Raw genomic sequence first — 72,089 nt, 5'->3', positions numbered from 1 at the left:
CTTCAGCGTGACCAGTTCTGTCATATGCCTTTGCTCCGTGAGATCCGTGAGAATAATCCTGATGATTTCAGGAACTTTCTCAGGATGACGGACCCCGTGTTTCACCGTCTGTTGGCTTCGCTGACCCCCTATATCAGCAGGCAGGATACCTGCATGAGGCAAGCCATCACTGCGGAGCAGAGGTTGGTCGCTACCCTGCGGTATTTGGCCACAGGGAGAAGTCTGCAGGACTTAAAGTTCTCGACAGGCATCTCCCCCCAGGCTCTGAGTATCATCATCCCAGAGACCTGTTCTGCCATCATACAGGTCCTGCAGAAGGAGTATATGAAGGTAAGATTTTTATCCTTTTATATCATATTTTATTGTATTGAATGTTTGCTAATATCTTGTATTTCTTTCCTCATTCCCTAATTACCGTGATTGGAATATGCTGTGAATGTCCCCTTTGTCCTCATGCATGCTGGATTTTTATGTAATTATTATTTTATGTCCTTCATACATATTTGCCCTTCAATAACCTCTCCAGCATGGTGTCTCCTGCCCTATATTCACCTCATGTAGTCACTTAACAATATATTTTATCAGCTCCATAGTAGTGCTTTACCCCAAACACCCCCTAAAATGTTTGTTAATGTTATTTTAGCTTTAAATTCAGGCAGAGTGCCAGAGGCTTTTTTTGTAGTGTCCACAAATTTTTGGTAACCCTCCCTCCCCCAACTGCTAAGTCAGCTGATCCCAATTCTCTACCCTCAATCATCTATCTGCTGACTTTGCCAAACCCATACACACTATACCCATCTCTTTACTGGTCAGATTTATGGATGAATTCCCCAAAGCATGTAGTGCAAGGGCCTGCCTGTATACTTTCCAATGGAACTGTTTAAAGGTTTTGTATCCTATTATTATCTTGATAGGTAATAGCAGAATGTCCAAATGTGCTCAAATGTGTACAGTGTGTATTTATATCTTTGTATTATGACACTTCTTACCTGTCCAGTGGTCTGCTAATAGTGTAACTAAGGAGGGGCTGTTCCAAGTAATACCCTGTATTTAGGCATTCATCTCAAAATGAAGTGAAGAGGGTTACCTGTCCAAGAGTTCCCCCCCCATAATGTTAGAAATGGCCCATGAGAGGGGGGGAGGGGGAATATGATAGGTGTACCTTATACTTTGGCCTTGTTAAATTCCCCTTATTAAATGCTATCTGGAGGTTGCCCCATAATGTTTGTGTATAATCTGCTTGCCATGTTTCTGTGAAAAAATAGTAATGTTTATTGTTTTTTCCTCAACAGTTTCCTTCCACGCCACAGGAATGGCAGACTGTGGCCTCCCACTTTGCCCAGCGGTGGGACTTTCCTAACTGCGGAGGGGCAATTGATGGGAAACACGTCCACATCGTCCCACCACCCAACTCGGGGTCGTACTATTATAATTACAAGGGGTTTAATAGTATAGTGATGTTGGCGGTGGTGTCGGCTAATTACAACTTCTTGTATGTGGACGTGGGGAAGAATGGCCAGATGTCCGATGGTGGAGTGATCGCCCAGACGGAGTTCTACAGGCGTCTCCAGAATGGCAGCTTGGACTTGCCACCTCCAGAGGACAATGTTGAAGGTCTCCCATTTGTGTTCGTTGCTGATGAAGCATTTGCGCTGGGGGACCACCTGATGCGGCCATTCCCGATGAGGACCCTCACCCCGGAACAGAGCCCGAAGAGTGGTGGAGAACACATTTGGAATCCTGGCCAGCCGGTTCCGATTATTTCTGACACCCATCCATATGGCGGAGTATAAACTGAACCATATAATACTTGCCTGCTGTGTTCTCCATAATTTTTTAAGAAAACATTCAGCCAACTATGCTGGCTCAGTTGGGCCTGAGGCCGGAATCCCAAATCCATCAACACTGACGGCGCTTGAAAGTGGCCGTCCTGGCTTGCCCTCCCTGAATGCCCGTGATGTCCGGTTACGCTACCTGGAGTTCTTTGCGGGTAGGGGGACTATCAATATGCCAGAGAATCTGTGACACCTTTGTAAAATAAAAAACAAACAAAAGAAATTCTTGGTGGACATTTACTGCTTGTGTTTGTTTTAGCTGACCCTGACAGAAATGTTTTGAGTGCAGAAAATGTCGTGATTGGGTAACCTTATAAAAAATAGTGTTGGCTGGTACTTCCTAAATGCCAAAACACATTTCACTACAAGTGCACTTGCAACTGCACTGAACCTGCACTTGTAGTGCAAAGTGTAATTGCCCTTAGGAAATAACCCCCATTTGTGCATAAAACAGCAATTACATCACCCCAAAAGTGTTGTAGTGTTGAGACAATAATCCACACATTCTTGAGTAAGGCACTTTTTTATAGCTGCACAATCACATGTGCATTTCCGCAAGGTTTTTAAAACAAACCAACATGTTTGTTGTATAACAATGTTTGCAGTAGCATTATCAAAAATCGAAATATCCATTTCAGATAACAGGCCTGTGTAAAACCAACAAGAAAGCCAAAAAACTTGAACTTACAAAGTTCACATATGGTAAAACCTGAAGGCTATATCAGACATGAGTATTTAGGAACTGTGTTTGATATAGCGTTCAGATGGGGGGAAATCACCCCTGGAAAAGCCAAATTTGGAAGATGCACACCAAGTTCAGAATGTCAACATGTGCTATCTGCCATCAGGGGGGGATCAAGGGACGTGTTTTTGGGGAGCAAGCCCTTCCTCAATGCGACTTTATAATTGAGGAAGGGGTTGCACCCCCAAAACGCGTCCATTGATCTCCCGTGATGGCAGATAGCACATGTTGGCACACTGTGTGCATCCTCCAAATTTGGCTTTTCTAAACATTGTAAAAATTTTAGTAACATAAAACAGGTGATTTTTGTGGGGTTTAAATTCGCCCCAAAACATCAATGATGTTATTATGTTTTTTAATAACATCAGTGATTTGTTGCTGGATGTTTTGCAATTGGAGATTACACCCCATGATCTCCCCGATGAGTATCTGGGCACTTTCAGATGTAAAGCGTTCTGGATCACGATCACCTAAAAAGAGATAAAGAACAAAAAAAAGGTCTCAAAAATCTGCCACCATCCATCTCTTTTATCTGAGTCTGTGGTCGCAGACACTCACCTGTTGTGGTGCCAATCTCCACCACATCTTCTTCTTCCTCCTGCTCAGCTTCTTGGGTTGGTATTTCCCCTTCTTCCAGAGGGGGGGTCTCTGGTCTCCTGGGATGAGGGGTGTCCAAGTCTTTTCTCCCCTATGTAAAACAAAAATGGTATAATTGGCACACAGATATTTGATGGCAGAACTAGAAATAGGAAACATTGCTTGGAAGTGGGGTACAATTATCTATTTTAGCCGAGTTCCAAGATGTATATTTTTTATTGCCCTTTGTCAAGCTGCAATACTTTACCTGTTTGGTACAAGCTTCACAGATGTAGCCCCCCCTATAGTATACACTGGAGCACCTGTGTGGCCCCCCTAATAAAAAGGGTGTTCTGGGGTCCCACACTAGTGCTCCAGTGTCCAGATGTGAAAACAGCTGCTCAGTGTCCTCTCCTTACACACAATCTAGTTTGCATTTCATTCTAGTAACAAACCCATCTACACAAACAAATATTTGGCATCCAAGTAGGCCCCCAAAAATGTGTGAAAATGTAATGGTGTTCTAGAGGCCGAAAGAAAAATGTTTTATACGAACGAATAATGGGCCCATGAACATTAAAGTTGACCTTTTGAAACGTTACAATTACTAAAAGCATATGGAGCAGAACGAACGGAATAAAGACAGAAAGAATAGGAACACAGCACAACTACTTACTTTTTTGCAGCACTCTCCGGATCTTTCGGTACTGCTCTGGCTCTCTCAACTTCAGGTCCGACCACCGCTTCCTGAGCTGATCTTTAGACCTTCGTACCCCGAAATTCCGCTCAAGACTCCTGACCACTTTCGCCATGATCTTGGCCTTTCTGATGTTGGGGTTGGGGTAAGGCCCATATTTTCCGTCATAGTCGGACTTCTTCATGATGTCGACCATCTCCAACATCTCCCCAAACGACATATTTGTGGCCTTAAAACGTCTCCTTCTGGATCGGGACGTGCCTGGATCCGGGCTTTCCTCCTCCTCGTTGTTTGAATTAGCACGCACCTGCTGTAACTCCGCCATGTGCTCTTCACCCACTGCACCGAACAAAAAGGGGCGGGGAATAGACTAGAAAGAACGTCAGGGGCGGGCGGAGTTACACGCATGCGCAGTGTGTATAAAGCGTAACACGCGTGCGTATTACGTACGATCTGTGAGCGGAGGAGAGAGTATTGGACGCGCCGATTGTAAGAACGAAGGTAAGAGCCAAACTTGTGCCTATACTGCTTCTAGATTGAGGCCTATATTGTAACAAGATTAGGAGAGTTTTGTCTGTCATTGGGCTTTGTCTTGTGTTGTGTCTTGCAGTGAACATGGATATCTTAATGAAAGATAATGACTTCATGTCAGTACTCATAGATATGCTAAGTGAGCTGCCCTGTCTGTGGGAGATTACCCACCCCCATTTCAAGAACCAAGCAAAGAGGAAGGCAGCACTGGAGCAACTGTGTGAAATTGTGAAGCAGGTGATCCCCACGGCAGACATCACTTATTTAAAGATTTTCATTGGTGGCCTGAGGAGCACATATCTAAGGGAGCGCAAGAAAGTCCTGGATTCACAGAGATCCGGAGCAGCAGATGACATCTATGTCCCCAGCATGTTGTACTACGACAGGCTGCACTTTCTGGCAGGCCAGACTGAACCCAGGCCATCCCTCTCCAGTCTTCCTTCCACGCTTCCTTCCCCTCCGGCTGAGGCTTAGCCAGGTATAGCATTCCTCTAAATATTTCTGCCTGTCCAATCAATGATGATAACTAGATGTTAGTTGGGAGTACTAATTTAGGATTGTGATTGATGATGCAAAACATTACAACCATGTCCCTTTTTCATACACAGGGAAGTCTCAGCCAGGAGGTGGCCGGGCCGAGCCGGCTGGCTGATATCAAGGTCCCTCCCCTACACCTGAAAACAGAAAGTGGCAGTAGGATGAGTGCCCTAGAGGAGGCGGCTATAGCATTCTTTTGGAGGGCTACAGAGGTCCTGGGAGCACCCCACACCAGGCAGGAGAACATTGCTGCATTCATGGCATATAAAATGCAGAGGATGGAGGAGGGCCAAAAAGCCATGTGTGAGGCCCTCATATCGGAGGCTCTGGAGAAAGGTATGAGGGACCAAATTATACCTCACACACAGCTTTGGGATGGTCCTCCTCCTCCTCCTGCAGGTCCTCCTCCTCCTCCTCCCTCTCCTCCAGGTCCTCCCAGTCCTCCTCCTCCTCCTCCTCCAGGTCCTACTCCTCCTCCTGCCACATCTCCAACTGCACAGCCACAGCCCGGAAGGAAGCATGGAAGGAAGACCAGACAGTGATTGCCCTGGGTTCAGTCTGGTTGGCCAAAAGATGCAGCCTCTTGTGGTACCACAGCCTGGGGACACAGATGTCATCTGCTGCTATCCGGATCTCTGGGACTTCTGGACCAGACTGCACTCCCTTACATATGGACTCCTCAGGCCACCAATTTTGATGTTGAAGAATTGATGTCTGCCGTGGGGGTCCCAGGCTTTGCTAATTTCTGCTGTTGATCCAGTGTTGCCTTCCTCTTTGTTTGGTTCTGATCCCTTAATAAAGGATTTTTGTTTTGAATTATACTCTCCTATGTGTTTTACTTCAAAAATGACAGTTTGTTTGTGAGGATTCAGGTACATTTCAAATATACAATGTGAAATGAACAAGGGACACCAACACCAAACAATCTCCTGGAGATTAAATAATAAAAGATATCAATGGTGTTGGGGTAACTTGACACACAAAACACACACAAAAATATTCTGGAGTAAAAATAAAAATAACATTGAGCAAAGATCAGCCTTGGAAAAAATCCAAATATTAAAGAAAAAAAAATGCTGAAAATCCAAAAAAAAAAAAAAATAAATAAAACTGTCAGATGTGACAACTAATAACAATATATTGAGGGAATCCCACTAAAAAAACACAAATAAAAGTTTGTGAGAAGTGTGTGTGAATATGAGCAGCAAAACGACTTAATTCTTGTCACATTATAAAGAAGAAGAGAGTGCGCTGTATTAAACCATTTTTAACATTGCAGCGTGATGAAAGTGCTGTATCCATTGCAAACGCTGAGTTTACCAGAACGAGCTGTCCCGTGTCGGAATTTCTTCTGAGCATGCGTGGCACTTTGTGCGTCGGAACAGGCCACACACGGTCGGAATTGACGCGATCGGATTTTGTTGTCGGAAAATTTTATCTCCTGCTGTCCAACTTTGTGTGTCGGAAAATCCGATGGAAAATGTCCGATGGCGCCCACACACGGTCGGAATTTCTGACAACACGCTCCGATCGGACATTGTCCATCGGAAAATCCGACCGTGTGTACGGAGCATAAGTGTACTGCGTCCTCTGCATAGTGTGCACCTAAAGCTAGCTTAAGACAATTGCTGTTGTTGTCATGGATGTACTGCACATGGCTCTGCAACTGGCTACGGGCGCACGGGTCCATCGGGATGTGTTCCAGTCCATAGACATTCAGCAGTAAATAGATGTGCGCCAATGCGCATGACCGCGGACGCACGCACAGTAACGCAGCTTTGGCACACCGTGATCCTTAAAAGGGGCCTCTTCAGAATGCATCCTTGCTGTCTGATCTGCAGCTCATCCTGTACCTGATCCTGAACCTGCATCTGCTCCAGTGTTACACGGCTTCTCCTGACTTCGCTGCTGTCTCCATTCCTAACCCATTGGCTTGCCTTTGACCTGCTCTGTGTTCCTGTTTGTTTGATCACCTGTTGCTGATTCTGCCTGGACTTTGACCATTCTCTGCCTGCTTCTTCTGTTTGATTGATCCGCTGATGTAACCTGGCTTGTTTGACCCTGCTCCTGCCTGCTGTCCTGCATCCGTGTGCATCTGCCTACCAGTCCTGCATCCATGTGCATCTGCCTACAAGTCCTGCATCCGTGTGCATCTGCCTGCAAGTCCTGCATCTGTGTGCATCTGCCTACTAGTCCTGCACCCGTTTGCACCTGCTTACAGTCCTGCCTCTGTGCGCACCTGCCTGCTACTTCTCAGCATTCCTGCATCCACAGCAATCAATCCTGTTCCTGTCTCTGTCAAGTGGACATCATCTCTAGTCAAGTGGACCCTGCTGGCTCTCCTACCCGGCTGTGCTCCGAGGGTCACTGTTCCCACTCCAGTGATTCCGGAACCAGAGCCGTACGAGAGGTCTCCCTCTGCACGTCAGGCTCACCTCCAAGGTACGTGTCAGTTGTTCTGCTCCTATTAATACCACAGGCAGGCAGCTACTGTACAGTATTTACAGTTAATGTACTGTGTCCTCTGCACAGTGTGCACTTAAAGCTACCTGAAGACAATTGCTGGTGTTCTCATACTAATAATACTACAGGCAGGCAGTTGATTCTGCTAGCTGCAGTATCAGTATATAAATATACATCCCAGCTTTGTGCATCTACATCTCACTGCAGGTCATTAGTATATCTGGAAGGCAAACAAGGAGAGGCAGACAGTCACAAGCCAATAAAAGAGGGCAAGCAGGCTCTGTGTCTAGAAGCAACAGTGCTGGTCATGGAGACAGTGCATCCTCATCAGAACGTGGCCGTGGGACATGCTTGTCCTTTTTTTCGGCAGTTGGCCGTGTTGAGCCGCAACATGCGGAAGACTTGGTAGAGTGGATGAGCAAGCCGCCCTCATCCTCCTCATTCTCTCTCACCCAGGCTCAGGGTACTTTGTCTGGCAAAGCAGCTGCCAAAGCGGCCTCTTCCCTCGGCTCAATGGCATCAGTCACTCCTTCCCTAGCCCCACCATGTCCTCCTGAGGAGTCCCCCGAACTGTTTGACCACAGTGTTGGGTATATGCTCCAGGAGGATGCCCAGCGTTTTGAAGGCTCCAATGATGGTACCCAGCTAGAGGAAGGCAGTAACGTGAGCCCAGAGAGAGGGGGGTGCCCAAGAAGGACAGCAATCTGGCAGTCATGTTCCCCCAGCTGCAGCATACTGTCAGCTTTGCTCCAGTGATGAGGAGAGAGGGGATGATGAGGTCACTGACTCCATGTGGGTGCCTGATAGGAGAGAGGAGGAGGAGGAGTAGGAGGCACATCTCCAATGAGGCAGGATGCCCTCCAGGGGCCAGCTTAAGGGCAGCACACTGACTGCATCACATCACAGAGCTCTGCATGTGCAGGGTCGCTGCTGTCTCTGTGCGTTATTCCAAAAGTTCTTTGGTGTGGGCCTTTTTTAAGATGAGTGCATCAGATCCCACCACTGCTATTTGCAACATATGTCTCAAGCGTATCATGCTTGACCAGACATATGTCGACCTGCCATGCAGTTCGTTGACAAGCGTACCTAAAAAACCCACACCAAAGAACAAATCGGACCTCTCCTTGCTCCTTATCAGCTGCGATCTCCAAGCCCATTATACCTTCAGTCCTCTCTGAAACCTGCACTGAGAGGAATGAAGGTGTAGAATTAGGTGTGTCACAGCCAAGTACTTGCGGGCAATCTGCTATTGGTACACCGACGTCAGATTGTACATGGCAAATTTCCCTGCCCCAGCTGCTGCACCACCGAAAGAAGTTCGCTCCAAGCCATCCACATCATGCCCAGCGATTGAATGCTAGCTTGGCTAAATTGCTAGCACTTCAACTGCTGCCTTTTCAGTTGGTAGACTCTGCCCCCTTCCGTGACTTTGTGGAATGTGCGGTTCCTCAGTGGCAGGTTCCCAAATGCCACTTTTTCTCACAGAAGGCAATTCCGGCTCTCTAGCAGCATGTGGAAGGCAATGCCTTGGCCTCGCTGGACAGGGCAGTCAGCGGTAAGGTGCATATTACCGCTGACTCGTGGTCCAGCAGGCATGGACAGTGACGTTACCTATCTTTCACTGTGCACTGGGTGACTCTTCTGGCAGCTGGGAAGGATGCAGGACAAGGTGCAGTAGTGTTGGAGGTTGTTCCACCACCACGCCTCCAAAATCCTACTAGAGGGGATGCTGCCACACCTTTCTCCTCCACCCCCTCCTCTTCTTCTTCCTCCATGGCCTCTTCCTGTCCTGATTTGTCCTCTGAACCAGCAGTGCTCCGTAGGTGTTCAAGGGGCTACTCAAGCACGCAGGCAAAAAGATGCTATGCGGTGCTTGAGCTGGTGTGCTTGGGGGACAGGAGCCACACTGGGATAGAGATTCTGTCAGGTCTGCAGGGGCGGGTTCAGAGGTGGTTGATGCCATGCCAGCTTAAGGCAAGCATAGTGGTTTGCGACAATGGCACCAACCTCCTCTCTGCCCTCCGACAGGGACAACTGACCCATGTGCCCTGTTTGGCTCATGTCCTTAACTTGGTGGTGCAGCAGTTCTGGGCAGGTACCCGGGCTTACAGGATGTCCTGAGGCAGGCCAGGAAAGTCTGTGTGTATTTCCGCAGGTCATATAATGCCAGTGCTCTGCTGGCTGACCTCCAAAAGGAATTTAACCTGCCCAAGAACCGCCTAATCTGTGACATGCCCACCAGGTGGAACTCAATGTTGACCTTGCTGCAGCAGCTGCACAAGCAGCAGACGGCCATCAATGAGTACCTATGTGAATATGGCACCAGGACAGGGTCAGGAGACCTTGTTTTTTTTTCCCCACACCAGTGGGCTATGATCAGGGATGCATGCACTGTCCTGCCACCATTTGAAGAGGCCCCGAGGATTGTGATCAGTAACAGTGCATGCATCAGTGACGCTGTCCCTCTTGTCCACCTGTTGGAGCACACACTGGAATAATTGACAGGGCACTTGAGGCAGAACAGAGGAAGGAAGAGGAGGACTTCCTTAGCTCTCAAGGCCCACTTTATCCAGACAGTGTTCCTGCATGCCCGCCGATCACACAGGAAGAGGACGAGGAGGAGGAGGATTGTGTCAGCATGGAGGTGGAACCTGACACTCAGCATCAGCAGCAGTCTTCAAGGGATCATTTACAGTCCGAAGAAACCCATGGACTTGTACGTGGCTGGGAGGAGGTGGCTGTGGATCATGTCGTCCTTAGTGACCCAGAGGACTCTGGACCGAATGCCTCAGCAAACCTATGCTGCATGGCTTCCCTGATCCTGCAAAGCCTGTGGAAGGATCCTCGTATTCATGGTATCAAGGGGAGGGATGATTACTGGCTGGCAACCCTCCTTGATCCACATTACAAGGGTAAGGTTGCGGACCTTATCAGCCGTCGCAGAGGGAGCAGACAATGAAACATCTTCGGGAGGCCTTGTAGAAAGGTTTGTGCAATGCGTTTCCAGAGCCTGGGAGGTTACAGTTTTCTGGTCCTCCTGGACAACGTGTTGCTGAGGTATAGGCCAGTCACAGAAGGAGCGATGGAGAAGGTGGCGTCTGACGGATGTGTTCAGACAATTTTTTTTTCCACAGCCCCAAGGTCTGACCAGTTCCAGCAACCATCGCCAGCATCTGATTCTCATGGTGCAGGATTACCTAGGGGCAAGATCAGACTTGGACACCTTTCCCACCGAAAATCCTCTGGGTTACTGGGTCTTGAGTATGGATCACTGGCCAGAGCTTGCACAGTATGCAGTTGAGCTACTGGCCTGTCCTGCATCCAGCGTTCTTTTGGAATGCACATTCAGTGCTGCTGGAGGCTTTATAACCGATCACAGGGTGCGCCTGTCCACCGAATCGGTCGATCGGCTGACCTTCATAAAAATGAATCAGTCTTGGATCACCAGCTACCAAGCACCTGATGCTGATGTAACCGATTGATTTTTTTAAAAATGTGAGATCCCTTCAAGACTGCCTATGCTGATGCTGAGTGACTATCCTGTTATGCTGAGTCACAATCCTCTTCCTCCTCAATTTTCATGCTGATAGCTTGTAAGAACATTTTTGGTTCTGGGCACCGCCACCAGTGACCAAGGCCCAATTTTTCTGCCCCTGTTTAACAGGGGCATGTAATTACAATTTTTGATGCAATATTTTGCAGCAGGGCTCATTCCTGCACTCCAACTAAAGCATCTGTGAGGGGTTGCAGTGTTGTGGCACTTTTTCTGCCCCTGTTTAACAGGGGCGTGTAATTACAATTTTTGATGTAATACTTTGCAGCAGGGCTCATTCCTGCGCTCCAACTAAAGTATCTGTCAGGGGTTGCAGTGTTGTGGCACCAGCACCAGTGCCCAAGGCCAAAATTTTCAGCCCCTGTTTAACAAGGGCATATAATTACAATTTTTGATGCAATTCTTTGCAGCAGGGCTCATTCCTGCACTCCAACTATAGCATCTGTGAGGGATTGCAGTGTTGTGGCACCAGTGCCTAAGGCCCAGTTTTTCTGCCCCTGTTCAACAGGGACATGTAAATTACAATTCTTGATCTAATATTTCACAGCAGGGCCCATACCTGCACCCACCAAGAGTAACTGTGAGGGCTTACAGTGTTGTGGCAACACCACCACCATCACCACCACCAAAGGCCCAATTTTTCTGCCCCTGTTCAACAGGTGCATGTAATTACAATTCTTGATATAATATTTCCAGTGCTCACCTAGAGTAACTGTGAGGACTTACAGTGTTGTGGCACCAGCACCACCACCACCACCACCACCACCAAAGACCCAATTTTTCTACCACTGTTCAACAATGGCATGTAATTACAATTCTTGATCTAATATTTCACAGCACGGCCCATTCCTATGCCCACCAAGAGTGAATGTGAGGGCTTACAGTGTTGTGGCAACACCAACACCTAAGGCCCTAATTTCTGCAGAGTATATAGAGCAGGCCCCCTACTTTCAAACATCCAACTTACAAATGACTCCTACTTGCAAATGGAAGCAGGGCCGATCCTAGGGTTACAGACGCCTGGGTGCAGAAATATTTCTGGCGCCCCCACATGGGCGTGGTCATCTTACCAACTCCTCCCCTTTACAAATGATTCTATGGCAACGACTCAAACACAGAGCTGCTCCCCTAAGAAGTCTTTGTTACCCTAGGATCCTCCCACGATCTCTTAACAATAAAGAAAATACAGGAAGCCTGTACACTAATGAGACCTGGAGGGGAGTCTCTCTGATGCACACAGAGAGGGCTGTCTGTTAGAAAGAGTCCCCAGACATAATACAGGATGCAGTCAAAGACTGCAGACATGATACAAGAGACAGTCAGAGACTGCAATCATAGTACAGGAGATGGTCAGAGACTGCAGACATAGTACAGGAGATGGTCAGAGACTACAGACATGATACAGGAGATGGTCAGAGACTACAGACATGATACAGGAGATGGTCAGAGACTGCAGACATAGTGCAGGAGATGGTCAGAGACTGCAGACATAATACAGGAGATGGTCAGAGACTGCAGACATAATACAGGAGATGGTCAGAGACTGCAGACATGATACAAGAGATGGTCAGAGACTCCAGACATGGTACAGGAGATAATCAGAGACTGCAGACATGGTACAAGAGGTGATCAGAGACTTCAGACATGGTAAAGGAGATGGTCAGAGACTGCAGATATGTTACAGGAGATGGTCAGAGTCTGTAGACATAGTACAGGAGATGGTCAGAGACTGCAGACATAGTACAGGAGATGGTCAGAGACTGCAGACATGATACAAGAGATGGTCAGAGACTGCAGACATGATACAGGAGATGGTCAGAGACTGCAGACATGATACAAGAGATGGTCATAGACTGAAGACATGATACAAGAGATGGTCAGAGACTGCAGACATGATACAAGAGATGGTCAGAGACTGCAGACATTATACAAGAGATGGTCAGAGACTGCAGACATTATACAAGAGATGGTCAGAGACTGCAGATATAATACAGGAGATGGTCAGAGACTGCAGACATGATACAGGAGATGGTCAGAGACTGCAGACATAGTGCAGGAGATGGTCAGAGACTGCGGACATAATACAGGAGATTGTCAGAGACTGCAGACATTATACAAGAGATGGTCAGAACAAGAAGATGGTCAGAGACTGCAGTTCCTATGGACGTTAGTAGATAATGGCCGATCGGCCCTCTCACCTGACCCAGCGATACAGCAAAGGTTCCTCTGATCAGGAGTCAGCTCACTCTGAATTGCCCGTGGCGACTCCGCTGGGTAGCACCCAGATCTGTATTCCGGCAATGACTCCATTCCTTTCTCCACCAGGGATGGCACTAGGCTGTGTGTCTTTCCCTCTGGTGGTGCAGGGCAGTGGGGTTCCCTCTCTGATGGTGTTCCCTCAGCACTGCCCTCTCCCTCTGGAGTCCAGGGTGTACTTCCCTGAAAGCTTTCCAGGCTCCTGTCTCTCTCTCTCCCATTCAGCTGAGCATGCTGTTTGGGCTGCAGTTTCCGTGTTACAGTGGGGCTGTCAGTCCTCGGGACTACATGTGCCACAATCCTCTTCTATGCTCCTTTTTCTATTCTATTTTTTCCCTGGCTGATATGAAGGCAGGGGAAGAAACATAGTGGGAGGCTGTGCTGGCCAGCACCGCTCACTAGTATAGCAGTGCACGTGTGGAGGAGAGGGAGGGGAAGGGGCAAAAGAAGAGCCCGCAGCTGCAGTGACGTCACTAAACCCCCTCCATTAGTACAGACCCCCCCAGGAAACCCCCCCTCCACTAGTACAGACTCCCACAGGACAAACCCCCCCTCCATTAGTACAGACCCCCCACCAGGACAAACCCCCGTCCATTAGTACAGACCCCCCAGGACAAACCCCCCTCCATTAGTACAGACCCCCCGGAAAAACACCCCCCCTCCATTAGTACAGACCCCCCAGGACAAACCCCCTCCATTAGTACAGACCCCCCAGGACAAACCCCCTCCATTAGTACAGACCCCCCAGGACAAATCCCCCCTCCATTAGTACAGACCACTCCCCAGGAGAAACCCCCCTGCATTAGTACAGCCCCCCCAGAACAAATCCCCCATTCATTAGTACAGACCCCCCAGGACAAATCCCCCATTCATTAGTACAGACCCCCCAGGACAACCCCCCTTCATTAGTACAGACCCCCCCAGGACAACCCCCCTCTATTAGTACAGACCCCCCCAGGACAAACCCACTCCATTAGTACAGACCCCAACAGGACAAACCCCCCCTCCATTAGTACAGACCCCCCAGGACAAACCCCCCTCCATTAGTACAGACCCCCTAGGAAAAATCCCCGCCATTAGTACAGACCCCCCCAGGACAAATCCCCCTTCATTAGTACAGACCCCCCAGGACAACCCCCCCTCCATTAGTACAGACCCCCACCAGGACAAAGCCCTCTCCATTAGTACAGCCCCCCTAGGAGAACCCCCCCTCCATTAGTACAGACCCCCCACCAGGACAAACCCCCCTCCATTAGTACAGACCCCCCCAGGACAACCCCCCCATTAGTGCAGACCCCCCAGGACAAGATCCCTCCATTAGTACAGCCACCCCCAGGACAAATCCCCCCTTCATTAGTACAGACCCCCCAAGACAACCCCCCCTCCATTAGTACAGACCCCCAAGGACAAGCCCCCCATTAGTACAGACCCCCCCAGGACAACCCCCCCATTAGTACAGACTCCCCCAGGACAAACCCCCTCCATTAGTACAGACCCCCCACCAGGACAAACCCCCCTCCTTTAGTACAGACCCCCCCAGGACAACCCCCCCATTAGTACAGACCCCCCAGGACAAATCCCCCCTTTATTAGTACAGACCCCCCCAGGACAACCCCCCTCCATTAGTACAGACCTCCCACCAGGACAAACCCCCCTCCTTTAGTACAGACCCCCCAGGACAACCCCCCCATTAGTACAGACCCCCCAGGACAAATCCCCCCTCTATTAGTACAGACCCCCCCAGGACAACCCCCCTCCATTAGTACAGACCCCCACCAGGACAAAGCCCTCTCCATTAGTAAAGCCCCCCCAGGAGAACCCCCCCTCCATTAGTACAGACCCCCCACCAGGACAAACCCTCGTCCATTAGTACAGACCCCCCCAGGACAACCCCCCCATTAGTGCAGACCCCCCAGGACAAGATCCCTCCATTAGTACAGCCACCCCCAGGACAAATCCCCCCTTCATTAGTACAGACCCCCCAAGACAACCCCCCCTCCATTAGTACAGACCCCCAAGGACAAGCCCCCCATTAGTACAGACCCCCCCAGGACAACCCCCCCATTAGTACAGACTCCCCCAGGACAAACCCCCTCCATTAGTACAGACCCCCCACCAGGACAAACCCCCCTCCTTTAGTACAGACCCCCCCAGGACAACCCCCCCATTAGTACAGACCCCCCAGGACAAATCCCCCCTTTATTAGTACAGACCCCCCCAGGACAACCCCCCTCCATTAGTACAGACCTCCCACCAGGACAAACCCCCCTCCTTTAGTACAGACCCCCCAGGACAACCCCCCATTAGTACAGACCCCCCAGGACAAATCCCCCCTCTATTAGTACAGACCCCCCCAGGACAACCCCCCTCCATTAGTACAGACCCCCACCAGGACAAAGCCCTCTCCATTAGTAAAGCCCCCCCAGGAGAACCCCCCCCTCCATTAGTACAGACCCCCCACCAGGACAAACCCTCGTCCATTAGTACAGACCCCCCAGGACAACCCCCCATTAGTGCAGACCCCCCCAGGACAAGATCCCTCCATTAGTACAGCCACCCCCAGGACAAATCCCCCCTTCATTAGTACAGACCCCCCCAAGACAACCCCCCCTCCATTAGTACAGACCCCCCAGGACAAGCCCCCCCATTAGTACAGACCCCCCCAGGACAACCCCCCCATTAGTACAGACTCCCCCAGGACAAACCCCCTCCATTAGTACAGACCCCCCACCAGGACAAACCCCCCTCCTTTAGTACAGACCCCCCCAGGTCAACCCCCCCATTAGTACAGACCCCCCAGGACAAATCCCCCCTTCATTAGTACAGACCCCCCCAGGACAACCCCCCTCCATTAGTACAGACCCCCCACCAGGACAAACCCCCCTCCTTTAGTACAGACCCCCCACCAGGACAAACCCCCCTCCTTTAGTACAGACCCCCCCAGGACAATGCCCCCCCCTCTATTGGTACAGACCCCCCACCAGGACAACCCCCCATTAGTACAGACCCCCAGGACAAACCCCCCTCGATTAGTACCGACCGCCCCAGAGACAAAACCTCTCTCTATTAGTACTCTAGAGACCCATTAAAACCTGGGCGGCAGCTAGAGAGGACAGTGTGCAGCTGCGCCGCCCAGGTGAAGAGCAGTTGTCTAGACAGGCTTGGGCGGGCCGCGGGAGTGAGAGATAGAGGAGGAGAACCTGTGTGTCAGCCTGTCAGGCTGCAGGCACGGACTGCTCTCCCCCTCAGCGAAGTCACTGAGTGGCTGGTCTCTCTCCACACAGAGACCAGCCGCTCCGATCTCCGGCGGCTGCTCTCCTTCTCTGACAGGAGAAGGAGGGAGGGGGGACGGGCTCTAGCAGCAGCGAACAACACAGCGGCCGCTCCGCGGCCGTGACCTGCGGTGAGACCCTGCTATGGTCACGGAGAGGAGGAGGAGGAGGGAGGGGAGCACTCTGGCGCTTCAGCGCCCCCACCTCTCTGGCGCCTGGGTGCACTGCACCCCATGCACCCGCCTGGGATCGGCCCTGAACGGAAGGAGACAACAGGAAGTGAGATTAAATCTACCCCTAGGAAGGGAAATTCTCTCCTGTAAGAGTTAATATGGGAAAAACGTGTCTCCTCTCCACTGATGCTTTATCACCAAACCAATCCTCTACTTAACAACAAACCTACAGTCCCTTTCTTGTTTGCACCGCCTGTATACTGCTGTTCAGAGTATATAGGGCCTGGGGCCCCACGCCTTTCCTTTTTTTAATTTGGTTGCGGGGTTCCCCTTACTATCCATACAAGACCCAAAGGGCCTGGTAATGGACTGGGGGGTGGGGGTTACCATTCCGTTTGTCTCACTGATTTTCATCCATATTGCCGGGACCCGACATTACATTAAAGCCGCAAGCAGTTTTAAATGACTTTTATTCCTTTAAAAATGTCATTTTGTTCAGGGACTGTTCTAAGCACAGGAAACACGCGCCACTTTACAGGCATACTATAGACACCCCCCAGGTACGATATTTAAAGGAATTTCACTTTTTTTTTCACTTTAAGCTTCATTAAAATCACTGCTGCCGAAAAAACTGACGTTTTTAAAACTTTTTTTTGCATTGATACATGTCCCCTGGGGCAGGACCCGGGTCCCCAAACCCTTTTTAGGACAATACCATGCATGTTAGCCTTTAAAATGAGCACTTTTGGTTTTGAATGTTTGAGTCCCATAGACTTTAATGGGGTTCTAAAGTTCACACAAACTTTCGGTCCGTTCGCAGGTTCTGGTTCGAACCAAACCGGGGGGGTGTTCGGCTCATCCCTAATCACTAACCAGCTACTTCTCTTCAGACAAATAACAGCACACATTTACTTATCTTTTATAATGTTTACTTGAAAATAATTGTTGGCTCAACTTTCACATATTTTCAAATGTTATATGTTCCAGATACTAACTGTTATGTTATATACACAGACCTTTAAAGTGTCACTAAACCCACATTATAAAAAAAACTATGAATAAATGGTGTATTACATGCTGTTCATACTATGAGATTTGTTTTCTGTAGTCTGCAAAAAGCCTGGTTGATCCTGCTGCTCTCTATCTCCGCCCACTGTTCATGTCCCCAATTCAACTAGAGATTTTGCAGAGCAGTGTTGGCAGCTCTGCACATGCTCAGTTTTCATTGAGTTTCTATGCTGAGCATTTCCTCCCTATCACATCTTAGCAGCCCATGTGACTATAGAGTCATACATGTGGGTGTATACACAGTGGTAAATGACAGCCCACTCCCTCCCTCCTCCTCCCTGCTAATCAGCTAAACACAAATGAGGGCGGGATATTACATGTAGATTGATAAAGTCTTCATCTCCCTCCTATTCTAAGACATGGGCTGGAGGGGCATGACACAGCATGTGACTCGTAGAACTCCACCCACACCATGTTATTGCCAAAAAATAATAAAGATTTGATTCTAAATATATATATTTGGATGACAATTTAGAACAGTTTATTCATATTAATTGTTCAAAAAATAATGACAATGGTATAAAGAGTGCAGCTCAAATTTCTAAAATCACTACAGCAGCGCTACTGTCATAATAAAATATGTCCAGCTTTCATGTGTAAGAACCACGCAAGTAGATACAGTTGATAGATGGTGATTAGAGTCCCAGAAGCCACACAAATGGTGATCCTACTACGATAAGAGGTAGTGCACCTCACACCAGAAACCATGCGTCACACTCTCCTTCACACTCTCTCTGATGAGTGTGAACCCCTAAGGATCGTGTGACGCACGGTTTCTGGTGTGAGGTACTATTGTCATTATTGTCATTATTTTCTGAACAATAATGTTATGCATGGCATTTAAGCTGCAGCTGATATTATTTACATATAACATTAATACGTATTTTGTGCATATCTGGTACTCTATCTATTTAAGAAACCTGACACTCACATAGCGCCGAGATAGTGGAAGGAGGTCTGGGATGTTTCACTGTATTTTTACATTATATTCATATTAATTATTTATTTTTACTTTGTATCCTAAAGGCCTGTTTTTTTTGTTTTGTTTTTTTTGTTTTCTGTTTTTAATATATATATATATTGAACATGTGTACAGTAGCAGAGGACTAGAAGATCCTCCTGCTGCTGTTTTCCTGCAGACAGGCTGGGAGAGAGGTGGGCCATGTTACAGCTGTATATCAATTAGGAAAAAGGTATTTAGATTCTTTAAATTAAAATAATTACAGCGTCATCATTCATATACAGGAAGAGAAGGGATCATGTAAATTAAACAGTGTGGGTTTAGTATCACCTTAGGGGTGTGTTTAACCACTTCAGCCCCGGAAGGATTTACCCCCTTCCTGACCAGAGCACTTTTTACAATTTGGCACTGCGTCGCTTTAACTGCTAATTGCGCGGTCATGCAATGCTGTAACCAAACGAAATTTGCGTCCTTTTCTTCCCACAAATAGAGCTTTCTTGTGATGGTATTTGATCACCTCTGCTGTTTTTATTTTTTGCGCTATAAACGGAAAAAGACCGAAAATTTTGAAAAAAAATTATATTTTCTACTTTTTGTTATAAAAAACATCCAATAAACTCAATTTTAGTCATACATTTAGGCCAAAATGTATTCGGCCACATGTCTTTGGTAAAAAAAATGTCAATAAGCGTATATTTATTGGTTTGCACAAAAGTTATAGCGTCTACAAACTAGGGTACATTTTCTGGAATTTACACAGCTTTTAGTGTATGACTGCCTATGTCATTTCATGAGGTGCTAAAATGGCAGGGCAGTACAAAACCCCCCCAAATGACCCCATTTTGGAAAGTAGACACCCCAAGGAAATTGCTGAGAGGCATGTTGAACTCATTGAATATTTATTTTTTTTGTCCCAAGTGATTGAATAATGACAAAAAAAATAAAAAATAAATAAAAAAATAAAAATTACAAAAAGTTGTCACTAAATGATATATTGCTCAAACATGCCATGGGCATATGTGGAATTACACCCCACAATACATTCTGCTGCTTCTCCTGAGTATGGGGATACCACATGTGTGGGACTTTTTGGGAGCCTAGCTGCGTACGGGGCCCCGAAAACCAAGCACCGCCTTCAGGATTTCTAAGGGCATAAATTTTTGATTTCACTCCTCACTACCTATCACAGTTTTGAAGGCCATAAAATGCCAAGATGGCACAAAACCCCCCCAAATGACCCCATTTTGGAAAGTAGACACCCCAAGCTATTTGCTGAGAGGCATGTTGAGTCCATGGAATATTTTATTTTTTGACACAAGTTGCGGGAAAGTGACAATTTTTTTTTTTCTTTGCACAAAGTTGTCACTAAATGATATATTGCTCAAACATGCCATGGGCATATGTGGAATTACACCCCAAAATACATTCTGCTGCTTCTCCTGAGTACGGGGATACCACATGTGTGGGACTTTTTGGGAGCCTAGCCGCGTACGGGGCCCCGAAAACCAAGCACCGCCTTCAGGATTTCTAAGGGCATAAATTTTTGATTTCACTCCTCACTACCTATCACAGTTTTGAAGGCCATAAAATGCCAAGAAGGCACAAAACCCCCCCAAATGACCCCATTTTGGAAAGTAGACACCCCAAGCTATTTGCTGAGAGGCATGTTGAGTCCATGGAATATTTTATATTTTGACACAAGTTGCGGGAATGTGACAATTTTTTTTTTTTGCACAAAGTTGTCACTAAATGATATATTGCTCAAACATGCCATGGGCATATGTGGAATTACACCCCAAAATACATTCTGCTGCTTCTCCTGGGTACAGGGATACCACATGTGTGGGACTTTTTTGGAGCCTAGCCGCGTACGGGGCCCCGAAAACCAAGCACCGCCTTCAGGATTTCTAAGGGCATACATTTTTTATTTCACTCCTCACTACCTATCACAGTTTTGAAGGCCATAAGATGCCAAGATGGCACAAACCCCCCCCAAATGACCCCATTTTGGAAAGTAGACACCCCAAGCTATTTGCTGAGAGGCATGTTGAGTCCATGGAATATTTTATATTTTGACACAAGTTGCGGGAAAGTGACAATTTTTTTTTTTTTGCACAAAGTTGTCACTAAATGATATATTGCTCACACAGGCCATGGGCATATGTGGAATTACACCCCAAAATACATTCTGCTGCTTCTCCTGAGTATGGGGATACCACATGAGTGGCACTTTTTGGGAGCCTAGCTTCATACGGGGCCCCGAAATCCAATCACCGCCTTCAGGATTTCTAAGGGCGTTAATTTTTGATTTCACTCCTCACTACCCATCACAGTTTCGAAGGCCATAAAATGCCAAGATAGCACAAAACCCCCCAAAATTACCCCATTTTGGAAAGTAGATACCCCAAGCTATTTTCTGAGAGGCATGGCGAGTATTTTGCAGCTCTCATTTGTTTTTGAAAATGAAGAAAGACAAGAAAAACGTATTTTTTTTTTTCTTTTTTCAATTTTCAAAAGTTTGTGACAAAAAGTGAGGTCTGCAAAATACTCACTATACCTCTCAGCAAATAGCTTTGGGTGTCTATTTTTCAAAATGGGGTCATTTGGGGGGGTTTGTGCCATCTGGGCATTCCATGGCCTCCGAAACTGTGATAGGCAGTGAAGAGTGAAATCAAAAATTTACGCCCTTAGAAAGCCTGAAGGCGGTGATTGGTTTTCGGGGTCCCGTACGCGGCTAGGCTCCCAAAAAGTCTCACACATGGGGTATCCCCGTATTCAGGAGAAGCAACAGAATGTATTTTGGGGTGTAATTTCACATATTCCCATGGCATGTTTGAGCAATATATCATTTAGTGACAACTTTGTGCAAAAAAAAAAAAAAAAATGTGTCTTTTTCCCGCAACTTGTGTCACAATATAAAATATTCCATGGACTCGACATGCCTCTCAGCAAATAGCTTGGGGTGTCTACTTTCCAAAATGGGGTCATTTGGGGGGGGTTTGAACTGTCCTGGCATTTTATGCACAACATTTAGAAGCTTATGTCACACATCACCCACTCTTCTAACCACTTGAAGACAAAGCTCTTTCTGACACTTTTTGTTTACATGAAAAAATTATTTTTTTTTGCAAGAAAATGACTTTGAACCCCCAAACATTATATATTTTTTTAAAGCAAATGCCCTACAGATTAAAATGGTGGGTGTTTCATTTTTTTTTTCACACAGTATTTGCGCAGCGATTTTTCAAACGCATTTTTTGGGGAAAAAACACACTTTTTAACATTTTAATGCACTAAAACACACTATATTGCCCAAATGTTTGATGAGATAAAAAAGATGATCTTAGGCCGAGTACATGGATACCAAACATGACATGCTTTAAAATTGCGCACAAACGTGCAGTGGCGACAAACTAAATACATTTTTAAAAGTCTTTAAAAGCCTTTACAGGTTACCACTTTAGATTTACAGAGGAGGTCTACTGCTCTGCGCAGCGATTTTTCAAACGCATTTTTTGGGGAAAAAACACACTTTTTAACATTTTAATGCACTAAAACACACTATATTGCCCAAATGTTTGATGAGATAAAAAAGATGATCTTAGGCCGAGTACATGGATACCAAACATGACATGCTTTAAAATTGCGCACAAACGTGCAGTGGCGACAAACTAAATACATTTTTAAAAGTCTTTAAAAGCCTTTACAGGTTACCACTTTAGATTTACAGAGGAGGTCTACTGCTAAAATTACTGCCCTCGATCTGACCTTCGTGGTGATACCTCACATGCATGGTGCAATTGCTGTTTACATTTGACGCCAGACCGACGCTTGCGTTCGCCTTTGTGCGAGAGCAGGGGGGGACAGGGGTGCTTTTTTTTTTTTTTTTTTTTTTCCTTATTATATTTTTGCTTTTTTATCTTATTTTTAAACTGTTCCTTTCATTTTTTTTTTTTAATCATTTTTATTGTTATCTCAGGGAATGTAAATATCCCCTATGATAGCAATAGGTAGTGACAGGTACTCTTTTTTGAAAAAATTGGGGTCTATTAGACCCTAGATCTCTCCTCTGCCCTCAAAGCATCTGACCACACCAAGATCGGTGTGATAAAATGCTTTCCCAATTTTCCAATGGCGCTGTTTACATCCGGCGAAATCTAAGTCATGAAATCCTCGTAGCTTCCGGTTTCTTAGGCCATAGAGATGTTTGGAGCCATTCTGGTCTCTGATCAGCTCTATGGTCAGCTGGCTGAATCACCGGCTGCATTCTCAGGTTCCCTGTTGGGACAGGAGAGCCAGAAAAAAACATGGAAGACGGTGGGGGAGGGGGGGGGGCATTCCCTCCCACTGCTTGTAAAAGCAGTCTAGAGGCTAATTAGCTGCTAGGATTGCTTTTACATGAAAGTCGACTGCTGGCTGAAAAGAATTATACCAAGATGATACCTAAACCTGCAGGCATCATTCTGGTATAACCACTCAAAGTCCAGCAACATACCAGTACATTGCTGGTCCTTGTTGGGCATACATTGTAAACTTTTTTTTCATGCAGCCTGTGGGCTGAACGAAAAAAAGATCTTGATTGGTGGGTATGCCCACCATTAGAATACCTCCCTTCATCCACCCACTTCTAATGATGGGCATACATGCACCGTTTTATATATGCCGAAGCATGAAGGCATCCTCCCACAAAAGGCAGGAGCAAATCGCTCCTCCACCCACTGCTGCCCCCACGCTTCAGCATATATGCTGAAGTATGTAACTGTGGTGGTGAAATCACCTCCGACAGCGCTGGAGTCACGGCTTTATGTATCGTGGGAGCAAACGCTGTTGCTGTCAAGATAAATAAATCCGCGCTGCAACTGAATGGCGTACCTGCTAAGCAAATGATGGTTAACAAAAAACAAAGTAACATTACAGTATAACAGTAATACTTACCATACCTGCAAAGCAAATACAAAAAAAAACATAGTAAAAAATAAAACATTTAACGCAACCTGTGCCTACCTAAAATATATATATGCCGAAGCATGGGGGCATCCTCCCACAAAAGGCAGGAGCAAATCGCTCCTCCACCCACTGCTGCCCCCACGCTTCGGCATATATGCTGAATAGGGATGAGCTTCGTGTTCGAGTCGAACCCATGTTCGACTCGAACATCGGCTGTTCGATCGTTCGCCGAATTGCGAACGTTATGGGCCGTTCGCGCTAAATTCGTGTGGCGCGTCACGGCCCATAATTCACTGCGGCATCGCAGTGCATTGCTGGCTGATGATTGGCCAAGCATGCACTATGACCCGCATGCTTGGCCAATCACAGCGCTGTCAGTAGAGAGAGCTGTAATTGGCCAAAGCCAGGGTGGCTTTGGCCAATTACGGCTCAGGGCATTTAGTACACACCCCACACTATATAAGGCCGCCTGCACGGCGGCCCTGTGTAGTGTGTGTTCCGGTGTGCTGAGAGATAGAGAGAGAGAGAGACAGTGTCATTTGATTTGAGTTAGATAGATTAGGCAGAACAGTCAGTCAGTTAGCTGCACTTACAGTGTATTGTGTATATATATGCATCCCAGGTGTTGCATATATATATATACACTGTATTCAGTTTAGCTAGATCCGTTCCTGTTATCTTCTATCTAGACTATTTACATTTAATGCAGTGCGTCCTGCTCACAGTGTTCAGCTAGATCCGTTCCTGTTATCTTCTAGACTATTTACATTTAGTGCAGTGCGTCCTGCTCACAGTGTTCAGCTAGATCCGTTCCTGCTATTTACATTTAGTGCAGTGCGTCCTGCTCACAGTGTTCAGCTAGATCCGTTCCTGTTAAATTCCTACTGACCGGCAGGCTTGTCTGGTTACAGTATATAAAGCTACCTGAAGAAAATTACAGGTGTTCTATTTGATCCTATTAGTACCACGGTCAGGCAGCTAGACTATTTACATTTAGTACAGTGTGTCCTGCTCACAGTGTTCAGCTAGATCCGTTCCTGTTATCTTCCTACTGACAGGCAGGCTTGTCTGGTTACAGTATATAAAGCTACCTGAAGAAAATTACAGGTGTTCTATTTGATCCTATTAGTACCACGGTCAGGCAGCTAGACTATTTACATTTAGTACAGTGCGTCCTGCTCACAGTGTACAGCTAGATCCGTTCCTGTTATCTTCCTACTGACAGGCAGGCTTGTCTGGTTACAGTATATAAAGCTACCTGAAGAAAATTACAGGTGTTCTATTTGATCCTATTAGTACCACGGTCAGGCAGCTAGACTATTTACATTTAGTACAGTGCGTCCTGCTCACAGTGTTCAGCTAGATCCGTTCCTGTTATCTTCCTACTGACAGGCAGGCTTGTCTGGTTACAGTATATAAAGCTACTTGAAGAAAATTACAGGTGTTCTATCCCAGCTTAGTGCAGCTACAGGCCATTAGTATGTCTGGAAGGCCAAGAAGGAGAGGCAGACAGTCACAAGCCAATAAGAGAGGGCAAGCAGGCTCTGTGTCTAGTGCTGGTCGTGGAGACGGTGCATCCTCATCAGCACGTGGCCATGGGACACGCTTGGCCTTTTTTTCGGCAGCTGGCCATGTTGAGCCGCAACATGCGGAAGACTTGGTCGAGTGGATGACCAAGCCGTCCTCATCCTCCTCATCCTCTCTCACCCATGCCCAGGGTGCTTTGTCTGGCAAAGCAGCGGCCTCTTCCCTCAGCTCAATGTCATCAGTGACTCCTTCCCTAGCTCCACCATGTCCTCATGAGGATTCCCTCGAACTGTTTGACCACAGTGTTGGGTACATGCTCCAGGAGGATGCCCAGCGTTTGGAAGGCTCTGATGACGATACTGAGCTCGATGAAGGCAGTAACATGAGCGCGGACAGAGGGGGTGCCCAAGAAGGACAGCAATCTGGCAGTCATGCTCCCCCTGCTGCAGCATACTGCCAGGTTTGCTCCAGTGATGAGGAGGGAGGGGATGATGAGGTCACTGACTCAACGTGGGTGCCTGATAGGAGAGAGGAGGAGGAGGAGGAGGAGGAGGAGGAGGAGGAGGAGGAGGAGGCGGCAGCACATCACCAACGAGGCAGGATGCCCTCCAGGGGCCAGCCTAAGGGCAGCACATTGACTGCATCACACCCCAAAGCTCCACATGTGCAGGGCGCTGCAGTCTCTGCGCGTTATTCAAAAAGTTCTTTGGTGTGGGCCTTTTTTGAGACGAGTGCATCAGATCGCACCGCTGCTATTTGCAACATATGTCTCAAGCGTATCTCGCGTGGCCAAAATATCTCCCGCTTGGGTACCACATGCTTGACCAGACATATGTTGACCTGCCATGCAGTTCGTTGGCAAGCGTATCTAAAAGACCCACACCAAAGAACAAAGAGGATCTCTCCTTGCTCCTCATCAGCTGAGATTTCCAACCCCACTAGACCTTCAGTCCTCTCTGAGACCTACAGTGAGAGGAATGAAGGTGTAGAATTAGGTGTGTCACAGCCAAGTACTTGTGGGCAATCTGCTTTTGGTACACCGACGTCAGATTGTACCAGGCAAATTTCCCTGCCCCAGCTGCTGCACCGCCGAAAGAAGTTTGCTCCCAGCCATCCACATGCCCAGCGGTTGAATGCTAGCTTGGCAAAATTGCTAGCACTTCAACTGCTGCCTTTTCAGTTGGTAGACTCTGCCCCCTTCCGTGAGTTTGTGGAATGTGCGGTTCCTCAGTGGCAGGTACCCAAACGCCACTTTTTCTCACGGAAGGCGATTCCGGCTCTCTACCGGCATGTGGAAGGCAATGTCCATGCCTCGCTGGACAGGGCGGTCAGCGGTAAGGTGCATATTACCGCTGACTCATGGTCCAGCAGGCATGGACAGGGACGTTACCTAAGTTTCACGGCGCATTGGGTGACTCTGCTGGCAGCTGGGAAGGATGCAGGACAAGGTGCAGTAGTGTTGGAGGTTGTTCCGCCACCACGCCTCCAAAATGCTGATTGTGACACACCTCTCTCCTCCACCCCCTCCTCTTCTTCTTCCTCCATGGCCTCTTCCTCGGAACCAGCGGTGCTCCGTAGGCGTTCAAGGGGCTACGCAAGTACGCAGGCCAAAAGATGCCATGCGGTGCTTGAGCTGGTGTGCTTGGGGGACAGGAGCCACACTGGGGCAGAGGTTCTGTCAGCTCTGCAGGGGCAGGTTCAGAGGTGGTTGACGCCACGCCAACTTAAGGCAGGAATGGTGGTTTGCGACAATGGCACCAACCTCCTCTCTGCCCTCCGACAGGGACAAATGACCCATGTGCCCTGTTTGGCTCACGTCCTTAACTTGGTGGTGCAGCGGTTCTTGGGCAGGTACCCGGGCTTACAGGATGTCCTGAGGCAGGCCAGGAAAGTCTGTGTGCATTTCCGCCGGTCATATAATGCCAGTGCTCGGCTGACGGACCTCCAAAAGGAGTTTAACCTGCCCAAGAACCGCCTAATCTGTGACATGCCCACCAGGTGGAACTCAACGTTGGCCATGCTGCAGCGGCTGCACACGCAGCAGAGGGCCATCAATGAGTACCTGTGCGACTATGGCACCAGGACAGGGTCAGGGGAGCTTGGTTTTTTTTCCCCACGCCAGTGGGCCATGATCAGGGATGCATGCACTGTCCTGTCACCATTCGAGGAGGCCACGAGGATGGTGAGCAGTGACAGTGCATGCATCAGTGACACTGTCCCCCTTGTCCACCTGTTGGAGCACACGCTGCGTGGAATAATGGACAGGGCACTTGAGGCAGAACAGAGGCAGGAAGAGGAGGACTTCCTTAGCTCTCAAGGCCCCCTTTATCCAGACAGTGTTCCTGCGTGCCCGCCGATCACACAGGAAGAGGACGAGGAGGAAGAGGAGGAGGAGGAAGATTGTGTCAGTATGGAGGTGGAGCCTGGCACTCAGCATCAGCAGCAGTCTTTAAGGGATCAGTCCCAAGAAACACATGGACTTGTACGTGGCTGGGAGGAGGTGGCTGCGGACCATGTCGTTCTTAGTGACCCAGAGGACTCCGGACCGAATGCCTCAGCAAACCTACGCTGCATGGCCTCCCTGATCCTGCAAAGCCTGCGTAAGGATCCTCGTATTCGTGGTATCAAGGAGAAGGACCAATACTGGCTGGCAACCCTCCTTGATCCACGTTACAAGGGTAAGGTTGCGGACCTTATCTTGCCATCGCAGAGGGAGCAGAGGATGAAACATCTTCGGGAGGCCTTGCAGAAAGGTCTGTGCAACGCGTTCCCAGAGACTGGGAGGTTACAAACTCCTGTTTCTGGACAACGTGTTGCTGAGGCTTCGGTCAGTCAAAGAAGGAGCGGTGGAGAAGGTGGCCGTCTGACCGATGCGTTCAGACAATTTTTTGGTCCGCAGCCCCAAGGTATGATCGGTTCCAGCAACCATCGCCAGCGTCTGTTTTACATGGTGCAGGAATACCTAGGGGCAAGATCAGACTTGGACACCTTTCCCACCGAAAATCCTCTGGGTTACTGGGTCTTGAGGATGGATCACTGGCCAGAGCTTGCACAGTATGCAATTGAGCTACTGGCCTGTCCTGCATCCAGCGTTCTTTCGGAACGCACATTCAGTGCTGCTGGAGGCGTGGTAACCGATCACAGGGTGCGTCTGTCCACCGACTCGGTCGATCGGCTGACCTTCATAAAAATGAATGAGTCTTGGATCACCACCAGCTACCAAGCACCTGATGCTGATGTAACCGAATAATTTTTTTTGAAATCTCAGATCCCTTCAAAGACTGCCTATGCTGATGCTGAGTGACTATCCCTGAGTAATTATCCTCTTCCTCCTCAATCATCACGCTGATAGCTTGTAAGAACATTTTTGGTTCTGGGCGCCACCACCAGTGCCTAAGGCACAATTTTTCAGCCCCTGTTTAACAGGGGCGTGTAATTACAATTTTTGATGTAATACTTTGCAGCAGGGCTCGTTCCTGCATTCCAACTAGAGTGTCTGTGAGGGGTTGCAGTGTTGTGGCACCAGCACCAGTGCCTAGGGCCCAATTTTTCTGCCCCTGTCTAACAGGGGCGTGTAATTACAATTTTTGATGCAATACTTTGCAGCAGGGCTCGTTCCTGCGTTCCAACTAGAGTGTCTGTGAGGGGTTGCAGTGTTGTGGCACCAGCACCAGTGCCTAAGGCCCAATTTTTCTGCCCCTGTCTAACAGGGGCGTGTAATTACAATTTTTGATGCAATACTTTGCAGTAGGGCTCGTTCCTGCGTTCCAACTAGAGTGTCTGTGAGGGGTTGCAGTGTTGTGGCACCAGCACCAGTGCCTAAGGCCCAATTTTTCTGCCCCTGTCTAACAGGGGCGTGTAATTACAATTTTTGAAGCAATAATTTGCAGCAGGGCTCGTTCCTGCGTTCCAACTAGAGTGTCTGTGAGGGGTTGCAGTGTTGTGGCACCAGCACCAGTGCCTAAGGCCCAATTTTTCTGCCCCTGTCTAACAGGGGCGTGTAATTACAATTTTTGAAGCAATAATTTGCAGCAGGGCTCGTTCCTGCGTTCCAACTAGAGTGTCTGTGAGGGGTTGCAGTGTTGTGGCACCAGCACCAGTGCCTAAGGCCTAATTTTTCAGCTGCTGTTCAACAGGGGCATGTAATTACAATTCTTGATCTAATATTTCACAGCAGGGCCCTGTGAGGGCTTACAGTGTTGTGGCCACAGCAACACCTAAGGCCCAAATTTCTGCTGAGTATATAGGGCAGGACCCTACTTTCAAACATCTAACTTACAAACGACTCCTACTTGCAAACGGAAGGAGACAACAGGAAGTGAGATGAAATCTACCCCTAGGAAGGGAAATTCTCTCCTGTAAGAGTTAATATGGGAAAACAAGTTCTCCTTTCCACTGATGCTTTCCAATCCTTGTTCCACAAAAAAACCCAAATTTTCAAAAAACATTTTTCATTGGGACAAAAAAGTGAGGTGAAATCTTCTGAAGAGGAGGAAAGACAGCAAAACAAATGTCACAGGGGTGATAACCCTTCCCTATGTTTTCCAAAAAGCTTAGAAAAGATTTTTTGGCTGGAGCTAAACACGTTAAAAATGTTCAAAATTACAAACAGATTCTACTTAACAACAAACCTACAGTCCCTGTCTTGTTTGCACCGCCTGTATACTGCTGTTCAGAGTATATAGGGCCTGGTGGCCCCACACCTTTCCTTATTTTAATTTGGGTGCGGGGTTCCCCTTAATATCCATACAAGACCCAAAGGGACTGGTAATGGACTGGGGGGTACCCATGCCGTTTGTCTCACTGATTTTCATCCATATTGCCATGACCCGACATGACATTAAACCCGCAAGCAGTTTTAAATGAGATTTTTTCCTTTAAAAATGACATTTGGTGCAGGGACTGTTCTAAACATGGGAAACACGCGTCACTTTACAGGCATACTATAGACACCCCCCAGGTACGATATTTAAAGGAATATTTCACTTTTTTTTTTTTACTTTAAGCATCATTAAAATCACTGCTCCCGAAAAAACGGCCGTTTTTAAAAGTTTTTTTTGCATTGATACATGTCCCCTGGGGTAGGACCCGGGTCCCCAAACCCTTTTTAGGACAATACCATGCAAATTAGCCTTTAAAATGAGCACTTTTGATTTCGAACGTTCGAGTCCCATAGACGTCAATGGGGTTCTAACGTTCGTGCGAACTTTCGGTCCGTTCGCGGGTTCTGGTGCGAACCGAACCGGGGGGTGTTCGGCTCATCCCTAATGCTGAAGTATGTAACTGTGGTGGTGAAATCACCTCCGACAGCGCTGGAGTCACGGCTTTATGTATCGTGGGAGCAAACGCTGTTGCTGTCAAGATAAATAAATCCGCGCTGCAGCTGAATGGCGTACCTGAAAACAAAAAAATGGTTAAAACACATTAAACTATAAAAAAATTACATACCTGAAAAGTAAACATGATAAAACATAACAATAAAACATTGCAGAATAGAATACAGTAAAAAAGAGCAGAACAATAGAGAGAAAATAGAGAGAGAGAGAACAATAAAACGACAACTATTTTTGTTTTTTTTATTTTATATTTTTTTTGTGTATTTTTTTTTTTTTTTTACTTTTTTTTTTTTACATTTTTTTTTATAACTGTAACTTTTAAAACTGTAACGGTTCCAGGTTTGGGTCTCTCAAAATGCGATGGCATCTTGGGAGACCCTGTGAAAGTGTGTCCTAGTCTGTGCAGTACTGTACCCTACGCTAAAACTCAACTAGTGTATGGTAGCGTTCAAAACATTCACCAATGCAAAGACCAGGATTGCCAGGACAGGAGGGACAATAATACCGGGTGTCACGCCTAAATCCGCGCTTGCTGCAGACACGACATTTTCTTTGGGGGGGCTCATTGGGTAGGGGTACTCGGGATGGCATAAGGAAAATGCCTCTCATGCAGCCGGCCTACTGCATTTGGTTGGGGAAGGTGAGGTGGAGCACCGTCTGGAAACAGAAGGGCTCTGACGATCTCTTCCTGGAATTTAAGGAAGGATCCAGTCCGTCCTGAAGCTCTGTATAGCACATGAGCGTTCAGCAAAGCCAATTGAAATAAGTATACAGACACTTTTTTGTACCAGCGTCTGGCCTTACGGGCAATTAGGTACGGCGCCAACAACTGGTCGTTGAGGTCCACCCCTCCCATATTTTGGTTATATTCGTGGACACAGAGGGGTTTCTCCACAACACCAGTCGCCGTAGTAATTTGGGTCGTCGTGTCTGCATGAAGGGAGGTAAGAACGAAAACATTCTTATTGTCCCTCCACTTCATAGCGAGCAAGTTATTACACTGCAAGCAGGCTCTCTCCCCCAGCCTAAGACGGGAATCTACAAGCCGCTGAGGAAAGCCCCAGCGATTAGGTCGCACGGTGCCACATGCTCCAATTTGATGATCAAAAAGGTGACTAAAAAGTGGCACGCTCGTTTAATAATTGTCCACGTACAAGTGGTACCCCTTTCCGGATAAGGGTGACACCAAGTCCCACACTATCTTGCCAACGCTTCCTATGTAGTCAGGGCAGTTTGTTGGCTCTACGTGACTATCTTTGCCCTCGTAAACCATAAATCTACATGTATAGCCTGTGGCCCTGTCACAGAGCTTATACATCTTGACCCTGTATCTGGCGCGCTTGCTGGGAAGGTACTGTTTGAATGACAAGCGGCCAGAAAATTTAATCAGGGACTCATCAACGCAGACAACTTGATGGGGAGTAAAAAAGTCTGCAAAACGTTGGTTGAAGTGGTTTACGAGGGGCTGAATTTTGTAGAGCCGATCGTATTCAGGGTCTCCACGAGGACGACAGAGTTCATTGTCGTTGAAGTGCATGAACCGCAAAATCTGCTCGTATCGTGCCCTGGTCATGGAGGCAGAGAACACGGGCATATGGTGAATTGGGTCAGTGGACCAATATGATCGCAACTCACTCTTTTTGGTTATGCCCATGTTGAGGGAAAGGCCCAGAAAGATCTTAAATTCGGAGACCGTAATTGGTCTCCAATCTCTGGCAAGGGAGGACTGGGGAACAGTGGCGATGTGTTGACCAGCGTATAAATTGCTTTGGTCCACAATAGATCTATAGAGATCTTCGGTGAAAAACAGTGAATAAAAATCCAGTGGCGTAAAATCAACTGTTTCCACCTGAATTCCGGGTTGGCCAGTGAATGGGGGCAATACGGGTGCTGCAGAAGTGGTGGGTACCCAATTCGGATTGGCGAATGCAGCAGGAAGGGCACTATGGGCACGACGGGCCTGTGTTCGTCTTCTTGGTGGCAGCGGGACCCTACTAGTGCTTGCCACCTCACCAGCTTGAACTGCACTTATGGGACTCGCCACGTCACCACGTGATACTGCAGTGCTGGATGTACGACCAGGGTGTACTAGGCCGCTGGTGCTTGCCAGTTCACCAGAAGGAATAGCGGCACTCGTACTGCTCTGCTCCATACGAGGGACCTGCGGTTCTTGCACTTCAAGGACAGAAGAAGAAGTTCGGGGTCTGGTACGCCTGACCCTAGCAGGGACCACAACTCCGTCGTCAGAGCTATCTGTCATGGAGCCGCTGTCCTCTACAGGATCGTATTCTGAGCCTGAACTTGACAGATGAGTGACTTCCTCTTCACTATCTGTCATGCTCAGAAACGTGTAGGCCTCTTCACTAGTGTACCTTCGATTTGCCATTTTGGGCTCTAAATTTAGGGGTACGCTAGTGAGACTCACAGGCAAAAAAGCTCCTGACTGTCAGCGACTGATTCAAAACGCTACCAAAAAACTGTTAGCGATCGCAGGGATCAGGCCTGACTCTGCGAACGCTGCAGTTATGTGTGCTTAGTGTTTTGTGACAGTTATCGATCGATACTGCACTTGGGTGGGCTGGGCAGGGCTGGGCCGAAGAGCAAAACGCAGGTGCTAGCAGGTATCTGGGCTGATCCCGCTAACACTGCATTTTTTTGGGGGACCCTAAACTGCTGGGGAGTATAGATCTGATCGGATCAGATATCGATCCGTTCAGATACTATAGCACTAAGGGAGGTGTATGCTGCGTGCGTGGGTGTTAGCGGTACTGGCGCTAACCTGACGCTGCCTGGGGCGATGCAGACCTTATCTGACCCTAAAAACTTAACTTATATCACCGCCGGGCAATTAGGGGGTTAAACCTTTATAAGGTAATAAACGGCGGGTGCCCTAAAACTATAATAAACTATAAAAAACTACAAAAAACAAATCAACTAACCAGCGTTACCCGTAACAATTATATGGTGATCACTGGTGAAAGGGTTAACTAGGGGGCAATCAAGGGGTTAAAACCTTTAGAAGGTAGTATATGGGGGTCCCTGTCGCTATAAAACACTGACGGCGAACCTATATACTTACCTCCCTAACTAGCGTCACCTGTGTCACTAATACAGCGATCAGAAAAACGATCGCTTAGTGACACTGGCGACGGGGGGTGATCACGGGGTTAAAACTTTATTAGGGGGGTTAGGGGGGGTACCCTGGACCTAAGGGGGTACCCTAGACCTAAAGGGGGCTAACCTAACTGCCCTAACACTTATAACTGACACAAACTGACACCAATGCAATAATCAAAAAAAAAAAAAAAAACCTGCTATTGGTGTCAGTATGTGTGGGGGTACAGGGGGGTGATCAGGGGGTGACTGGGGGGTGACAGGGGGGTGACAAGTGTGCCTGCGTGTTCTACTGTTAGTGTAGTGTTGGTGCACTTACTTGGATGTCTTCTCTCCTCGGCGCCGGATCAAAAAGACCGGCTCGAGGAGAGATGACATCACTTCCTCCGCTTCTGTTTACATTCACAGAAGCCGAGGAAGCCCATCATTGGCCAGGAGCGATCGCGAGGGGGGAGCCACGAATGAGTGGCCTCCCCCTCACCTTCGATCGACCCTGACCTGAATCTGACTGCCGTTGGCACCGGGGGGGGGTCCTATCGGACCCCCCACCCGCGGGCAGGCAAGGACGTACCTGTAAGTCCTTTTGCCTGCCCGTGCCATTCTGCCGACGTATATAGTCGTGCGGTGGTCGGCAAGTGGTTAAAAAAAATGAATGGGGCCAAATTGAATATTCTTGGGCTATATTCTCTACAGTTCAAAGGTATGAAAGCAGAAAATGCTTCATTATTGCCACTAGATGACACAAATTATCATAAGAAATAAGCATGCTCCTCAGAGCCATCTAGTGGCCATAATGTGGTATGTTTTGCATTCACATATTCGTATTGCAGACTATATCTGGACATGTTTGATTTTGTCCCATTTGCACAGAATGCATTTACATGCAGTTTTGATGTTTTGTTTATGCAAGTTTGTTATAAATATACCCATAAGTGATCTAATTATTCGTCCTTGGAATATTATGGAATGTGTGTAGGATCCTTCAAACCTGGGCTTTGCCCATTGACACTACCTAGAACCTGAAGTTCTACCTAGAGTTCTACAACACATATTGAGGAACCGATTGTATTCACATATCCAAAGACAGACTGCAGAGAGAACTCAGTCCCATTAAATGCATCGAGGATTTTATATAGTAAGGGGAATTAGCAGACGTTAGATACACCTTAAAATAAAAAATTACTGTGCTTCCCTACACCCCCAAGCTGCAGTTCTCATTCATAGGTAAGAATCAAATAGTAAAACAGTCAACAGAACCGCGCTAAAAATCTATAGTGAATAAATTCCCATCAACCAAATATCTCAAATATAGTGTTATAAACAAGACAACATATTGTATTCTGAACCCAAATATCAACACAACATAATTGTGATTAATTATATAATTAATAAATATTGTGACTGTAGGCAGATAAATTGTAAGGAGTGATAAAAAAGAATAAATCCGTGACTGATAGTGACTTCAAAGTAAAAACAGTCCTTATTGCAGATAATTCCACCTGTAGTGATTGAAGGTTTAATGAACAAAAACACCTCGTGAGAAGGATCCACCACCTATAAAGATGTATGCTTACCAAAGGTAAGCTTTAATAAAGCTTATGTTTGAAATCCACTCTGCGGGGACACCACCATCGGTCACAGCATACAGGAAGGATCGGCCAGGAACTCTCCGATATAAGGGCCAAAAACTCAGCAAGAGGAATTCCTCTTGCTGAGTTTTTGGCCCTTATATCGGAGAGTTCCTGGCCGATCCTTCCTGTATGCTGTGACCGATGGTGGTGTCCCCGCAGAGTGGATTTCAAACATAAGCTTTATTAAAGCTTACCTTTGGTAAGCATACATCTTTATAGGTGGAGGATCCTTCTCACGAGGTGTTTTTGTTCATTAAACCTTCAATCACTACAGGTGGAATTATCTGCAATAAGGACTGTTTTTACTTTGAAGTCACTATCAGTCATGGATTTATTCTTTTTTATCACTCCTTACAATTTATCTACCTACAGTCACAATATTTATTAATTATATAATTAATCACAATTCTGTTGTGTTGATATTTGGGTTCAGAATACAATATGTTGTCTTGTTTATAACACTATATTTGAGATATTTGGTTGATGGGAATTTATTCACTATAGATTTTTAGCGCGGTTCTGTTGACTGTTTTACTGTTAGATACACCTTTACATATAAGAAGATCATTATCCACCGATGTTTTGTTGAGTGTTGACTCTAAACATTCACCATAGGCCTCCTTAAAAAGGTCACATGGTTCCCCCACCTATTTTACCTCCATGGTCAGTGGTGGGATCTCTCCAAAACCTCCATTTAAGACAGCATCATATACTGTATGTACATTTGTTGATACCTTATTTATTGATTTGCTCTATATTAATCACTTGACCTCTGAAAGGTTTTTAGCCCCTTCATGATCAGGGCATTTTTTGCTATTCAGCACTGTGCTAGTTTCACCATCGTGGGACGCTGTACCCAAATAGAATTTATATCATTTTTTTCAAATAAATAGAGCTTTCTTATGGTATTTCATTACCACTGTTTTTTTTGCTATATAAACGAAAAAATACTGAAAATTTTGAAAAAAAAAAATATATGTTTTTCTTCTGTGTTGCTGTGATAAAATGTTTCAAACAACCTTTCTTCATTAAGGGCAAAATATATTTTGCTACATTTCTTTGGTGAAAATAAACAAAATTAGTGATTTTTATTTAGTTTGTGTGAAAGTTATAGTGTCTACAAACTATGGTATACTGTATATATCTTTGAAAATTGATCAATTCTGATGTACTGACGACCAGGGATTAGCCGAACACTCTCCTGTTCAGCACCAGAACATGTGAACAGGCAAAAAATTTGGCAGAACACACAAACACCTTTAAAGTTAATGGGACACAAACATAATCAAAAGTGCTAACTTTAAAGGCTTATATGCAAGTTATTGTCATAAAAAGTGTTTGGGGACCCGGGTCCTGCCCCAGGGGACATGTATCAATGCAAACATTTTTTTTTTTAAATGGCCGTTTTTTTCGGGAGCTGTGATTTTTTTTTTAATGCTTAAAGTGAAACAATAAAAATGAAATATTCCTTTAAATATCGTGCCTGCGGTGTCTGTCTATAGTATGCCTGTAAAGTGGCACATGTTTCCCGTGTTTAGAACAGTACCACAGCAAAATGACATTTCTAAAGGAAAAATTGTCATTTAAAACTGATCACGGCTTTAATTAATTGTGGGGTCTCGGCAATATAGATAAAAGTCATTGAAAAAAAGAGCATGGGATCCCTTCCCCATGCCACATGCCCTCAACATGGGGAGGGTGCTTTGGGGTAGCACCTTGCCCGGTGGTTGTGGGGGTCTGTGGGCGGGGAGCTTATCGGAATCTGGAAGCCCCTTTTAACAAGGGGACCCCCAGATCCCGCCCCCTCCATGTGAAATGGTAACGGGTACAATGTACCCCTACCATTTCACAAAAAAGTGTCAAAATGTTAAAAAAAACAAGACAGCTTGGGACAAGACCTTTTTTAAAAAATAAAAAAATAAAAATGTCCCACAAAGTCCATTCATCTTCTTCTATGGCTCTGCCGACGGACCGAAAAATAAAGAAAAAAAAAACGCCACCGATCCGCCTCCATGGGAGGCACCCGCTGTATGACACTTCAGAGCCATTGACAGTCCTTATATAACTTCGGGGTTCCCCTTAATATTCTTACCAGACCCAAAGGGCCTGGTAATGGACTGGGGGGATCCCATGCTCTTTTTTTCAATGAGTTTTATCTATATTGCCGAGACCCGACAATTCATTACAGCCGCGATCAGTTTTACATGACAATTTTTCCTTTAGAAATGTCATTTTGCTGTGGTACTGTTCTAAACATGGGAAACATGCACCACTTTACAGGCATACTAGAGACACCACCCAGGCATGATATATAAAGGAATATTTCATTTTTATTGCTTCACTTTAAGCATTAAAAAAATCACTGCTCCCGAAAAAACGTCCGTCTTTAAAACATTTTTTTGCATTGATACATGTCCTCTGGGGCAGGACCCGGGTCTCCAAACACATTTTTTATGACAATAACTTGCATATAAGCCTTTCAAATTAGCACTTTTGATTTTTCATGTTCATGTCCCATAGACTTTAATGGTGTCCCGGCAGCTTTCGAATTTGCCGCGAACATTACATATTGTTCGATGTTCTGCGAACAGGCGAACACCCGATACATTGAACATCGAGCTCATCCCTACTGACAACATCTCATTTCTTGAGGCCCTAAAATGCCAGGACAGTACAAATAACCACCAAATGAGCCCCTTTTTGGAAAATTATGAGGGGATCCTACCATTCCTGTGCCCCGGTTCACAGATCTGTACACCTGCTCTGTCCATTTTGAGTAGTTCCCACTGACCCTGCGCACAGTATCTGGATCTGAACAGTTGCCCATCATGATGGGTTCTCATGATCCTGCACTGAGTTTCCGGATCTGAACACCTGCTGTTCTCATTATGAAGGGTTCCCACCATCCCTGTTCTAAATTCTTGGCTTTGCCCCAAGAGGAGTATTGGAAGAAATTCAGGAAATTAAGATCACACCATTGGACCCCCCAATTTAAATATCCATTTGGGTTAACAGTTCCTCAAAAATTCCAGGTTGACCATCAGATTCTGCATAGTTGCATATGCGTAGTTCACACAAGTTTGACCCTTTTAGTGAGATGGTAATAAAGAGAAAACACACATATATCATGATATGATGCTGGATGACATTTTATTACTCTTATTATTATGTGGTCATCTGCACTGTGAATTCCACCTGGACACCAAGGGCTCAGGATGATAGTGTTGGTCTGTCATCAATGGTCTTGTGATGTGTCACACTCCACTGTAGCCTCATTCTGTGAAGGGTAAAGAATCACATACAATAATCAACAGACAATAAAACAGAAGTGTTATCAGCAATTGTGAATGTAATAAAGCCTGAAAATTATTGATGATTTGTGTATTTTTCAATATGGCGGAGATCTGAAACTCTGTCAGCTATAAAGTATCTATAGAACATATAGTATTTATTGTACTCATTCTAATGTGGGGGTAATGAAATATTTTTAAGGCTCAGGGGCAGGGACTGTACAGAAGAAACTATTTATCGTTGGTGGGACCTTCCTCCTTTTGTTCCTTACTTAAAAGGACATTTCATTTACTAAGCATTCTGCTATAGTACACTTTCAGACTTCCAGATTTCCACTATCTCCTGTAGTGCTATCAGCAAGAATGACTTCAGGGGACCCAGGAAATCAACACTCCCAAAAAGTGTTGGTTTCCCAGAGAACTTCTGTGGACCTTTTCTTAGGATCAGAGCGGTGTTTAGCAGCACGGGTGACAGGAGAGGTAACAATGTACTCTTCTTGAGCAGATAGACCTTTCCTTGGAAAGTGATTTTATAGCAATGGGTTCCTCCCCACTCTCTCACCATCTGGACGTGACGTGTCCAGCCGCCCCTGAGCCGAATCTGAGAACCAGGAAGCGTTGGGAGCCACCAGCACAGCCGGGAACATCAGCTGCCTCTCCACCTGCGAGCCAACCACCTTCCCCCAGGAATGGATGAACTTCTGATACCATTTCACATGCACTGTAATCTCTACAATCTTGTGTGTTTAAAATTGTCTGTCCTATATTAAAATGTTTTTATCACGCTGCATTTAGACCCCTTTCACACCGAGGGCATTTTGCAGGCGCTATAGCATTAAAAATAGAGCCTGTAATCCGCCCTCAAACAGCTGCAGCATTGTCTCCGGTGTGAAAGCCATAGGGCTTTCACACCGGAACACTGCGCTGGCAGGTCATCAGGAAAAGTCCTGCCAGCAGCTTCTTTGGAGCGGTGAAGGAGCGGTGTGTTTACCGCTCTTCCACCGCTGCTCCCCATTGAAATCAATGGGGCAGCGCTGGTATACCGCCAGCAAAACGCCCCTATTGCGGCGCATTGAGGGCGGTTTTAACCCTTTCTCGGCCACTAGCGGGGGGTAAAAGCGCCCCGCTAGCGGCCAAAATGCGCTGCAAATCCGACGGTAAACCGCCGCCATAAATAGCGGTGTTTTACCGCTGATGCTATAGGCGGCTCCGTGTGAAAGGGGTCTAAGATGGCGCTGCTCTCTTCTTTGTTTTTTACTGTCTACAGAGCTCCTTTTAAGTAACAACCTCCAGCAGGAAGGTACCACCCCCAAAGAAGTGGTTTATTCTGTAGAGGCCCTGCCCCTGAGTTTTTACCCGTGCTAAGCTCTCAGTATTGAAGGACTCTCTATGCTTCATGAAGCTTTTGGACTTAGCAGCTCAATATCTTTTTCTAGATGGGTGTTTGAAATTAAGGACCACTTATGTGGTTGAGTCTTCCATCTTCTGGTCATATTTTATCTTCTGGGCATATCACATTCCCCAATTGGTGAGCAGTACAGCATGGTGGTGTGCCTGTTCCATCTATAAAGTGCTGCTCCAATCGAGCACTATTAAAATAATGCAACTATGGGTTATAATGATGCTGGTGGAGTACTATTGAGATGCTGTCCAAATATTACATAGCTTTGGCCACTAGGAGCAGATTTATAATCCCTGCACCACTAGGCCAATTATCCTGCACTATAAAATGGAATAACATGTATATGAGTTGCTGGTGCTGCACACCCCATTTGTTAAATTTATACAGGTTCATATATTAAAAATTTCCATTTTGTATAACTATCCTGCCCTACCCCCACTCCTACTGCAGTTGACTGACCAGCCTTGGTATAACACAAAAAAAAACAGTTAACATAGCCAAACCGGACACAGCAGGGCTGGGGTCAGAGAAATTGTAAGAGGTACCTTGCCCGCTCTGTGTCAGTAAAACTACATCTGAAATCTAGAATAAGACAAACTGTCACTGGTCATTTTTGTGTTGAAAGCTTATAAGCTGATGTCTTATATTATTTTTTTTTCATTCTTTATTTGAAATCTTTCAACAAATTTAACAAATAGGCATTCATTTCATGGTGCTATCATGTTGTGTTTTCAGACCATGCTAGGCTTTCCATTAAGAAAGTCCAGCACTAGCTTTGAACTTGTTGATTCTTTATTCATCTGTGTATGTACTGTGATCTTCTGCTAAACTGGTCTATTCAGAGCATAGTAATAAACCAGCTTTCTAAAACTCTACTGATTTTACAGTAAAATTACCATGTCAAAATCAGCTACAAAATCATCGTTTTGGGAAAAATTACCTTTTAGAAACTCTTTCCATGTTGCAATGCAAAGAGTTCTTCATTTCCTGATTTTGTGCTCCTTATATATTGTATTGTTATTTAAGATTTATTTCTCAACAAAATGAACAAAATATATATTAAAAAATTGAATGCAACATTATCCACTAGCCGACCAGCTGCAGTACATGTACATCATTTTGCCCACATGGGTTTAGGAGAGCGCTGTGCTCCACCGGACACAGCAAATTGCGGATTCCGGTACCTGGCCGTCTTTGGCGACCAGGGGATCATGTGATCACATACCAATGTCAACAAAGCTGTTGCTTTGATTGGCCCAAAAGCTATCACATGGTACATGGGCCAATCACAGTACCATGTGTTTAGTTGTAGCCAATTACAGATCACTAATAATCACAGCTGTCATGAATAGTTAACCCATTTATGACAGTTGAAAATGTTGCTGTTACAATGATCTCCACTGTAACAGCAAAGTGTACACCCCCCCCAAAGTAGTACTGTGTTACTATGGTGACACAGAACTACTCTGATAAAATTATGTGACTTTTTAAAAAAAAAATGAAAAGAATGTTACAAAATTAAAAAAAGTTTAAAAAATGTAATAAGAAATGATTTCATGTTTTTTAGTTTTTTTTTTACATACTGTCACCAGTCAGTGTCCCTGATCGTCACCACACCAGACATATGATGACACTGTACTGCACTGATGACAGTATGTGAAAAAAAATTATAAAAAAAAAAAAAAATTCAATTTCTTTATTTTCAAAAAAGTTGTGACAAAAAATGACAACTGCAAGAAACTCGTCATGCCTCTTACTAAATGTATCAGACTGTCTACATTCCAAAAAGGGTCGTTTTGGGTGTGTTTGTGCTGTCCTGGCATTTTAGGGCCTCAAGAATTGAGATCAATTTTCAAATATATATACCATAGTTTGTAGACTCTATAACTTTCGCACAAACCAATTAATATACAGTTATTGGGATTTTTTTAACCAAAAACATGTAGCAGAATGCATTTTGGCCTAAATTTATGACAAAACTGTATTTTATTAGATTTTTTTACATCAGAAAGTCAAAAACATATTGTTTTGTTTTTAAAAAAAAATCTGTCTTTTTTCTTTCTTTTATATAATAAAAAATGAAAACCCAGTGGTGATCAAATACCACCAAAAGAAAGCTCTATTTGTGTGAAGAAAATTATACAAATTAAATTTGGGTACAGTATTGCATGGTCACACAATTATCAGTTAAAGCAGTGCAGTGCTAAATAAGGAAAAATGCTCTTATCGTGAAGAAGGTAAAATCTTCCGGAGCTCAAGTGGTTATACAAATAATGTAAAAATTATTATAGTTTTTGTATATGGAGGATGTCCAATTTTATACTCAATGTTATTTTATTATGGGTTAGGGCTGTGCTATACATCTATGAATTCAACCTACTGGACATCTATACAATTATATATATTTTCCAGTGGTGGCTCTATTTTTAAAGAGTGTTCTGGTCGTATTAGTGTTCCTCAATGTCCAACATTGTGTTCCCTTTTAGCTCCGGAAAGTTTTACCCGCTTTATAACCATGACTATTTCGCACTGCGCTACCACAACTGGTAATTGCACAGCCATTCAACACTATACTATATTTTTGTGCACACAAATAAAGCTTTCTTCTGATGGTATTTGATCACCATTTGTTTTATGCAAACAAACAGAAAAAAACAAAGCTTTGAAAAAAAAAAACAATATTTTTACTTTTTGCTATAAAACATATTCAATAAAAGAATAAAAAAAAAAAAAAAATCTTTATAAATTCAGGCCAAAATGTATTCTACTACATGTTTTTTTTTTTTTAATACTAGTAATGACGGTGATCCCTGACTTATAGTGGGACTGTGATAGTACGGTGGGCAATCTGACACTAACTGACACTAGTCAGGAGGTAGACTAACTAACTAACTAACTAACTAACTAACTAACTAACTAACTAACTAACTAACTAACTAACTAACTAACATCTCCAGTCACACTAATACAGTAATCAGTGATCATACTATACACTGTCCACTGTCACTGTACTAATGACACTGGCTGGGAAGGCGTTAACATCTCGGGGTAATCAAGGGGGTAAGTGTGTGCCTAACAAGTGTTAATGTGGGTAACGTGGAGTGCTTTTTACTAAAAATCGGCTTGTTCCTGCTCGCTTCTTTGCAGTGAGAAGAAACAGAGAGCTTGTTCCCTCTGTACAGAGCCCTGAGTGCTTGTCAACCCAGGGCTCTGGGCTGCGATGGGACACAGTCGATCAGCAGGTCTCAGTTATGAATCATTGGCTGAAACCTGCTGACAAAAATCCAGCCTTGAACCTGGAAGAAGGTGCTGATGTACAGGTACGTGATGATGCCTGTGCATGCCACCCTGCCCCCACTAAAATTACTGTCGGTAGGTAGTTAATGAGCACACATTTTTGTTGTTCAAGAACAGGTCCAGGATAATTCGAAAGGCCCGTACACTCGATCAGACTTTCCGACAGGAAATGTTGGATGACAGGCTGTTGGCGGTAAGTCCGACCGTGTGCATGCTCCATCGAAAAAATTGTTGTCGGACTTTTGGCTAGCAGGTTCTCAAATTTTCCGCCAACAAATGTTTGTTGTCGGATTGTCCGATCCTGTGTACATAAGTCCGTCGGACAAAAGTACAAACACGCATGCTCAGAAGCGGTCGGTCTTGTGAACTAGCGTTCGTAATGGAGAATTTACATTCGTGATGCGGCAAATTATGAAATCTCCAAATGCAGCGCACAATTCTCTTCTTCTTTAATGGGATAATAATGAAGCTGCTTTGCTGGTGATACTGATATATCTGGTGATACTGAGTTATTGCAAACGATGTTTCAAAGGCTTTTTTTTTCTAGTGATATCAAGAATAATATTATTATGCTTTTTTTTTATTTGTGCAAATTACCACAACACCATTATCCCATAGTTTTTAAGATCAAAGATACAATTATGTTGGTGTTCCTTGTCAATTTTACATTGTATTTTATAAATGTAACTGCCTACTCCCAAACTGTCATTTGAAGTAAAACACATAGCCAAGTATTATTCTACACAATTTTTTTTATTGTGCATTAAAAAAAAAAAAAAATAGACATGCTATCTGCCAATAGAACTTAACCAAAATGTGCATTCTATGCATCCAAAAATATGGAAAATATACCAAATCAAATCATTATTCAACCTGAAAAATAGCAAGCAATAACTCCAAGGCCAATAATAAATAACACGTTATCTCCTCCGATTCCGCAACATGTCTGATTGACGAACGTCTGTTCAGAAACGAACTGAAAAGCACGAAATGAAAAGCATGAACCGAAAAACGCAAAAAGAAAAGCGCAAATTAACACTCACCAAACTTCTACTAATGCCGCGTACACACGATCGGGATTTTGGTCGGAAAAAGATATGTTGGCTTTTCTGACGGGATTCCGTTCAAGCTTGCCTTGCATACACATGGTCACACAAAAGTTCGCTGAACTTTGGACCATCAAGAACGCGGTGATGTACTGTACAACACTACGAAGAGCTGAGAAAATGAAGTTCAATGCTTCTGAGCATGCGTCGAATTGTTTCCGAGCATGCGTAGGAATTTTGCTCATCGGAATTGCTACAGACGATCACATTTTCAGATAGGAACTTTTTTCCGTCCAAAAAATTGAGAACATGCTCTCAGTCTTTTGCTGGCTGGAATTCGGCCAGCAAAAGTCTGATGGAGCATACACACTGTCGCATTCTCCGACCAAAAGCTCTCATCGGTCTTTTGCTGGCCAAATTTCCGATCGTGTGTAACATAACACAAAATTAGCAGAAGGAGCTCAAAGTGTGGTGCTAAAGAGCTGAAAAACAACGTAGTACGTCTAGTACGTCACTATGTTTGTAATTATTGGCCACCATTTGTGTGGCCATGCGTATGCAAGACAAGTTTGAGCCAACACCCTTCGGACAAAATTCTACCGATTTGGTGGCTAACAATCCGATTGTGTGTACAAGGCAGAAGGAGCTAGCTAAAGCTAATTAAACCCTTAAAAACAACTATTCCCCCCTTCCCATTTTCTACCTTCCCAAATGACTTTAATTCATTTCTCCAATAGAGTAAAACTTCAACTAAATCTCCAAATTTTTGCTGAAATGTCTCCAGCATGAACTGCTAGCTTTGCTCATATATATTTATTACTAAATATGATGTATAAACAAAGAAAATATCTTGAACCACTTACATTCAGGATTAACACATTTCACACAGTAACCCTTGCAGCACTTCTCCCTGCCTGGACAGGATGCATCCCCTTGGCAGCGTCTTTTTACTATTCTGCACCGTGCAAAGGTTTCAGAATATTTACATTTTCCTTCCTTATCTGCACACAAAGGAAATGTTTTGATGTTCAGCGCTTTTCTCCAATTATATAGGAATACATTGTGTATAACATTTATATCATTCAATATTTGAGCACTTCATGCAATTGTATAGAGAATTTCATTATTCCCTTGAGACAGAACACAACCAAAAAATCACCTGAACATGATGTGCTAACATTTAAAAACACGCACTGTAAAAGCTCTTTCAACACAGTATACATTATATGTCCCAAAGCTTGGGGACACCTGACCATCATATCGATAGTATATTTGGTTTCACTCCCTTGTTATCTCTCTCCTCAACTATTGAAACTCCAACCTCTATGACCTACTCTACCTCTGCACAGGCTATTGCCCCTTCAGTCTACCATGAATGGTTCTACCAGACTCATTCACCTACTGTACTGGTTTTATATTTGGGCAGCTTCCAGGTTTATCTGTGAAGAAGACAGAGACGGGCAGTCAGTAACATTCTCCAGCTGCACATGTTTCTATCTAAATGTGATAGTGGCTGTGTGATAATGGAAATATGACATCTGTAGTTGCAGAAAGGGGTGCCAATGCTGCCCCCCTCCTCAAACACGTCTATCCTTTAAGTGTATATGTGGAAGTCCATGTACCATCTAAAAACAGGACAAGGCTGTAGGAAACAGGGTTTGGACACATTGAATTAAAGCAGTTTGTAGAGCCAACCTTGCAGGACATACACGTGCCATCCATAACAAACACTAAGGGTCTGGGATGGAATTTGGGGGGTACACCACACATTTTTTTGTTTTGTAATTTTTCATGGGGTGCCCCTTCAAATCAATATCAGACCTGAAGAGTCTAGTATGAAGTTTTTTTTTTGTAGGGTTCCACTCAAGTTCCATAATCAGACAAAAGGGTTCGGTGTGTCATTTTGGAGGAGCCCACACCATTTTTTAATGGAATTCCATTTAAGGACATGAATGGCCTAGTATTAACTGTCGGGGACTTCACATCAGTTTTGTTTCTTTTTTTTTTTTTTTTTTTATAGGGTTCCCCCTAAAATCCATACCAGACCTGAAAGGGGTGGGACTCCACGCCATTTTTTTTCACACTGTGCCCACCTCTAAATGTATTGGGGGGGGTGAGTTACTGATTATTGGGATGCCGGCTAGTGCTGGCTCTCTGACAACCAGGAGCCCTGAGCAGGAAGCTTTTACACAGTTGTAGTAAATTGCTGCTATAAGTTTCAGTTCCTACTGCAGCCAGAAATTCTGCTCGACTGAAAACCCATTTGTTCGTCCATTCACAGAACCTTCCAAACAGTGGCTGAATCTGCACCTTATACACAATGTATACAGTGAGGAGGTCTCCCTCATATTATTTTCCCTTCTAGTTAAAATTTCTAGGCCTATAGTGTTAGGCTATTTCCTCTTACATTTTTCTTACAGTTTCTCTTACTAAATGTTCTTGAGGCTTTTTACTCATAGGGTCGAATGTTAGGGAATGTTCCGGTTCCCTGAATCTTGGAGCCTTTCGCATCTCTGTGTTAACCAGACAATTCCCAGGTTCTTTTCTCCCTTTATGTTCTCAAGCATTATTTTTAGTTTCAGTTATTTTAGTTTATTCTAAGTAATAATTCATTTCTATGTCCATCCAGTTCTGAGATTTACACAGCTCTGTCACATAAACAGTCCTGCCTGGTAGGGTACAAGACCCAACCTGTGCCCAGATTATGGACATTAATGTATTTACATATTCTTAACAGTCATTAAAAGAGCTTTAAAACAAGCCATGACTGACCTCTGTAGCTACTTGTACTGTGAAGTCATTATTTCTCAAAAACCTTTGGAGATCACAGCACAGTCCCAATTTACACGAGCCTCTTGCATTTGTTTTATTTAAAAGCAAGAGAAATTGATCTTGGAAATGCAAACAAACTTTATACTTCCCAGTTTACTTTTTCTCCATTTAATCCCACCCAGCCCCAGTGTCCCCTTAACAGGGTCTTTATATCCTGGGAGCAGGAAGGACCAGCCGATCACATGACCATGTGATTGGCTGTCACAGTGGTCACATAGCTTTGACAGCTTTGGCTGACATTTACAAAGGAAAATGTTTTTTAAGGTGGAACATGTAGCATGTTCCCGCTCCTGCAGAGGCTTGGCGATCTGAGCCCTCTGTGTGACCATTACGTCCTCCAGGAAATCCATACCAAACTCTTGTGTACAGACTGAACCTTGAGCTCATCCCTAGTCACAATAATCAAATTGTTGGACATCTTCTTGGTATGAGGTTAGGAGCACTAGTATAACATCTTGCTTGAAATTAATTTAAAATATTTATATGGAAAGAACATGTACATCACCAACTTGTTTGGGCTTGATCTAACCGACTGGTCATATTACCAATAGGACGAGCTAGCCAAAATTCATCCTCAATTTATTTAATCAAGATTGTATTATGAGTTCAAGCCCGGAGGAAGAGGAAGCACTTTGCCCCTGAAATGTGTTGGGTTTATCTGATGCTCTTAACAAATATACATTTTAAATACAATACAAATTTCAAGAAAGAGGAAAGCCTGTACTAGATACTCCTAACCACATATCAAGAACTCAACAAATAAAGCTGACGAGTTGGCCATGGCTGGAAAGCTAGTTTCTAAAGAACAATGTGTCCAATCTCCTCTCCATCACTAACCCACTTACCGGCAAAAGCTGCTTGAAGCAGGATAATCCCCAAGAGGATGAAGAGGGCCCCAACAGTGAACGGTCTCATGGCTGCTTACCTGAGTGAATATCTGTGTCGTAGCTCCACCTCTGGTATTTATATCAGAAAGTCTAATGGGAGGAAAGAATCAGGACAGGAATGGAAACTGGGTTGCTTTCTTTAGTCTGCAATATTTTTTTAATATTTTGAGGCATAGAGAGTGCATATTTACATATTTATCATTTATTTTTCCCAGCAGCCATACCAGCTCTTTTATATTAGATTTTACTTATTTTATGGCTTTCCACTACCATTCCCAGGCCAAAAATAATTAAAGGATTGGTGCTGGTATATTTGGCAGAGATGTTATTATTGCCACATACATTTGTGGCATTCCTGGTTTCACCTATTATTAAATCCAATGATGACATCACTCTCCTGTAAAAGATTAACCAGTGGTGGGGTATAAACTATTATGGAGTCCAGGTGTAAAGGAGGCATCCCTCAGAAGATGTTCTATAGGACAAAATACACAAGGCTGGAGCTACACTGTGACATCATCAAGCTGGCTCGGATGGCCAGGGGTTATTGGTTTTAATGCTTGATGTTAATCCTTCACTTGACGTGACTATTTTTTTTTTTAATAAAACAATCTGAAAACTGCTATACTATGTGGATTCTTATTCTTTTTTCTCCTGCATATGAGATCTGCTTCTAGTGCATGTGGCCACTTAGGAGAAACACAAGGGAGAGAGCAATTCATCCCTCTTTGGGCAGCGTAAAGCCATATTAGACTTTGTATTGCTGGTTAATTTACTAGCAAGCTGATTGACGTAGTGGTGGCCAGGAGCACTGGAACTGATGAAAGCGGTGAAAGGAATAGAAATTTCAAAGTGGATTTTTGGAATGTTTATTTATTATGAACTTTTTCTATAATTCACAGGGGAATTGCTAAAATTATCTCTTCGATTTTTTTTTTATGGATTTTTAACAGTGCAACACATTGCTTGCTTATACTGAGGGTGGATCTTGGGGTATTCAGATATCAATGAGTACTGCTGTCATCACTATATGTTCACTATTTTTTTGTTTGATTAATATTGATTTGCGCTTAGTGCAGTTTATATTTGATGTTAGGAATAGTAACTGGTTTGGTTTGGTTTCTTAGTCTGCAATATTTTCAAGGGGTAGGGCGTCCATACTTACATATTTTTTCAAGAGCCAAATCAGCGCTTTCATATCACATATTAACCACTTCAGCAGTGCCGGGACAAGGTAATTCGGTGCCCAGGGCGAAGCCGGCAAACTGCGCCCCCCCCAGGTGTAAAGAAAGAGTCAGTGTCAGTGGATATCAGCTATGTTTCCTGTGTGAAAAAAGTGATCATTCCCTCTGTAAAGAGCCCTGTATTAATTATCAGCACAGGGCTCAGAGCAACATGTCACTTACCACCGGCACCTGCTGCCAGATGTCAGGGGTCATTTGCCACCGTCACCTGCTGCCAGATGCCAGGGGTCATTTGCCACCGTCACCTGCTGCCAGATGCCAGGGGTCATTTGCCACCATCACCTGCTTCCAGATCCATATGCAACGTGTCACTTATCGCTGTCACCTGCTGCTAGATGTCACGTGTCATTCACTGTTGTCACCTGCTGTCAGATCCGGATGCAACGTGTCACTTATCGCTGTCACCAGCTGCCAGATGCCACGTGTTATTTGCCACCGTCACCTGCTGCCAGATGCCCCCTGTCATTTACCACCATCACCTGATGCCAGATTCAGTGACCAGGTGCAGTACATTAACCCCCCCCCATGTTGCATATTACAGAAATTAAAAATAGCAATGGTAATTAACCTCCCCCCAGCCTCCTCGCCTCCCCCAATCGGATCCAGACAGTTTGTTTATGAACCTGCTGCAGATTAATAAATGAACTGTCTGGATCCGAATGGGGGGGGGCTGAGGGGACGTTAATTACCATTGCTATTTTTAATTTCTGTAATATGCAGCATGGTGGGTTAATGTACTGCACCTGGTCAGCCACGAATGCATCAGTGACCAGTGGCAGTACATTAACCCCCCCCATGCTGCATATTACCGAAATTAAAAATAGGTAGCATTGGTAATTATCCCCTCTCAGCCTCCTCGCCTCATCTGATCCAGACAGTTCATTTATTAATCTGCAGATGGCATTTGGCAATCATTCTGTTTAGTGCTTAATTTGGTGCAATCATATACACACTTTGTCATAGGTGTGCGCAGCCTATTGCATTAGGGTGTGCACCCCAAAGCTCATATGCATATGTGTGCATGTGTATATACTGACAGTGTCAGTAGAGCAATGGACAGTGTCAGTAGAGAAGTGGACGGTGTCATAAGGGCAGAGATTGGTGTTAGTAGGGCAGTTACAATATTATTTTAATTTTTTTTTTAGGAGAAATAAGAAAAAAGGAGATTTTTTTTTTTAATTTGGTGAAATATCATTGGTCTAAACATTGTAAATATGCACCACACAGGGTCATTAGGGTGTGCCCAGGCACACCTGGCACATCCTTTGCGCACGCCTATGCACTTTGCTGACCTGGTTCCTCCTCGGCGGCTCCTCCACCTCCTAGTTGCAGCTTCAGCAGCAGCTCTTTATGCTCCTCCCATGCCGCCTCCGGCTGTGAGTGACGTCACGCCGCCAGGACGGGACTACGAAGGGTCTTCATAGGGGAGTGAAGTGCTGACGGGGTAGGGCTAGTGCGGTCTGTCTCTGTCTAGACTTGTGTTGGGGGCAGGAGTGTACTTGGCACATTGTTACAGGGACAGGTACAGAAGACTGCAGTCCAGGCACAGCTATTAGCGGCACCGGCTAGTGCTTACTGTGAAACACACTGCCGACACTTCACCTGTGCCCCTCCCTCCTGCAAATTGTATCGCCCCTTCCGCCCCTGCCTTGTACCGGCTCTGCACTTCAGCCCAGAGGAATTGGCTGCTCAATGACCAGAGCACTTTTTACAATTTGGCACTGCGCTGCTTTAACCGGTAATTGTGCGGTCATGCAATGTTGTACCCATACGAAATTTGCATCCTTTTTTTCCCACAAATAGAGCTTTTTTTGGTGGTATTTGATTGCCTCTGCAATTTTTATGTTTTGCGATATAAATGGAAAAAGACCGAAAATTTTGAAAAAAAATGATATTTTCTACTTTTTGTTATAAAAAAAAATTAATAATTTTTTAAATTAATAAATTATTAAATATTAATTAATAAACTCAATTTTAGTCATACATTTAGGCCAAGATGTATTCAGCCACATGTCTTTGGTAAAAAAAAGTCAATAAGCATATATCTATTGGTTTGCGCAAAAGTTATAGCGTCTACAAACTAGAGTACATTTTATGGAATTTATGCAGATTTTAGTTTATGACTGCCTATCTCATTTTTGGAGGTGCTAAAATGCAGGGCAGTACAACCCCCCCCCCCAAATGACCCCATTTTGGAATGTAGACACCCCAAGAAATGAGAGGCATGTTGAGCCCATTGAATATTTTTTTTTTTTTGTCACAAGTGATTGAAAAATGACAAAAAAAAATACACAAAGTTGTCACTAAATGATATATTGCTCACACATGCAATGGTTATATGTGGAATTACACTCCAAAATACATTCTGCTGATTCTCCTGAGTATGGGGATACCTCATGTGTGAGACTTTTTGGGAGCTTAGCCGCGCACGGGACCCCGAAATCCAATCACCGCCTTCAGGATTTCTAAGGGCGTAAATTTTTTATTTCACTCCTCACTACATATTACAGTTTTGAAGGCCATAAAATGCCCAGATGGCACAACCCCCCCCCAAATGAACCCATTTTGGAAAGTAGACACCCCAAGCTATTTGCTGATAGGCATGTTGAGTCCATGGAATATTTTATATTTTGCCACAAGTTGTGGGAAAATTACAATTTTTTTCACAAAGTTGTCACTAAATGATCTATTGCTCAAACATTCCATGGGCATATGTGAAATTACACCCCAAAATACATTATGCTGCTTCTCCTGAGTACGGGGATATCGCATGTGTGAGACATTTTGGGAGCCTAGCCATGTACAGGACATCGAAAACCAATCACCGCCCTCAGGATTTCTAAGGGCGTAAAATGGTGATTTCACTATCTCACTGCCTATCACTGTTTCAGAGGCGATGAAATGCCCACATAGCAAACCCTCCAAATGACCCCATTTTGGAAAGTAGACACCCCAAGCTATCTGCTGAGAGGCATGTTGAGTATTTTGTCACAAAGTTTTGAAAATTGAAAAAAGAAAAAAAAATACACTTTTCTTTTCTTTCTTCATTTTCAAAAATAAATGAGATCTGCAAAATACTCACCATGCCTCCTAGCAAATACCTTGGGGTGTCTACTTTCCAAAATGGGGTCATTTGGGGGGGTTGTGCTATAATTTCAGGGCCTTCGTAACTGTGATAGGTAGTGAGGAGTAAAATCACAATTTTATGCCTTTAGAAAGCATGAAGGCGGTGCTTGGTTTTTGGGGTCCTGTACGTGGCTAGGCTCCAAAAAAGTCTCACACATGTGGTATCCACATATACAGGAGTAGCAGCAGAATGTATTGGGGTGTAATTCCACATATAACCATGCCATGTTTGAACAATATATCATTTAGTGACAACTTTGTGTAAAATAAAAAACGGAAGTTCAATACCCAGTGTGCCACCCTTTGGGCTCCTTCTGCTAATCTTGTGTTTATCTCGTGTTAGTAGAAGTTTGGTGAGAGACGAATCGCGCTTTTCAGACTCGTGCTTTTCAGATCGTTTTAACTGCTGTTCAGTTTGTGATAATTTTTCAATAATCCAAATAAAAGGAGATCTTAATGAAATAAAACAAATAAAAAAAAGATGACTATAAAACATAATTCTAAACATTATTTTGGAGATCTGGCTTTTAAAAAATACAAGATTATTCAGGAGATCATGAGAAATAATAAAGAAATATGTTTGTGAGAACTCTGTGTGAATATCAGCAGCAAAGCAACTTCATTATTCTAGCATTATAAAGAACAAAAGAATGCGCTGCATTAAAACATCACAGAATTTGCAGCGTGAGGAATGTGGTATCTCCATTATGAACGCTAGTTTTACCAGACCGAGCGCTTCCATCTCGCACTTGCTTCAGAGCATGCGTCATTTTCCTTGTCAAAAGAAGTTTATTGAGTATACAATATTATAAAGATACATAAAGTAAGTTTACAAGGATCTATAAAGTAAGCTCATTGTTTTACAGTAGGGTTTATATAGGTAAATATCATGAAATTTCAAATATTAAACATTGGGTTCACATAAACCTAAATTAAATATATATATCATTTCCTTAGTTACTTTTGTAGGTATTTAAATGATTTATACCTACTATACATATTGTTTACAGGTAGAGTGTATATAGGTCAAATAAATTCTGATAATGAGCTTTAATCGTAAGGTGGAGAAAAGGAAAGAGAAAGAAGAAAAAGGGTAGAAAGGCAGAGGTATGGTCCACAAGGTTGTCCCGCTCGTCAGTTTATTATTCTTTTTAGTTCTCTTTGAAGCCTTAGAATGGGAGTCTCTGTAAGTCATTTAATCTGTTACCATGGCAACAGGACAGAGTCATTGAAATTTGACAGGAACTGTTGTTTTATCCAAGGATGCCAAAGTTTTTCAAATGCATGGGACATTGTATTATTCATCCTGTGAATTGTTTCTGCTAGTACCAATGTAGGAGATTTCCATGCCTTGGCCACTGTTTGTTTTGCAGCCGTTATTAGTTGGATCATAAGTTTTAATTGAGAGAGTGTTAACCATTCCGCTTTTAGATTAAGTAAAGTTATATATGGATCTGGTTGTATTATTTTTTTAAATATTTTAGATGCAATCACGAAGACTTCCTTCCAGAAGGTTTGGATTACTGGGCACGTCCACCATATGTGTAAATGTGTGCCTATTTCTGGGCATCCGAAAACAAAGAGCTGAGGTATTAGGTGAATATTTTTCCACTCTTGCGGGTACAAGGTACCAGCGAGTTAGGACTTTATAATTTGTCTCCAGTGCTAAGATGTTGGGTGAAGATGACTTAGATGTGAGCCATATGTTAGACCAGTCTGTGTCTTCTAAAGTTCGTCCCAGGTCCTCCTCCCACCTCTGAACGTAAGAGGGTCTATTAAGATTTACTACTCCATATAATTGATTATAAAGTGATGAAATTGTACCTTTAGCAAAAGGATCTTTTGTACAGATTGATTCAAAAATGGATAATTGGGATAATGGTGTATCCCCCTTTAGGAATGGTGTATAGAAATTTTTGATTTGGAGATATCTAAATATCTCAGAGTTTGGTAGATCATATTTTTCTCTAAGCGATGGGAATGAAAGGAATGATTTAGATGCTATGAAGTCATTTAGTGTCTGAATGCCTGATGTTGTCCAAGCTTTAAAAGAATTTGGGTAGATCCATGCCGGATAAAAGGCTGGATTTCTGATAAAAGAAAGGAGAGGATTGTGTGGAGATTGTAACTGATATTTGGTTTTTAGTTTATCCCAGAGAGATAAGAAGTGTTTAGTTATGGGATTATGAATTTTAAAGCGGTCTTTAGGATCAAGCCATAACAAGTTTGATATTAATAGAGGGTCATTTTCTGAAGCCTCTATAAATACCCATAATGGGATTTCCTGTTTTGCATGGTATTTGGACAGACTGGCCAAATGTGCTGCTCTGTAGTAGTTAGTAAAATTAGGGTATCCCAGGCCTCCTTTATTTTTGGGAAGATGTAGTGTGTGTATAGGTATACGTGGTTTAGAAGAGCCCCATATAAACGAAGTTGCTCTTTTTTGTACTATTCTCAAAAAATAGGAAGGAATTGGAATAGGGAGGACTCTGAATAGATAAAGCAATTTGGGTAGAATAGTCATTTTGATTGCATTAATCTTCCCTATCCAGGATAAAGGAAGTTGCGACCATTGTTTTATTTGATTTGTGATCTGTCTTAATACAGGAGGATAATTGGTTGAGAATAAGTCAGAATGAGATGCTGTTAAATGAATTCCAAGATATGGGATTGATTTTTCTGCCCATGGGAATGGGAGTGCAGCCCTAGCCGGGATCAATTCCATGTTTGTGAGCGAAATATTAAGCACTAGGCATTTCTTAGGATTAATCATAAGGCCGGATAGGGCTGCATATCCATCAAGAGCTGGTATTAAGTTAGGACCAGAGACTTGTGGTGATGATAGAAAAAGTAATATATCGTCTGCAAATATACATAATTTGTGTGTAATACCTCCTACTTCAATGCCAGTTATAGTTTGGTTTGTTCTGATGTATTGGGCCATGGGTTCGAGTATAAGGGCAAATAATAAGGGAGATAATGGGCAACCCTGTCGGGTACCTCTTTCGATATTAAAGGCATCAGATTTGTATCCAGCATATTTTATATAGGCTTTGGGTTTATTATATAATGCTTTGATCCATGTTAAAAAGTGGGGTCCAAAACCCCATTTTTGTAATGAATATTGCATATATTGCCAGGATACTGTGTCAAATGCCCTCTTAATATCGAGAGATAGAAAACATAAAGGGATTTTCCGTTTTTTAGCAATATGTGCCAATAACACTGCCCTGCGTATATTATCGCCTGCCTGTCTATTTGGCATGAAACCTACTTGATCTCTATGTATTAATTTTCCTATAATGCTATTGAGGCGTTTTGTTATTATTTTTGCTAATAATTTAATATCAAGGTTTAACAGAGAGATAGGCCGATAACACAGGAAGTATCATCAGAAAGGGGTTTTGGGATCATACAAACAATTGCCATTAGTGTTTCTTGCCGAAAATAATGTCCTTCTAGAAGTTTGTTAAAAGTTTCAGTGAGAATGGGAGAGAGTATTTCTGAGAATGTTTTATAGTATAAAGCCGAGTAGCCGTCTGGGCCTGGTCTTTTGTTAAGTTTTAGGTCTTTTATGGCGTTAGCAACTTCATCTATAGTTATAGGCTCATCCAAACTGCTTTTTTGATTCTGAGACAACTCAGGTAAGGTTATTTTTGAGAAGAAGGATTCAGCCTCTGTAGGATTAAATTCATTGTTTGTCTTGTATAAAGTTGCGAGATGTGAGTGAAATTTATGGACTATTTTAACTGGATTACAAGTATAAACATTTTTTGATAATTTCAAACGTATTGGTTTGAAAGATTTGTTAGTTGAATTTAATGCCCGAGCCAAATATGTACCTGGTTTGTTTGTATTCATGTAGAAATTGTGTTTGGAGCGTTTGAGGGATTTATCAACTGACTAAGTGAGAAATAGATTGTATTCCAATCTAGATTTTTCCAGATGAGATTTTGTACTCTGAGATGGATTATCTTGGAATGATATGTAGGCTGCATTAAAATTGAGTTCTAGTTTTTTTGCTAGATTTTTGCGTTCCCGTTTAAATAGTGCCATTTGTCTTTGTATTGTACCACGCAAGACAGGCTTATGAGCTTCCCACAGTGTTATTGGGGAAATGTCTGTTGTATTATTAATTGATATGTATTCCTTTAAAGCTTGTTCAATGGCCATCTGATGTAGTGGGTGTTTGAGCATTATGTCTGGTAAGTACAACGTTGGGTCATGCGCTTTTGGTATGGCTGAGGCTATAGTAGTGTATACTGCATTATGGTCAGACCACGGAATCGGAATTATATCTGATGCAATAATTTCTGGTATCATTCCTATTGTTAGAAAAATATGATCTATTCTGGTGAAGGTTTGATGAGGGTGCGAGAAATAAGTGAATTTCTTTTTCATTGGGTTACTTTCTCTCCACGAATCTACCAGATTGTATTTGGAAAGAAGTTGAGAAAAAGGCAATCTAGAGGTTATTTTGGATGGTGTAAAAGGTGATTTATCTAGAAATGGGAGGAGGACCTGGTTCGAATCCCCGCACATTATCACTGTTCCTATTTTGTGTGTATTAATCACTTGTAATATATGTGAGAGGAATGGTGTAGGTTGTTTGTTAGGAGCGTAGTAGGAAATCACCGTGATTGCTGTATCCATTATATAACCCATGAGTATCAGGTATCTACCTTCTGGGTCTTTAATTTCTGATGATAAGGTGAATGGTGTGGATCGGTGAAATGCAATTAGAGTACCCCTTTGTTTGGTACAGGCAGAAGCCGTGTAAATTTGTTGATAAAAAGGAGAAATATATTTTGGAGTAGAATCTTTGGTGAAGTGTGTTTCTTGGAGGCATACTATGTGAGCCTTCTTGTTATGGAAAGTACGGAAGGCTTTGGTCCTTTTTTGAGGGACATTTATTCCCTGAACATTCAGGGAAAGTATATTCTTTGGTGCCATGGCAACAGATCAAATAGTTTTGACTTACTTTTTGTTATGCAGAGCTGACTGCGCAGATCAACCTGTGTGGACTGAAGAGATGAAAAGATAGAAAAGAAACCAGTGAATTCTGGAGTAAAGAGTAAACAAAAAACATATGAGATTAGATGATACATTGTATAAATTATTTTTTGCAAGTAATCACAATATACCCGTGAAAGAGAATAAATATCTCTCTCAGGGGAATAAGTGCCTTCGTCACACTCCCACATAATATGGTTGGGAGAATGAGGAGGGCTAATGGGGGTACACGGATCTTCCGCTTACAGGAGAGAAGTGCTATGTCAAAAGACATCAAAATGATGATTCATTAATTGGAGTGCAGAATATAGTTTTTGTTGAAATTATTTATTCCAGGGTGGTTGTATATGGTTAGTCTTGCCCTAGGCTAAATAATTCAGTTAGAAAGGTACTGTTAATAACTTTGGTATTGATGAAGATAGTTTGAATTATTTTGGGATTTTAACCCTTTTAGAGTAAACAATTACATATTTTATTCATATGTAACTGTTTAGATATGTTAACTCATAAAATTGAGGTTGTATTGCTTCAGATTAGAATAAACAAAAACATAGTTCTAGGAACTAGTTAGGTAATAATATATTTGTTTTAAGAAAAGAAAGAAAAAGCTTATTTTACTTCTGGATTATTTAACATATTTGTCCTAAAAAGTAATAAATCTATTGTTATTACCTGAAAATATATAACTGAACAAGAATTTCCTTATTTCACTTATATATTCTAAGGCTATATGAATCAGAAGTAATAAGAAATATAACTGGAATGTAACATGATCCCACACAGTGTGTGACTATCAGAATGCAGTCACATTCAGTTATAAATACAGGTTTTTTATAGAGAACCATCTCTTAGTATAATAAATGAAGAGATATCAGGAATTAGGATGTCAGTCCATTGAATCTTCTTGGTCCATGGATGATGTGGCATAACGGCCTCTTTTGTGAGAATGATGATTCCCATTTTGTTCTGAAATTTTCTGGGTGCTGCCTGAAGGTGAAGATAATGCCATTCTTCTGCGTGTGGGAGAGTTGCTGCTTGTGCGTTCTGTCAGATTTAATTTTAAAAGGGTTTGTTGTAGTTCATCTGCTGATCTGCTTCTGTAAATTGTACCTTGGTAGTTAAATCTGACTGAAAAGGGGAAGCCCCATTGATACATAATGTTGTGGCATTGCAGTTCCATTAGTTGGGGTTTCATGGATCGTCTTTTAGTAATAGTAAGTTGGGATAGGTCAGCAAAAATTTGATAATTGTGTCCTTGAAAATTAAGTTCCTTTTTTTCTCTTGCAGCAATTAGTATTTGTTCTTTCGTTCTGTAATAATGAAATTTTGTGATTATATCACGTGGGGGTCCATCTTTCTTTTTGGCTGTGAGGGCTCTGTGTACTCTGTCCAGTTCTAAACGTTCAATAGGGATATCTGGCTTTAGTTCTTGTAATAGAGCAGTAATAGTAGATTGCAGGTCTGTCACAGTTTCAGGTATTCCCCTTATGCGCAAGTTTGAACGTCTGGCTCTATTTTCGTAATCTTCGAGCTTAGTTTGTAGTATTAAATTCTCTTCTTTTAATTGTTCCAATTCTGTTATATTTTCTTGGGTTGTAATTTCAATTTCATCCATTTTTATTTCTAAGGCTGCGGTGCGGTTTCCCAGCTCTCTTTTTTCTTTGGTTAGGCTTTTTGTTATTTGGTCTGAGGTTTGTTTTAAAGCCTTATGAAGCATTTTTTCAAATTGTAATAATATTACTGGGGATGCTGAGGAGGCTTGTGGAGAAGTTTGTGAGAGGATTTGTTCTGTATCTGACTCAAATGGAGAGTCTTGCTGTGACATTTTCTGTCTGTGAGAGCGCCCTGATGCTGTATATTGTGAGGTGACTGGAGCTGCTTTAGTTGCAGTGAGTGCCTGTGAGCTCTTTGTGAGGTGATTTTTATTTCTGCCACGGTTTTCTTCCCAGTACCATATTTCCTGCCCAAACTTTCACAGTTTGTTCCCTGGGGCAAAAAGGTTCAAATGGATACCTTTTGAGCCTGCAGGCTCCGCTTTGTCCTTCTCTTTTCTCCTCAGCGGTGCAGAGCTCTAACAATGCATGTCTGCTCCGCTAGACTCCGCCCATCTCCCCCGAGCATGCGTCATTTTTGGTACGTCGGAACAGCATACAGACGAGCGGTTTTCCCGATAGGAATTTGTTCCGTCGGAAAAATATAGAACATGTTCTCTATCTAAGTCCATCTGAATTTTCAACGTAAAAAGTCCGATGGGGCATACACACGGTCAGAATATACAATGAAAAGCTCCCATTGGACTTTTTCTGTTGGAAATTCCGACCGTGTGTAAGAGGCATAAGAAATCCTGAAGGCAGTGATTGGTTTTCGGGGTCCTGTACACGGCTAGGCTCCTAAGTCTCACACATGTGGTATCCCCATACTCAGGAGAAGCAGCAAAATGTATTTTGGGGTGTAATTCCACATATAACTATGGCATGTTTGAACAATATATCAATTAGTGACAACTTTGTGCAAAAAAAAAAAAAGGGGGTAATTTTCCCAAAACTTGTGGCAAAATATAAAATATTCCATGGACCCAAAATGCCTATCAGCAAATAGCTTGGGGTGTCTACTTTACAAAAAGGGGTCCTTTGGGGGGGGCTTTGAACTGTCCTGGCATTTTATGCACAATATTTAGAAGCTTATGTCACACATCACCCGCTCTTCTAACCACTTGAAGAAAAAGCCCTTTCTGACACTTTTTGTTTACATGAACAAATGTTATTTATTTGCAATAAAATTACTTTGAACCCCCAAACTTTACATTTTTTTGAAAGCAAAGGCCCTACAGATTAAAATGGTGGGTGTTGCAATTTTTTTCACACAGAATTTGGGCAGCGATTTTTCAAACGCAATTTTCTTGGAAAAAACACATTTTTTTATTTTAATGCACTAAAACACACTATGGGGGTCATTTACTAAAATGAATGCACTGCGCTGGTTCAGACCTTAATTGGTGCACCGGATAGATCCTTAATTGGGAGTGTGAACTGGCGCACACACAGCGGTACCTACATGCGAGAATGTTTCCAGCGCAATCCCATCGAGCTGGTTCTCGGCGAGGTACATCTCGCGCTTGCAGCAATAGGAAAAACACATCTTCCTATTAAAGCAGTGCAAGAAAAACCGGCATGGGTTCCCCCTCCAGGGGCATACCAGGCCCTCCAGTCTGGTATGGATTTTAAGGGGAACCCCTACCCCAAAAAAACGGTGTGGGGGTCCACCCCAAAATCCATACCAGACCCTTATCCGAGCACGCAGCCAGGCCGGTCAGAAAAGGGGGTGGGGATGAGCGAGCGCCCCCCCCCTCTTGAACTGTACCAGGCCGCATGCCCTCAACATGGGGGATGGACGCTGCAGCCCCCCACCCCAAATTACCTTGTCCTCATGTTGATGAGGACAAGGGCCTCTTCCCGACAACCCTGGCCTTTGGTTGTTGGGGTCTGCGGGCAGGGGGCTTATCAGAATCTGGGAGCCCCCTTTAATAAGGGGGCCCCCAAATCCCGGCCCCCCACCCTATGTGAATGAGTAGGGGTACATGGTACCCCTACTCATTCACCTGGGGGAAAAAAGTGTCAAGAAAAAAACACACTAGACAGGTTTTTAAAGTAATTTATTAGGCAGCTCCGGGGGTCTTCTTCCGACTTCGGGGGTCTCTTCCGCGCTCTCCGGCCTCTTCTACGCACTCTCCGGAGTGTGCTCTGCCGGACTCCCCCGCTATCTTCTTCCAGCTCTTTTGCTAACGGTGGCCCGGTCTTCTCCATCATCTTGTTCCCTCTTCTCTTCTTCTGATGCTGACACAATGCTCTCTCCCACTGTAATGCTGTCTGCGAGGTGTGCGCTGACTTATATAGGCATGGGGCGTGGTCACCGTGTGAAGTCAATGGGTGACCCCTCTTATGACATCACAGTCCAGGGGCATGCTGGGACTGTGAAGTCATAAGGGGCGGGGTCACCCGTTGACATCACACGGTGACCACACCCCATATATTCCTATATAAGTCGGCGCACACCTCGCAGACGGCATTACAGCGGGAGAGAGCATCGTGTCAACATCAGAAGAAGAGAAGAGGGAACAGGACAACAGAGAAGACCGGGCCACCGTTAGCAAAAGAGCTGGAAGAAGATAGCGGGGGACTCCGGCAGAAGATTCTGGAGAGCGGAAAAGAACCGGACAGCGACAGAAAAACCGGACAGCGGGAGAAGAGAATGGCGAAGACCAGGCCACCGCTAGCAAAAGAGCAGCAAAGGAGCAGAAGATAGTGGAGGAGCCCGGCAGAAGAACCGGAGAGTGGGAGAAGAACCGGAGGCCTGGAGAAGAGTCCGGAGAGCACGGAGAAAAAATGGACACCAGGAGAAGAGGCCGGACAGTGCAGAGAAGAACCGGAGACCGGGAGAAAATCCAGAGAGAGCGGAGAAGAGGGCAGAGAGCGCAGAAGAGATCCCCGAAGTCGGAAGAATACCCCCGGAGCTGCCTAATAAATTACTTTAAAAACCTGTCTAGTGTGTTTTTTTCTTGACATTCCCCCCCCAGGCGAATAGGTAGAGGTACCATGTACCCCATACTCATTCACATAGGGTGGAGGGCCGGGATCTGGGGGCCCCCTTATTAAAGGGGCTCCCGGATTCTGATAAGCCCCCTGCCCACAGACCCCAACAACCAATGGCCAGGGTTGTCGGGAAGAGGCCCTTGTCCTCATCAACACGGGGACGCCCCTCTTCCCCAAAGCACCCATCCCCCATGTTGAGGGCATGTGGCCTGGTACGGTTCAGGGAGGGGGGGTGCGCACTCATCCCCACCCCCTTTCCTGACCGGCCAGGCTGCGTGCTCGGATAAGGGTCTGGTATGGATTTTGGGGGGACCATCAAGCCGGTTTTTTAGCATAGGGGTTCCCCTTAAAACCCATACCAGACCCAAGGGCCTGGTATGCTCTTGGAGGGGAACCCATGCCAGTTTTTTCTTTAAAATTTGGCGTGGAGTTCTCCCTCAAGATTCATACCAAACAGTGCCTAGTATTGGCGGGGATCCAAGTTGGATCCCCGTGCTTGTCGCTCATTGGGAAAGGAAAAAACATTTTTTCCTTTTTCGAAGAGCGAGCCAGCTCAGCGCTGCTATCCTGACACAGTGCACTGCGATTGCCTGCGGTTATGTGCGGATAGCTGCGCTAAATCGCTCCTGGGCGCAGTCAATTCTACTAAATTCCAGCACTAAAAATAGCACCTGGGCACAGTCAATTGTATAAAATTCTAGCACTAAAAATAGCACCTGAAAAACGCCCTAAATAAGTGGCTCCATTAACTCCAGTGTGAAAGCCTGAGTGCTTTCACACTGGAGCAGTGTGCTAGCAGGACGATAAGGCCCCTTTTACACTGGGGCGGTGGGGACATCTGCGGTAAAGCAGCGCTATTTTTAAAGCTGCTTTACCATCGTTTTTAGCAGCGTTATTCGGCCGCTAGCGGGACGGTTTTAACCCACCGCTAGCGGCCAAAAAGGGGTTAAATCCGCCATAGCGTCGTTTTGCCGGCGGTATCACAGCGATGCCCCATTGATTTCAATGGGGAGCAGCGGTGGAGGAGCGGTGAGTTCACCGCTCTTTCACCGCTCCAAAAATGCTGCTGGCTGGACTATTTGTGACACCCTGCCAACGCACCACTTCAGTGTGAAAGCCCTCACTGGAGTGAATGGAGCCACTTCTTTAGGGCATTTTTTAGGTGCTATTTTTAGCGCTATAGCACCTGAAAAATGCCCCAGTGTGAAAGGGGACTAAAAATAGTCCTGCTAGCAGCATCTTTGGAACGGTCTATAAACCGCTCCTGCCCATTGAAATCAATGGGACAGCGTGGCTATACCACCGGCAAAACGCCGCTGTGGCGGGCGAATACCGCCGCTAAAACGACAGTAAAGCGGCGCAAAAAGTAGCGCTGTTTTACCGCCGCCGCCCGCACCTAGGCCCCTTTCAGGTCTGACCTGAACGGACACTCCATAGACCTCTATGGAGCGTCGGATGTCAGTGGTGACATGTCCGCTGATATCTGACCCACTCCAATCTGAATATGTGTAAAGGAGGAAAAACCTATTTTTCCATCCATCTGCAGATCGGATCGAGTGACAACGGACTCTATGGTCCGTCATCATCCGATCTCCTCATTGAGGAGAGCGGCACTCTGACAGGTCTGTCCCTGCACAGTGTGCAGAGACAGACCTGTCATTTGCCTGCTCAGTGGGGATCAGGATGAGCAGAGCAGGCTCCGTACATGGACACGTTTGTGTGAAAGAGCCCTAAAGCCAACTCCCTTTGTACAAAAATCCACGGGAAAGTTTGTACAATGTCCCATCCTGTGTATGAGGCTTAAACGCCAGAAATTCACATTTTCATATCTTTAAAGGTCACCATACACTGGCCAATCAGTTAGATCTTCCATAAATTAGATTCAGTGCAAGAGCCTGTTTGATTTTCTACAATTAGAAGTAATTCTTACAGTGCATCTTCCTATTACCGCTTTAGCCTATGCTCTGTTTCCACTATTTCAACCCCAAAGTTGCGTTATTTACAATGTGCTTTTTAGGCTTGTTTTCCACTATTGCGACTTGTCATGCCACTAGGGACTGAAAGGTTGCATCACAAGTTCTACCCCATGATTTACAATGAGTACCGTTCATATGTGTATGCGACTTCAAGTCACAGCAACTTCAAAGTAGTCCCTGCACTACTTTGGTCCCACTTTAATGCGACTTGAGGTCCATAGACCTCAAAAATACACAGGCATTGCTTCAAGTTGCGGCAAAAAAGTTGCGGGAAACTCGGGGCAAAAAACATGCAACTTTGGGCTTGCAATAGTGGAAACCGAGCCTTAATGCCATGTCATGCGACTAGTTCAAAACATCAGAGAAAAAGTCGCACTGAAGTTGGAACAAAGTAGTGCAAGAACTTTATTTGGAGTTGCACCAGTTAGAACAGGGGAACATTGAAATACATGTGTTTTGACTTGTCCTGCGACTTCACATATGTCAAGTCGCACAACAACTCGCAGTAGTGGAACGAGAGCCTAAGGCCACTTGGGACTGAAAAGTTGCATCACAAGTTCTACCCCATGATTTACAATGAGTACCGTTCATATATGTGCAACTTGCTTACGCCCATGAGCACATGCCGTATACACAGCGGGCACACATCTTTATTACAGAAATCCATATTTGGCATGGAAATTAACCACTTGCTTACTGGGCACTTAAACCCACCTGCTGTCCAGACCAATTTTCAGCACTGATGCACTTTGAATGACAATTGCGCGGTCATACTTAGCCAAATGTTATATTTTTAAAATTCCCACAAATAGAACATTCTTTTGGTGGTATTTGATCACCTCTGTGGTTTTTTCTTTTTTTCAAAAAAAAAAAAAAAGACAGATTTTTATAAATAATTTTGTATATTTTTGGATATTTTGATATTACATTTTGCAAACAGGTAATTTTTCTCCTTCATTGATGTACGCTGATGAGGCGGCACTGATTGGTTACACTGATAGGCAGCACTGCTTGGGAACAATGGTGGGCATTGCTAGGTGGCACGGGCAGGTGGTACTGGTGGGCACATATGAGCCAGAATTGCCTCTTCAGGACCAATGTCCCTGGCACCTAAGCCAGTGATCAGCTTTTATTTTTATCCTCATGCTGTCAGCCTGAGGAGAAAAATATAAACGATTACCAAGCTTTAGTTTACATCACGTGATCAGCTGTCATTGGCTGACAGCTAATCGCATGGTAAGGGGCCAGGATTGGCCCTTACTTCGATCTGTGATCACCTCTCACTGAGTCTCAGTGCGCGCTGCGCATCCTGCAGGGAGCACACAGGGAACCCGTCCTATGACAGCCTCCCAGAAATTCAGGTCCACGCTGTGGCTGTCGTTTGGCTATAGCACAGACACCAAGTGCTTAATAGAAAAACAGATGCAGATTTTTAGGACTGGCCAAAAATAATGTTTAGAGTCAAAGGCAACTGATGACTTTCTATTAAAGGTTTAAATGGGCCATTAACATGCATCACAATTGAACTTAGGAATGTGTCTTTGCAAAGTTAAACTAATTAAAATCCTTTCTTATTTTTGCTTGGGGATAGAATGCAGAGGGATTAGAAGTTTTGTCAGATGTCTACACTCCTGATAGGCTGAAGACACCTCCCAAATTTTGCCAATTTCTCATTCAAAATGATTCACTTCCTGTAACATAGCCAAGCAGGAAGTGAGGGTAAAACCCCACCAATGTATGTCCTTGGGGACACACAGGTCAATCTAAATAGTTTCCCCATTCAGGAAATTGCACCCTAAGGGCCAGTTCACACCACAGAAACGCAGTCCGGATGCGTTCCAGATGCTTTTCTGCAGGCACGTTTTTGATGCGTTCCAGTGTATTTTTGGTGCATTTTTGATGTAGTCCAGTGCTTTTTTCCCCCTCTTTTTTCTTAACCTTAAATAAGTGTGTTGCAGTGCATTTTTGATGCATTTTACAGTGCTCCAGTATAGTCCAGTGCATAAAAAATGCAGCATGTTCTACATTTTTTTCAGGAACTGTGAACTATGCCATTGAAAACCATATAACCTACTTTCCCTGCGTTTTTGATGCAGAAAAAAACGCACTGGACTGCATGTGGTGTGAACTGACCCTTAAGGAATAAAAGTTATTTAAAACTGCTCGCGGCTATAATGAAATGTCAATCCAGCAATACGCATAAAAGTTCATTGATAAAAACAGCATTAAGAAAAAAACAAAATTAAGAAAAAAAAAATATGTGGGTTCCCCCGAAATTCCATACCAGGCCCTTCAGGTCTGGTATGGATATTAAGGGGAACCCCGTGCCAAAATTAAAAAAATGGCGTGGGGGTCCCCCTCAAAATCCATACCAGGCCCTTCAGGTTTGGTATGGATTTTAAGGGGAACCCAGCGCCAAAATAAATTTAAAAAAAATGGCGTGGGGGTCCCCCCAAAAATCAATACCAGACCCTTATCCGAGCACGCAACCTGGCAGGCCGCAGGAAAAGAGGGGTGGACGAGAGAGCGCCCCCCTCCTGAACTGTACCAGGCCACATGCCCTCAACCTTGGGAGGGTAGGGTGCTTTGGGGTCCCCCCAAAGCACCTTGTCCCCATGTTGATGAGGACAAGAGCCTCATCCCCACAACCCTTGCCCGCTGGTTGTGGGGGTCTGTGGGCAGGGGGCTTATCGGAATCTGGAAGCCCCCTTTAACAAGGGGAACCCCAGATCCTGGCCCCCTGTGTGAAATGGTAATGGGGTACAAAAGTACCCCTACCATTTCACAAAAAAGTGTCAAAAATGTTAAAAATGACAAGAGACCGTTTTTGACAATTCCTTTATTTAAAGCCTTCTTCTTTCCATCTTCTTCGGGTCTTCTTCCTTCTTCCTTCAGTTTCTTCCTCCATCTTCTTCTTCCTCTGGTTTTTCCTCCGATCCTCTGCTTCTTGCTCCGGTGTTCTCGTCCGGCATCTTCCTCTCCAGCGTCTTCTTCCCGTTCTTCTTCATCTTCTTCATTCTTGGGCCGCTCCGCATCCATGGGAGGCTCCTGCTGTGTGACACTTCTCTTCTTCTGACACTTATATAACAGAACCATGCTTCAGAGGGGGCGGGTCACCGGGTGGCCCGCCCTCTGTTATTTAAGAAGTGTCAGAAGAAGAGAATCGTCACACAGCCAGAGACTCCCATGGATGCGGAGCGGCCCAAGAACGAAGTGGGGAAGAAGACGCAGCGGAGGAAGATGCCGGACGAGAACACCAGAGCAAGAAGTAGAGGATCGGAGGAAGAACCAGAGGAAGAAGAAGATGGAGGAAGAAACTGAAGGAAGAAGGAAGAAGACCTGAAGAAAATGGAAAGAAGAAGGCTTTAAATAAAGGAATTGTCAAAAACGGTCTTTTGTCATTTTTAACATTTTTGACACTTCTTTTGTGAAATGGTAGGGGTACTTTTGTACCCCATTACCATTTCACACAGGGGGGCAGGATTTGGGGGTCCAATTGTTAAATGGGGCTTCCAGATTCTGATAAGCCACCCGCCCGCAGACCCCCACAAACACCAGGCAAGGGTTGTGGGGATGAGGCCCTTGTCCTCATCAACATGGGGACAAGTGCTTTGGGGGGACCCCAAAGCACCCTCCCAATGTTGAGGGCCTGTGGCCTGGTATGGTTCAGGAGGGGGGGCGCTCCCTCATCCCCCCTCTTTTCCTGCGGTCTGCCAGGTTGCGTGTTCGGATAAGGGTCTGGTACGGATTTTTTGGGGGACCCACACGCCATTTTTTTAAAATTTTGGCACAGGGTTCCCCTTAAAATCCAGACCAGACCTGAAGGGCCTGGTGTGGATTTTGAGGGGGACCCCCATGCCATTTTTCTTTCTTAATTTTGTTTTTTTTTCTTAATGCTGTTTTTATCAATGAACATTTATGTGTATTGCCGGAGTGACATTTCATTATAGCCGCGAAGTGAACCAGCGTTAAAAAAAAAATAAATAAAGTTTAGAGGTGTGCCCATTCAACCAATGCAAATGCATTTACGTTGCTTGACATTTACTAAGATTTTGCCGGCGCAGTGAAACAAAGCATTTGAACAAGTGCAAATGCCATTTGAGCATGCGCGGTGCATAAATTGACCTCCCGCAGTTCTAAATGTACCTGCCGGCGCTGCAGGCTTGTTCAGAAAGTTACTTTCTCATTCTATTTTGGCCATATTTGTTACTTGGGCAGTTATTACTATACTTCCTCACATCACCCCAAATCACTCCCATAATATTGGCACTTCCAGCTTGTTTAAATTTTAAGTTAAAGATGCCGCGCGCCATGTCTATAGTGGCGTACCGATCGCCTCCTCCCGTGCGCCGGGAAGAGAATAGTAAATGGGGAATTGCGCTGTGTTACTGGCGCAAATGTTTTCTAAATACGAAAATGTCCTTTGCGCATCGGCGTGCGCCACAACTCATGGCGCAAATGCTTCGTAAATCAGCCCCAATATTACTTGGCACAGAAAAGTTTGATTACATTTGTTTGTGTTCTCTATTTTGTTTTTCAGATCCCTGTGCCCTCTGGCTGTCCTGTCTCTCCTTGTGGCGATTTCAGCTCTAGTGCCTAGCCAGCAGGGGGGAGCATATGCTCCCTTAGGTGGGTGGAATTTTCCTTTCCGCCCACGGGATGGAGCCACCCCCCTGCCGGCGGCATACTAGATCACTTTTCCGGATGTCTGTTTCGCGCACGCGTGACGTCATTATGTCTCGTTTTTGTGGCGGAAGTGGCCTCGGCGGTCGGGGCTTCGCCTTCCGGAATGTGGTTTGTGCATCCAGTGATGGGTGGGAGGTATCACCTTGCACCTGCCGCCAATTGTGCCTAATCTTGCACACTCATATAAATCCCAAAAGTCTGAGGATCTATTATTAATCCCCAGCGCTTGGAGGAGATGGTCCATATACAAACTGCATGCATTTAATACTTTAATACAGGTTAGTGTTTTTATACAATGCATGTGCTGCATTGGCGCACATATGCATTGCTTCTTTCCTGTCTTCTATACACAGACAGTGGTTTCCATTTAATTTATCACTTTTCTGGTTTTTAAATCTTCTTTAACAGACATTTTTCACATATACCGGGCCCCCATGTGGTTACATAGGGGCTATGCCAATTTCAATCTGACATCAATTATAATGCTTTGAAGTTTGGCTATTGCGATTCCCGCTATAAGGTATACTATATCTTTAACAACTATTGGAATACAGCTTTATAGAGAAATGTTTAATACAATGAGTATAGTTTTAGGATATAATTGATACACTTTTAATCCTTCAGTTTTTTTAGAAAACTTTTTCACCCTCACACTCATTCAACACACTGTTATTCAAAATCTACTTATGTTGGCCCTTTTTTTTTCATCATATGGCCCCTTACATCACTTATTCACTTGAATTTCCTTTGGGATAATTGTACATATTGACTAGTAGGGACACCCCCCCAGTTTGGTTCGCTGCAGAACATGCGAACAGACCACAAATTTGTGCAAACATACGAACCCCATTAAAGTCTATAGGAATCGAACATGAAAAATCAAACTAATTTTAAAAGCTAATATGCAAGTTATTGTCAAAAAAAGTGTTTGGGGACCCGAGGACCCTGTATCAATGCAAAAAAAAGTTATAAAAACGGACGTTTTTTCGGGAGCAGTGATTTTAATAATGCTTAATGTGAAACACTAAAAGTGTAATATTCCTTTAAGTATCGTGCCTGGGGGGTGTCTATAGTATGCCTGTAAAGTGGCGCATTTTTCCCGTGTTTAGAACAGTCCCTGCACAAAATTACATTTCTAAAGGAAAAAAAGTAATTTAAAACTGCTTGTGGCTGTATTGTAATGTGCCCCCCCCAGCCCATTACCAAGCCCTTTCGGTCTGGTATGGATATTAAGGTGAATCCCGCACCCAAATTTAAAAAAAATAAGGCGTGGGGCCCCCAGACCCTATTTACTCTGAACAGCAGCAGTATACAGGCGGTCCCCGGGTTACAAACAAGATAGGGACTGTAGGTTTGTTCTTAAGTTGAATCTGTTTGTAATTTGGAACATGTATATTTTCTAAGTGTAGCTCCAGCCAAAATATCTATTTTTAAGCTTTTTGGACAACGTAGGAAAGGGTTATCATAAACCCCTGTAACATTTGTTTTGCTGTCTGTGCCCCTGTTCAGAAGATTTCACCTCACTTTCTGTCCCAATGACAATTGGATTTTGAACATTTTGGGTTATTAGGGAAACAAGAATTGGTGATAAAGCATCAGTGGGGAGACACCTTTTTCCCATATTAACTCTTACAGGAGAGAATTTCCCTTCCTAGGGTAGATTTCCTCTCACTTCCTGTTGTCTCCCTCCGTTTGTAAGTAGGAGTCATTTGTAAGTCAGATGTTTGAAAATAGGGGACCGACTGTATATACTATATGGCCTGCCCTATACACACTGTGGAAAATTGGGCCTTAGGTGTTGGTGGTACCAGAACACTGTAAGCCCTCACAGTTACTCTTGGTGGGCGCTGGAACGGGCCCTGCTGTGAATTATTATATCAAGAATTGTAATTACATGCCCCTGTTGAACAGGGTCAGAAATATAGGGCCTTAGGCGGTGGTGGTGGCACAACACTGTAAAGCCTCACAGATACTTTTGTTGACCGCAAAAACAGACCCTGCTGTGAAATATTAGATCAAAAATTGTAATTACGTGCCCCTGTTAAACAGGGACAGAAAAATTGGGCCTTAGGCAGTGGTGGTGGTGCCACAACACTGCAACCCCTCACAGATACCCTTGTTGAGCGCAGGGATGAGCCCTGCTGTTAAATATTTGATCAAAAATTGTAATTACCCGCCCCTGTTAAACAGGGGCAGAAAAATTGGGCCTTGGGTAGTGGTGGTGGTGCCCTGAACCGAAAATATTCTTAGACACTATCATCATGAGGAGGAATAGGATAGTCGCTCAGCATAATAGGATAGACACTCAGCATATGCAGTCTTCAAGGGATCCCACATCCATAGAAAAATCATTTGGTTACATCAGCATCAGGTGCTTGGTAGCTGGTGATCAAAGACTGATTCATTTTTATAAATGTGAGCCAATAAACAGAGTCTGTGGACAGGTGCACTCTGTGATTGGTTACAAAGCCTCCAGCAGCACTGAATGTGCGTTCAGAAAGAACGCTGGATGCAGGACAGGCCAGTAGGTCAATTGCTTATTGAGCATGCTCTGGCCAGTGGTCCATCCTCAAGACCCAGCAACCCAGTGGATGTTCTGGTGGAAAGGTCTCTGAGTCTGATCTTGCCCTAGATATTCCTGCACCATGTAATTCAGACGCTGGCGATGGTTGCTGGAACCGATCAGACCTGGGCGCTGAGGACTGAAGAATTGCCTGAAGGCATCGGTCAGCCGGCCACCTTCTCCACCGCTCTTTCTGTGACTGAACGAAGCCTCAGCAACATGTTGTCCAGCACCAGGAAATTGTAACCTCCCAGGCTCTGGAAACGCATTGCACAAACCTTTCTGCAAGGCCTCCCGAAGATGTTTCATCCTCTGCTCCCTCTGCGAAGGCTGGATAAGTTCTGCAACCTTACCCTTGTAACGTGGATCAAGAAGGGTTGCCAGCCAGTAATTATCCCTCTCCCTGATACCACGAATCCTAGGGTCTGTTTGCAGACTTTGCAGGATCAGGGAGGGCATGCAGCGTATGTTTGCAGAGGCATTCAATCCTGAGTCCTCTGTGTCACTAAGGATCACATGATCCTCAACCACCTCCTCCCAGCCACGTGGAACTCCATGGGTTTCTGGGGACTGAAAACGATTCCTTGAAGACTGCTGCTGATGCTGAGTGAGTGTTATCCTCCACCTCCATGCTGACACAATCCTCCTCCTCCTCTTTTTCTTCCTGTGTGATCGGCGGGTCTGCAGGAATACTAGTATCTGTATAAAGGGGGCCTTGAGAGATAAGGAAGTCCTCCTCTTCCTTCCACTGTTTTGCCTCAAGTGCCCTGTCCATTATTCCACAAAGCGTGTGCTCCAACAGGAGGACAAGAGGGACAGTATTACTGATGCATGCACTGTCACTGCTCACCATCCTCATGGCATCCTCAAATGGTGACAGGACAGTGCATGCATCCTTGATCAGTAACCACTGGCGTGG

The 72,089-nt window shown here is 44.4% G+C and overlaps 1 long non-coding RNA gene across 1 annotated transcript; it reads right to left on the bottom strand.

Moving 5' to 3' along the window:
- Positions 1 to 38,344: 38,344 nt before the first annotated feature.
- Positions 38,345 to 48,051, bottom strand: LOC141141323 (uncharacterized). Its single transcript, XR_012244047.1, has 3 exons — positions 47,932 to 48,051; positions 45,118 to 45,255; positions 38,345 to 38,496 (listed from the first exon to the last, which is right to left on the bottom strand). It is a non-coding gene; the product is annotated as an uncharacterized lncRNA (long non-coding RNA).
- Between the last annotated feature and the right edge of the window lie 24,038 nt (positions 48,052 to 72,089).

The sequence above is a fragment of the Aquarana catesbeiana genome, linkage group LG04 (genome assembly GCF_042186555.1).
Source record: "Aquarana catesbeiana isolate 2022-GZ linkage group LG04, ASM4218655v1, whole genome shotgun sequence".
Classification (NCBI taxonomy): Eukaryota; Metazoa; Chordata; class Amphibia; order Anura; family Ranidae; genus Aquarana; species Aquarana catesbeiana.
This window is presented reverse-complemented; position numbering and strand designations above follow the sequence as displayed.